The 72089-nt window shown below is 45.9% G+C and overlaps 2 protein-coding genes across 2 annotated transcripts in view; both read left to right on the top strand.

The window, feature by feature from the left end:
• Positions 1-7152, top strand: part of LOC144161305 (uncharacterized) — a 13534-nt gene extending 6382 nt beyond the window's left edge. Inside the window, exons 11-14 of the mRNA XM_077692102.1 lie at positions 960-1107; positions 6245-6481; positions 6576-6823; positions 6972-7152. Coding sequence (XP_077548228.1) covers positions 960-1107; positions 6245-6481; positions 6576-6823; positions 6972-7152 — 814 coding nt within the window. The remainder of the gene's footprint in view (positions 1-959; positions 1108-6244; positions 6482-6575; positions 6824-6971) is intronic.
• A 7239-nt stretch (positions 7153-14391) lies between these two features.
• On the top strand, positions 14392-69949 carry LOC144161289 (uncharacterized). The gene is made up of 19 exons (XM_077692101.1): positions 14392-14503; positions 17736-17829; positions 19162-19304; positions 24891-25023; positions 25102-25274; positions 30393-30609; positions 31034-31215; positions 33653-33767; positions 39022-39161; positions 45465-45491; positions 45613-45721; positions 46753-46898; positions 49716-49851; positions 49958-50097; positions 50173-50308; positions 55511-55840; positions 67161-67357; positions 67440-67575; positions 69538-69949. The coding sequence occupies exons 1-19, from the start codon at positions 14392-14394 to the stop codon at positions 69758-69760; spliced, it is 2889 nt and encodes a 962-aa protein (XP_077548227.1). The 3' UTR covers positions 69761-69949.
• Positions 69950-72089: the final 2140 nt, after the last annotated feature.

Here is a 72089-nt window from a genome sequence, read left to right as displayed (position 1 = left end):
CTCCGCAATGATTTGCGGAGTTTGGCTATTGCAGCTATGTCTCTTAAGCATGTTCAAGAATCGGACTAAAAGTGCACCCGAATTACAATTGCCCGTGTGTTCGAGATTTCGGCGCCCGTTAGAGATCCCCCGGTGGCCAAAATTCATCCGCAGTACCCCACTACAGTGCGCCACATCGCTTGTGTAGCGTCGGCGCGTTAAACGTCTTAATCATAATCAACCAAATTACCAATCACGATTACCAATCACGGCCTCAGCGGGAATAAATTTGGCTAACAAATAAGCCCGACATACTGTTTCAAAAAAGTTTCCAGCGCCGTGACATCGCTCAATGCAAATCGGCATGCGGGCATTGCGCGATGTCAGAGCGCAGACAGCGTTTTTCGAGTATTGGACACGGTAAAAAAAAAGATCCCGGGTGCTCAGAAAGTAGCTCCACGGAAATAGGCAGTCACAGAATCGACACCTCGGCCACTGTCAAACCTAGCCGCTTCAGTCCCCAAATACTTGAATATATGCATTTACCCTGTGATATTAATAAGCCTGCTCAATGATCATGATGTTCGTCGGCATTGTAGGAGGCTTGGGGCTTAGCGCCTGTGCAGCGCAATTTCAGCGCGCATTTATAACATGCCCTAATTAGGTTTCGATGTACGACCGGCCATGGCTTATAGTTAGCCCGCTTATGGACAGAAATGTTAACTGTGCTTTGCTATGCACTCAGCAACACGATGTTTTCCCTCCATAAAATAGTGACGGAATATAACATGCCGGTAGACATAAGCAACACAAACATGGTCCCAAAATGAAACATGTTCTTCAGCCACCATTGCATTATATCATCTTACGTTAGCAAAGAGTGGCGTTGCCGGTGACAGTTTTTTTATTTATTCCACTTTTCTGTAGCAATAACTAAGGCTGTAACACTGTGTATGATAGATCACGATGCTGTCTTGCAGTGACCTGAATACGTACCGTGGGTGCCTGGCAGCGGTTCTAAAGACTTACGACTGCTCCCAAAGCCAGGCAATCAACGGGGTCTTCGAGGTGTACCGAAAGAAGCTGCGACTGCCCTATTGTGCCTCGTCGGCCTCCTGGAACCGGGCAGCAATTTATACCGTATTCGCTGCTCTCCTGATAACTCTTGTGGAGAAGCAGTTGTGAAGCTGACAGCCTCAAAATAAATTCTCGCAAATTCTTTTTGCTGCTTTTACAGAAGTGCTGTACCCCTTGCCGTTTTTGATCACGTTGGCAACCGGTCCGTTGCGTTTTCTGCCCGTGCGGGTCTGACACAGGCAAGGCAAAGTTTTCCCCCCTACAAAAGTCGGGATAGTCATAAACAGAGGATTTAGGACAGGAAAATCCAAGCAGCTTCAAGGCGACGCCTCTGTATTTAGCTTTGTCTTTTTTTTTCTTTGTCAACTTAAGCCTATAATGAAGCGCTTACCATTACTACTTTATCGGGCATAGACTTCGTTCCATTAGCTCACGTAAACGCATCCAAGCCAGCAGCTTAGCAGGGTATGTAATTATCAAATACTATTGTGTAACGAGTGCTCAAGAACTGCAGCGACAGTTATGGAGCGAGCGTGAACAATCCAGGGAAGCCGCCCAGCACTCTTCGATACAGCGTTGTAGGAAGACGCTTGGCATGTTGCCTGTCCCGCTGACAACAAATCGCTGCCCAACAAAACGCAGCATTGTTTGCAGCAGAGAGAAAGGGAGGGAGGGAGAGAGGGAGGGCCTCTATTACCCGAATCACGTCCGAATCGTGGATGATTCACCGGGCAAGCCTTGTGGTTTGGGTAATTCAGCTTTTTATGCGCGCTTTTCCTGCGTCAGGGGTTTTTCGTGCTGTGAGTACTAGCGCCACTAATGTGCCTTTACTAGTGATCGTACTGGCGGTGTCACCCTCGAGATCCGACAGACAACCATCAAAACATGTCAAAAATTATGGTTGATTCCCCTGTCATAGGAAACGGTAAAACACGAAAGTGAAATGGGCAGCGAAATCTGCAGCTGAGCATGATTTGCGGGTCACCGGCTGACTTGTGGGAGTGCTTGGTGAGCGACGTCCTGCTGGCGGGTCGCTTCGGCAAAGATATGCTGGCGTCATTTCCGAAAACAGACAACTCGAAGTATAACGTACTCTTTAGAACTAAAGGTTGCTTCCCCGCAAGAAGACCCTGTGTGCAGGGGTGCACCCTTTACAGGCCGCTTGCTTCGTTGCACTGGCGTCACTTCTGTGACGGATAGGACGTAAATAAAATCTTTGTGAATCCCGGAATAAAACACTTCAGTGTAAAAAGACGCTCTGTGGTGCTGTTGACTGGCCCGGCGCGCCAATAACGGCGTTCGTCTGGTCGGAGAGCCTCGGTTGCCTGGAAGCAAAGCATGGTAAACAGGATCCAACTACAAATGCTACGCACCATATGAAAATAGGAAGGTGGGTAGTTTCGAACCATTTTTTTTACCGGAGCGGCTAATTGCGTATGATTGTGACCCAAGCTGCTTGTACTGTGCCCCGAGGATCTAATCAAGCATGACATAAAGCCACGTAACTCGTGTCGTGGATATCGGTGAGCCCTGCTATAGTTTAGCATTTACAACGCACTATTCATATGAAAGGCGAAGTGAAGCAGAATGTGTGCCTAAGCGAGGTGCCGTAATATATGTTTTAAAGAGCGAGGTGTTTTAACGTGTACCTCCTAATTAAAAGTTTAGCTGAAAGTTTCAAGGGTGATCAAGTCTTTCTTTGCTCTGCCTCCATCAACTTGTATTCACTGATAAAATTCGCCTATATAAGCTGAAAACCACGCTTGTTTTCTTTGGTTAGGCATTCTTAATGTTTCTTATAATTCGTAGAAGATTCTCGGTTGTACCTTTGTTGCAGAAAAACTGGCAATGACTGGGAAATGCGTTTAGCGAGACTCGAGCTACTGAAACTGTTAAGACGCGATATCACCCTCCCACCAGAAGGCTTTTGGTACACATTTAGTAACTGATTCGACAACCGCGGCTAGAAACATTAGGCAGGAAGTCCAACGAGCTAATGAAGCAATCAGAACAGAGGCAAGCTTTCACGTGATTAAGAGGCAACAGTAACAGGACAACAACATGTCAACACTTTTCCCTTCCCGAGGTCTGACCCCTCTTCCCCGCCTATCGTGTTGCATTGCCCAGCACCCGACAAAACTAGCGCCGATTCTCGTGCTCACCTCGTATGTCGCACGTTTGCCTCAAAAACTGAGCGCGATCAAAAAGTGAACTTCGAGAGAAATCCCTCACGGGTTTCTTCGCAGAACTATTCCTTCACCCATAGAGTTTCATACTAATATATGTATATATTAGTATGAAACTCTATGCCTTCACCCACTGGGGCATTCCGTTTCCAAGGCAGTGAAGGCTGGCCACTTCCTCCTACACCTAGCACCGTGTAGTGGTTAGCTTCGCGGTTTTGAATGGTTACATCCTGGGTTCGAGCCCCAGCAGTTATGCCCTTCTTTATTAACTGTTTTTTTATATTGCAAAAGCGCTTCATAAGATCAGTTCTACCCATCAGTAACATTGGTTTAATAGCTTTTAGGTCGGGTTAGGTGCGGATAAGAGGTGCCTATCACCATGTCTATATAAAGTTCTCTATCGCACTGGAAATGCCCAGCATGCACTGATTTGAAAACAGAATGTCGTTCGCGTGTTACCAGTGACAAGGGGTTTGCCTTCGATGTCCAGCTTATTATCATTGTTCATAAAACATTCATCATAAAAGCGTCTAGACAAATGCAGAATATGAATGCAATCGGAGAAATAGCACAACTATACCGTAAACGTGCATGTCTGACTGCATTAGCGATATATAAAAATAATAAAAAAGAATAGTGATGCACGGGAAACAATGAACACGTAAAAAGTTACAACACTATGCACAACTAAAAAGTAAGAAAATGCAAGAGTTCTTGAACCTTGCGTTTTATTACCGAATAAAACAGAAAATACGCCCGTGCAAATTCAATATAGGTACACGTTGAGGAAGCTTGGAGGTCTGAATTCTTCCGCGGTCGTTGACTACGGCGTGTCTAGGTAATGATGACGTTCATAACGCACTTGGCCCATAATCCACTGCAATGACAGATCGTTGATTCTGAAAACCGCTACGACGAAGTCATCGGTACAGAGTTCTTACAGGGCACGTGTAAGAAAGCAAATTATATGGAGAATAACATATGTACGTGTGCGCAAAACAGCACATATCATTTTTCTTTGCTTGCTACAACAATGTTCTCTCCGTAACTGTAACCCACACGCACGGATTGGTAGTTTACTCCAGCTGCTGCTGCTGCACACTCGTGGGTATTGAAAATACCCATGCTCGCTTCGAGTCTACCTTAAAGCCAATCTGCAGGCGCAGCGGAATGCTGCCAAGAACCCTGCAGTGCTCTAAAACGACCCAAAATTTGGCGGGCATAAAGGTACACAGGAGCACAATATGCACGAGCATATTGTGCTCGTGAGTCAAACTATTTTTTTTTATATTCCCAAGCGGCAAATAAACGAAAATCTCTAAAATACGTAGCTTCCGTTTAGTGGGAGGTTCATGTTTTTCTAAAAAAAGCAATTGTTTGCCCAATATCATCGTGTGCACACTGTTCTTGTGTCCATTCTTTTTAGCTGATTTTAGCTCTTCAAATCACGTACCAACAGGCCCAGTTTTCAAGAGAGAGAGAGAGAGAGAGAGAGAACAGACTTTATTGTCATTCCTTTTAAAGACGAATGCACCGCGCGCGAATGTCCGGTGTCTACGTCCCATCAGACACAGGTCAGGAACCCATGCCCAGTCTAAAATCCCAACAGGAATACCGCAAAAAGCTAACAAGAATTCCTGTCGTACGAGAAAAAACTTTGTTGTGATAACAGCTAGAAGTCCCGTTGTTACGGCAAACCCATCTGTTGTTACGACACACATTTCTGCCGTAACAACAAAGTCAATTTTCTCAACGACAAACATTTCTGTCATCACAACAGAACTTCCATTTACGCTACTCTTCACAATGGGCAACAACAATCAAACCATGTGCAACTACTGATGTCACATCAGAATCACGACAAGACAGGAATTCGGCACGAGGGAACATCAAAATGAGGACAGGAATACGGCACACGACAGAACACCAGAATCCCGACACGACACGCGAAAATACAACAAAAGTGCAGAAATTTTTCTGTCGTCTCTTTCGACTGCGATTCCTCTTTGTTTCAAGAACGAAATCCTTCTGCACTTCACCGACGGTGGGAAAGCATTGTCCTGTCTGTTTGCTGCCGCTACACGCAGCATAAACAGCCTGGGCAGCGCGAACTCGAGGTGTGCAAGAACGGGACCGGGGGGATATCCTTAAGAAATGCTGTACCATTTAGAGCTGACACGCAGTACCACACAAACACAGAAGCAAAAAAAGCCCAAGGGCCATGTTGAATATTTCAGTCGAGAAAACTGCCCCCTGGAAGCGCCAACACCGGACAGATTGATATGCAACCACACGCATTCAACTCTTTAGCCAAAAAAAGCTACCTTAGACTAAATTATTCCTCTCCCAAATAAAAAAATACAGAAAATCATCAGGAGTTGTCCCTTTTTAGAGTAACGAGGCTGGTGGCAGTGTCCATTTCATAGTAAGAGACACCCAGTGGATCGACTTAAAACATTTGCAAGACAGATAACCGAGGGCAAGCAGCACCCCAAGGAACCCACAGCACCGGAAAGGACCCACAGGCATTAGAAACGCAGCTCCGAAGAAACGTAGAAGGCGTTAGAAATGCAGCATATAAGCACAAGAGGAATTCTGAAAAACCATGACAGTTCTACTCCTAACATTTTTAACGCTGTTATTCAATCGGATGCAAAGTTAAACCAAACCACGACAAAGCAACTGGCCCCACTTGCTAGTTGGCAAACGCAGTTCAGCATGGGCTGGGTGTCGTCTTCCCATAACGTCACTGCTAACGTTGCGTAGCGCAACATTAGGAAGCTTTACTATATGACTTTTTTTAAAACAACGTCTTTTGGAGCCGAGATGGAGTTTAGCTAGATTTAACGATTTGGTGTTTATCATAGCTTTAAAGAGTGCTTCACAGCAAGACGAGTGATGCTGCGGTGATAGTTGAAGGTGCCATAAGGGCCGATAACCGACTTCCCAGGTACCAGAGAGACGTCCGAAAGGGGGTCCGCGCATGCCTCCGCCTGCCCCAGAGCTGGCCGTACGAGAGGACGCTGGGCGAGGCGGGAGTGTGGAGCCTCCAGATGAAGGATGACCAGCGGGAGCTTGGCCAGATTGACCGGCTGCGGCGAGCCGACGGAGCAGGCCCGCTGCAGCAGCGACTGCGGGTCCGCCACTTGCGCATGGGGTGCATGCTGGCGCTTTATGAGGAGGTGGTGGCCCCCGTGGACGCGGGACCTGGCGGCGCGGCTCCTACGCTGGCAGCCAAGGTGCGGCTGGACATACCGGGGCTGCGCAGCAAGCGGTGGACGCCCCTCTGCGGACAACTGCAGCTGGCTCGGGGCGTCGTCTGGGGCGACGAAGACGGCCACGCCCGCTGATGGCTCGGTGCGGCAGCAGCAGGGGTCGGTCGCAGCGGCCGTTGTGCTGGGGGAGGCCACCCGGCAGGCGCGGCTGCCCTATGCTTCATCTTCGGCCAAGGCTGAGCTGGTGGGCATCGGACTGGGCCTGGACCTGCTGCTTGAGACGGGGCTCTTGCCCGAGCGCTGCGCGCTGTTGTGCGACTCCCGGGTGGCCCTGTTGCGGCTCCAGGACGGAGACTCGCACTCCCTGTTGGTGGCGGGCATCCGGGAGAAGGCAGCGCAGCTGGCGGACCGGGGCACTCGGCTGAGCCTGCAATAATCCTCGCCCACATCGGGCTGGATGGTAACGAGCGGGCGGACGAGTTTGCCGCCGGGGCCCACACGCTGCCTTCCTCAGCCTCGGTGGTCCACGGCGGCGGACGACACCCGCCTGCCCATCCAGCTATACCTGCGGACCGGATATCCGCACCCACGGCTGGGTACTGGAGAGCCCCGCCGCCTGTGCGGGCCTCACGTCTGCCGCGTCACCTGCGCTCGGCGGTCCTGCGCCTCCGCGTGGTGGATGCGGGGACTGCTAGGCGGAGATACCGGACTGCGGCGGGTGGCCAGCACCGCCTGCACTCACTGCCGAGCGCCCGTCCAGTCGCTGGCAAACGTACTATACGAGAGCCCCAAATTTGCGGCAGGGCGGGTGGAGCTGCTGGCCGTGCTTCCACGAGTGCGGCCACTTGAGGAAATGCTTTAGCTCCGGCCAGGGCCAGAGAGCGGGACCAAGTTCTCGAGGCAGAAATTATCATGTAAATGTTGTTTTTTCCGCAAAAAGGAAACTGAGCCGAGTTTGTCCCACTGCTGAGTGCATGTACTAGAAGAAAAACCAAAATGAAAGATCCGCAAGTAAATGTAATATGAACCATACTCCCCGATTTGTTGAATGTAATAAGAAAGAGGTCGTAATAAGCGGTCGTGTAATAAGCGACCATGTATCATCATCATCATCACCCACCTATCTACGCCCACTGCATCGCAAAGGCCTCGCCCATTAATCTCCAATTATCCTTGTTCTGTGCTAACTGTGACCAATTTATCCCCGCAAACATCTTGATCTCATCTGCCCATCTAACTTTCTGCCGCCCCCTGCAACGCTTGCCTTCTCTAGGGATCCACTCTGTTAGTTACCCTTAATGACCAACGGTTATCTTGCCTTCGCATTACATGCCCTGCCCACGTCTATTTCTTCTTCCTAATTTCTACTAATATGTCCTTAACACGCGTTTGTTCCCTGACCCACTCCGCTCTCTTCTTGTCCCTTAATGTTACACCTATCTTAGATTCTATTGCTCGCTGAGTCGTCCTCAATTTAAGTGGAACCCTCTTAGTGAGCCTCCAAATTTTGCCCCGTACGTGAATACTGGTAAGATGCAGTTGTCATACACTTTCTTCTCCAGGGACAATGGTAGGCTGCCATTCATTATCTGAGAATGCCTGCGGTATGCACTCCACCCCATTCTTATCCTTCTAATTATCTATGCCTCATGGTTGGGATGCGGGGTCACAACTTGGCCTAGGTAGATATATTCGCTTACCACTTCCGCTGCCTCGCCACCTATCTCAAACCGCTGTGCTGTCCCGAGGTTATTGATCATTACTTTAGTTTACTTCATATTTATTTTCAGGCCCACAGTTCGACTCTGTTTGTCCAGTGCAGAAAGCAGGCATTGTAATTCGACCCCCGAGTTACTTAGCAAGGCAACGTCATCAGAAAATCTGAGGTTACTGAAGTATTCTTCATTAACCCTTACTCCCACGTGTTCCCAATCCAATGTTCGGAATACGCCTTTTAAACATGCTGTGAATAACATTGGAGAGATTGTGTCTCCTTGTCTGACGCCCTTCCTTAAAGGTATATTACTGCTCTCCTTATGGAGGATGATGGTAGCTGTGGATCCATTGTAAATATCCTCTAGTATTCTTACATAATGGTCATCTACACCCTGGTTCCGTAATGCCTGAATGACTGCTGAGGTTTCTACCGAGTCAAATGCTTTTTCATAATCTATGAAGGCTATATGTAGGGGTTCAGTATACTCAGCGCACTTCTCTATCACCTGATTGATCGTGTGAATATGGTACATTGTTGAATAGCCTTTACGGAACCCTGCTTGTTCTTTAGGTTGACCGAAATCTAAGGTGGCAGAAGTTCTGTTAGCGATTACCTTGGTAAATACCTTGTAGACGACTGACAGTAAGCTGATCGGCCTGGAATTTTACAAGTCCTTCATGTCACCTTTCTTATGGATTAGGCTGATGTTCACGTTCTTCCAAGATTCCCGTACATTCGCGGTCATTAGGCATTGCGTATACAGGTTTGCCAGTTTTTCAAGTACAATTTCCCCGCCATCCTCCAAGAGGTCTGCTGTTATCTGATCCTCACCAGGTGTTTTGCCCCCTTTTAATTCTTTCAAAGCCTTGCTCACTTCTTCTGTCGTTACTGGTATCTCCACTCAACTACTTTCTCATTCTGCGTTATCCTAGATGTCCCGGCTACTGTTCAGATCTCAACAGAACTCGTCGGCTACTATGACTCTTTTATCCCTATTTGTGATGACATTGCCTGGCTTGTTTTTAAGTGCATACATCTGATTTTTACCCACGCCAAGACGCCTCTTCACTGCTTTGAGGCTGCCTCCGTTCTTTACAGCATATTCGATCCTCCCCATATTATACTTCCGTATGTCAGCTGGCTTCCGCTTATTGATTAACTTAGAAAGCTCCGCTAGTTCTATTCTGTCAGCTGGGGTGGAGATTGTCATGGTTCACCGTTTCCTAATACGATCTTTCGTCTCCTGGGAAAGTTTACCAGCATCCTTTCTAGCCATCGTGCCCCCGACTTCTACTGCACACTCCGTGATAATGCGTGTAAGATTGTCGCTGGCTTCCTGTGTCGTAAACTCTTCTTCCTCGGTGAGAGCTGAATATCGGTTCTGCAGCGCGATCCTGAATTCTTCTACTTTACGTCTTACTGTTAGCTCATTAATGGGCTTTTTTCATACTAGCTTGTTACGGTCCCTCCTGAAATCTAGCCTAATTCGAGATCTTACCATACGGTGGTCACTACACGTTACCCTTCCGAGCACTTCAACATCCTGCACGACGCCAGGGTTATCGCATAATATAAAGTCTATTTCATTTTTATTCTCCCTATTTGGCTCCTCTACGTCCACTTCCGGTTCTCCCGTTTGCAGAAGAAGGTATTCATGATGCGTAGGTTATCCCGTTTTGCGAACTCGACTAGTAGGTCCCCCCTGCAATTTCTACAGCCCAGACCATAGTTCCCAACTGCCTTGTCTCCAGCCTGATTCTTGCCTACTTTAGGATTGAAGCCTCCAATAACTACGGTATACTGTGTTTTTACTTTAGCCATTGCCGATTCCACATCTTCATAGAAGCGTCCAACTAGTTGGTCGTCGTGTAGCCCTGTACCACCTTGAGTTTGTACCTCTTATTGTGTATCAGATCATGTATAAGGTCGTGTATCAGATACCCTTGAATTGTGATCGCGTGTGCTATCTTGATCACAGCTAGTGTGAACACAGGAGCGCGTGTCATTCCGTGCGCGAAAGCCGCCTGTCGGCGTTCCGGGTAACTTCGCACGTATGCGCAGTTCGTTTGCAACGAGGCTATGCGATGCGCGTGGGAAGTTACCCCGAACGCCGACAGGCGCCTCCCGCGCACGGAATGACACGCTCTCCCGTGTTCACCCTAACTGTGATCAAGATGGTACGTGGGGCAGTCGGGGACGTGTGTAAATACCAGACTCAGAGAGCATCAGACGTCACTAAAAAGTAGGCCCTGTAGCCACTGGTCACTTCATTGCAAAAAATGCAAGTGTACCTCGTCATCAATGACACAGCGATACTGTACGAGCACAGCAATCAAACAACAAGAGAAGTGGTGGGAGCTTTCCACATTAAGAGACTGGGAGAGGACTTTATAAGCCACCTATCCCCTCTCCGATAAGGAAGTTGGTTTGCTGGTGTGAGGGTCGTGAGTGGAAAGGGCGAACGAAAAATCTTGCAGCTGTTTTTATCGATGCACGCAGTCATTGCACATGGCCAGATGTACGTGTATATAAGGCGTTTTTTTTTCTCGAAATGAGCCAGATCCACCTAACGCGAATTTGAGATACGAGCGAAAGTTTTTACGGGACCTAAATACAACGTTGTCAAGGTTATTATGTTATATATTTTATACGTAAGCTAGACGAAAATTATAGCCACAAATATTTAAAAATCATGCCGTAAATTTGAGCAATATTTGGGTGGAAAGTTTGGATTTGGCTAATACTGAATTGAAACATTCACGTTGATGCGGAATTATTATGAGAACTTTATTTAAATTGACTTTTAAGCATGGTGCGATTGGGTTTTGGTGAAAAATGCATTAAAATTTTCGACAGGGCCTCAAGAACAGTAGAAATATGCATGGAGAGCAGGTGAGTCCTCTTGGCATTATTAGCAATCTTCCCTAGGATAATTTTGTTGGGCACGCCTGAAGGCATTCACGAAGTAAGCAAGCTTTTCATTGCTTTGCCACGAATTTCCAAAGCGCTTCACAAGAAGGATGCTCATATCTTCTTCTTCACCTCAATGAAGTGGTTCGTACTCACACAGGGGGGGGATTTGCGAGGGCTTGTAAGCGGCAGCTATTTAGTTAAGCACTAAAATAATAAATATGGGAGTAAAAAATGAATATAACCAGAATTATTACATAGGGACGGGTGAGACGAAATGAAATCATTGTTTCATTTCATTTCGGTCTCAGTTTCACTTCGTTCACTTCGTCTTCCGTTCCCTTCGTCGTTGAGATCTGGGGACAGATGTTTCGCCGATCTCCTAATTACCGTCTGAATTCATAATAAGCCAGCTCTGAAAAGCGGAAAGAGAATCCCAAAGCAGCCACGAAATAGTCTTAGCAGTCAAGCCATGGAGTAAACTCCCATTGGGCAAATAGATTTGGCTCATTTTGATCCGTGAAACAGCAGGATCTGGCTCGTTCTCGACACGACCTACGATCTCCGTGCACGTTTTCACGGCGTTATCTCAACTTCTTCCTTGCCACCCCTTTTTTACGGGAAACGTTACCGAGTTTTTCTTGACCCTGCAGTTTTATTCTATTTAGCTTCGGTTTCTGGATTTGCTCATCTAGAAACAAAAAAAAAAACGCCTCATATAAGTGCTGTTTTCCTTTCAATAACTTTTAGTTGATAGTCAGCGCCTGTGTTTGTCTGTCTTTCTTTCTTTGTCCACGTCATTTTAGCGCTGTTACAAGAAGAATGTAAACTTTACAGTATCCGCACAAATATTATTTGGTTGACTCTCCTAGTCCTGGCGTACAAAGAAAGTATGTGGGTATCTTCGACCTTTGCTAAAAAAATTTGCTAAAAAAAGGGCCGCAAACCAGGAAGTGGCGTTGAAGGGACACATGTATGATTGTGTGTAAGTCTGACAAGTTAAATGCGGGGAACCTAAACGGAGCGGTCCTGCAGAACGCCTCGTTCTTTGTTCACGACGAGAAATCGAGAACAAGGGCGGCCACAGATCCATCTTTCGTGGATAGGCAATGGACCGAAGGTTTCTCGCTGAACTCTTTCTTCCTGAAAGGGGCTAAGAAAACCGCAAAGCAGGAAACAAAACCGATGGACGTATCACCTGATCTTGTGAGAAATTGCTGCCCTACTGGGTTCTTCTATTTTCACAACTAATTCTGCAAGGGTGGTCGCGCAGTGACGGATACAGCCGCTAGTGATGCGAAGATAGAGAAGTGTCGGGGGTCTCTCGTGTGCGTACAGAATACCGACTCTTCTCCAAACCCTGCCTGCCATTAAACCTCGTAGTGCGTTTAAGCCGCTGCTCGTTTGCGCAGTGATGTACACATATACGGGCATATCCGCACAAGATGTATTTATTTCGAAAGCGGGGTTTGAATACGAAGTGACTCCTATCAAATGTTCCATGCCTGATGCGTTAACTGGCGGCTGCTGGGACTTTAGTTAATCGACCAGATTTAGGGGAAATCCCCAAAGTGGAGTACGTTTCTGTGAAGCCGTATGGCTGCATTTATGTGGATGTCAAACTTTCCTTCACTGGGACTTTAGTGCTACATTGTGCAGGGAAGCCGCAAGAGAGGGTCGCCTTTGAGTGGGTTTCGCACGGGAATTGGCCGGTGATATAAACTGCCTCTGTTTTTGGCAAATTCCGCGCACCAGGACGGACTGAGAAGAAGAGGGAACGCTTGTAAACGCCCTCCCACACAAGCTCAAGAGAATGCGACGCCACTGTACACATGAGCAGACAGCCACAACGGGGAAAAGTGGTTTGAACGGGCTGCGCATATCGCCAAGGTCGTATACAGTTTCCCTTTTCCCCGCAGCTCGTGGAGGTGCAGTAAAAGTAAATGCAAGCATTCGGGGTACACCAAGGAGACAGCCAGTTTTTTTTCTTTGTTGCTTATGTGCCTGATATACTGCCGATTCACTGTTTCGTTTTTCTCGGCCAATTCCCTCAGGCGGACATTCGCAGCTTATATGCGCTACTGCCACTAGCCCAACTGGTATCGCCACCCATCCCGGTCAGGCTCGTGCGCGTTGGGCAAGCGCGGCTGCCGTTCCGAAGCCGGCCGGGTGCACACACAACGCAACATCACCTGTGTGCCCTGGGACGCGGCGTCGCGAGCAGCGCCCGCTAGGCAGCGTCGATCGACGTCCCTTCATCGGCGGCTCTGAGAAGATGTCTAGCGCATCCTAGAAGGGCGAGGTGACACGGCTGGCATGAGGAACCTGTGACCGCGACTGAATCACTTGAAAAGGTGGGCCCTCCTGCGCGCCTTAACGTTTCCTAGGCTGTGCAGGGAAGCCGGCGGCTAAGAGCCTTCTCTGTAACGAACTTCAGTGCGGTTATGCCTGTAGGAATCTAAAGAGTAACCGCCCAAAACTCTTTGCGATGAAAATATCCAAAAATAATTTCCCCTCAAAGAAAGAAAAGTTAAAATATGATTTTCATGCAAGGCACAGAAGAAAAAATAAAAATTTCATGACCTCAATTCATACTTTCATGGGCTAAAACCAAATATCGATCGTCTGGTTGCGTCTTTCCGTCCGAAGAACTTCGTGCGAGTTAAGCAAGAGCGTCTACATAGCGTTCGACGCTCTCTGCGCTAAGCAAGGCACCACAAGTAACGCCAGTTGCGCCTATTGACTCGTTTGTAATATTCATCCAGCCACCACAGCACGATATGCCGAGTCACCGTCCTAGCATTAGCCGTCATAGCTGCGAGTTGGCGCACGGTTTTCCAGACTTCTCTGAAGGTTAATAAAAAGCCTGACTGGTAGTTCTCTACCACGCCCCGCAGATGAGCATAAGTCAAAGGCATGTTTGCGTTTCTTTGGGACGTAAGCAGACAAGCTTGCAGTCTGCTTCAATAAACAGGGGCAAACTGGCAAAAAAAAAGAGCAAACGCCGAACTAAAGAATAAAAATATCGTCCGTTATTTGTCCCGTAAACACTGAAATGGCGGTACACTAGCTGCATGGCCTAAATGTTCAGGAAGATGAAAAACAAATGCATGATTGAAAAAGCTAATAGCAAATTACGTCGCAAATTAAGAAGTAAACAAGTCACGAATGACTGACTGCACGCACATCATTTATTTAGGAGTGTCTTCATTTTTTCACAAACAATATGTAAACCTCCGACTAAAATGGAGCCCACGATCGGTGACTTAATCGCCCGGCTTAATTTACAGTCCAACCACCTTCAACGATGTCAGTGGGCCGCCTTCTAGCGTGCACCTTAATGCTGATGTGCCGGACCACTCTGGGAGACACCAGCGAGCTGACGACCCAAAACGCTCCTCTTGTGCAAGGGCACCACGGTAAGAATGACGAGGCATGCATGTATACAGTGGGGATACGGCGATGAGATGCCAAGGGACACCGAAAATAGAGTGAACGTTTATACACTACCAGTTGAGCGGTTCTAAACCGAGCTTATGCTCCTCCTTGGTACTCCTGTACTATTTTGGGCAATATGAAAGGGAACACAGGAACGCGTGGCAAGCAACCTCGAAACAGACTCGCAGCGATACGCGGATGGCGCTGTGAAAAACAAAGGGGGAAAGGAGGGCGCTCTTCCGCTAGCTGTTGGCACTCCCACCACGCTGGGATTTCTACAAAGCAGTAGCTTACGTCATTTCGCCGATATATGGTATGGTCCGACAGCCGATAAGACACGGTGGGAATGGGAACAGTTGTTAGAACAGCACCCCCCTTTCCACTTCCATTCCGACGGCGGCCGCTGCGTATCACGCATAGCTGGGTCTGAGGGTGTTTTCTATGCGTTCCTGTGTTTCCTTCCATGTTGCTCATAATAGTACCTGCTATAACGAACGCGGACGCAACGTGAAATGCGGGCTGGCGGTAGATGGCGGAGGGCCCGAAGGAAGTGCGCTATCTGCCCGCCGGCGCGTAGGGACGTTTTTGGTTCGTAGAGGAGACATCATTTGGGCCTTCTCTTTTTTTCAGGAGGTAATAAAGGGAAAGCTTTCTGAGCGGGGCCGATGACGTTCTGTTAAAAAAAAAAAAAAAAAAAAAACTAATGCATTTCCCCATAGACCGCTTGGTTGACCAAAATGGTCTGATAAGGTCTCTGAACACGCGGCGTGCGCGTAAAACCGGGCTTGCATTGTGTCAAAACAGTTGCTTGAAAACCGCGAAAAAGGAACGGTTCTACACAAGACAATACACGCGTCCGTCATGAAGGAGTATAGTAGTATACCCTTATCTCATAAACCACCTATCGGTATACACCTTTCGATCGTTCGTCGATGCGTTTACTTAGTGCGAAAAAAATCGCCGCATGGGTTCGTTCTTCGTTTGCAATTTGGGTCGTTGCGACGCACTTTTAGCTTTCGCGCTTCTCTCCACTTTCTTTGGGAAGGGATGGCAAATATCTTATCTCACGTGGCGGTTGGGAGTGCTGGTACTTCTGGAAAACTGGCAGGGGCGCGTTAGCACCGGCGACATAGCGTGGTCTTCCAAGGGCATGCCGCGCTATCGACAGGCCGCGCCTGCAAAATCGATGCCAATAAATAGCCATAGAGAGCTATAGAAAGCTACTTCGCATCCTTGGGTTTGTGCGAGCTCTAATTACCTGTATCCACGCTGCCGATGGTTGTAACGATGTTGCAACATATCGCTCCTTCTACACTAGTCGCATTGCCAAATTTAGGCAGTTGTCCCATTTGACATCCAGTTTATTTTGTCGTCAATAATTGTTGTAGTAGAAAAGCAGCCCAGGATTGGCAGTGAAAAGCAGGTGCGACAAGCAGTGTGCTAAGAAACTCTGGCTGATGGAAGAAATGATCATGCAATCAATCATGGTCATCGCATGTCCTCTTTTGCCCGCGTTTATGTGCCGGCGGAATAAATTAAACATCGAAAGCGATTTATTTATTTATTTATTTATTTATTTATTTATTTATTTATTTATTTATTTATTTATTTATTTATTTATTTATTTATTTATTTATTTATTTATTTATTTATTTATTTATTTATTTATTTATTGGATGGCTGGTTGGCTGGCTGGCTGATTGATTGACTGATTGAGTGAGTGACTGACTGATTGGCTGATTGATTGAATGATTAAATTGACTGATTGATTGACTGATTGATTGATTGACTGATTAATTGATTGGTTTATTGATTGCAGGGTTTAACGCGCCGACGCAACGCAGGCGATGAGGCGCGTCGTAGTGGAGGGCTCCGGATTAATTCTGACCACCTGAGCATCTTTAACGTGCGCCGAAATCTCGTACACACGGGCGTTTTTGCTTTTCGTCTCCACCGGAAAAGCGGCCGCCGCGGCCGGGAATCGAACCCGCGAGCAGCGCAACGCCTTAGCCACTGAGCTACCACGGCGGGTCAATCATCAAAAGCAGTCGTGTGCGACTGCGGCATTCAGTAAATGACAGTGTTGGCCCACTCGCCGTCAGCAAAGCGCGATCTTGTATACCAAGCCGCACATCTCGCTTCGTCAGTCTTGGAACACTGTGCAATGGACTGTGTCATGAATAGGGTGTTATGAATGCAATGCAATGAACGCTGTGTTACAATGAATACAATGAATTGAATGAAAGCTGCGTTACGAATGCAATGAATAAAGCATTTACGAGCATTTACGGCGCGCAACAGGAATATTCGAGCACGACTAGAGGACACGACAGTTTGAGATTCGCAGACAAAATCCGCAAATGAACTAAGAACTAGCTTCGATGCACACCTCGAATCATTGATGCACGAGCACGTCAGCTAGCAATTGCAGTGCTCTCTGAAAAGATATACGAAGTGTTTTGTGCGCTCCCACCAGGGTTCAAAAGTAGTTTCACTTGTAATTACTCAATGGAAGTAATTTATTTTCGCTACTAATGGCGTAAAGATGCTTGGGATTTTGCAGGGCTTGGAACAGAGCATAACTGGGGTTATTCCATCGCAACTCGTTAATGCCTTGCGTTCCAGCAGTTTAAATCCTACAAACACGCTTGCCGCGAGTGTTGTTTATTTGGAGTATTACAGCTAGAAATCGGTGCCCGCGCTACATTTTCAGAGAAAACTGAAAGTATTCGTTATAATAAGTAAATACCAATCCTCCCACCTATTTTATGCATTAAAAAAAAAGACTCTGGTATTATACGAAGCACAATGAGTGGTTTTTTTTTTCCTTGTAAATACCAATTTGTGGGGAGCAATTACGCCCTACCCCGATATCCACGCCCAGGATCAAAATACTAGACTAACATATAAGTAGATCCAGGGGCAAAAACAATGAAAAAAACTGTTGAAACGCGTTAAATGTAGCAGGGCTTAGTTCAGAGGGAGTTTGATATTTATTTACCTACATCTGGCAACTTTCGAACGTAAGTATAGTTAATTTTTGTTTTTCGTTTGTGGGTTGTCAACACCGGGGATACTTTCATAAAGCAAATGTTTTTAGTCTAATCTCACATGCAACTCATCCGCAGTCATGGTAATACAATTACAGTCGAAGTCTTCTTAATGTTACTTTCGGCTCCACTTATAATATTTTTGCCTTATTTCTTTTTGCAGTGGAACAATGCCAATATGAAGAATTCATTAGTAGAAGGGAACACTGCCGCAAAAACTATAATTTCCTATCCTCGAGGAGCGGAGAGCACTGCCAGTAAGTGCTTTTTGGCTTGCATTAACAAGAATAAAATAGTGTACACTCCACTTCAATAGCGCATACATACGACAAAAGTCTCGCCTACTTTGCCACTGCAGCCAACAAAGTTGCAGGTGTGCAAAACAAGGTTTTTCAGATATCGCCGCTTCAGATATTTCTCATTCAGTACCAGCTCAGCAAATTTCAAGGGAAGTAGCGGAGGGGAAATAGAAACTTTATTTACTTAGAGAAAACTGCTGTTAGGGTGCAAGTGTGGTCAGGTGTTTGGGGTCTGCGAGTATTTGCGTGCAGATTGCCCTAGTTTGTGGGTCAGCGAAGATCCGGAGAGCTTGATTAGTGATGTGCAATTCACGGAGCCAACTTCTCCTACATGGAAGGCATTTCAGCGGCGGTGGTGTTGGAGAGTGGCAGACGACCCACGCGCAATACGTGTGGTGCGGCAAGGAACAGCTGCCACACCTTGGCAAGAGCGGAGGTATCTGCCTAGAAAGTTCTTTCTGGCTAGCGGCGTCAGCAGATTCGATTGGGGGTGGCATTGCTAAGGTGAGCCAAGAACCCAAACGCCCGAGGTTTCGGAGCACAACTAAAAGGGGATACAAAAATAATTCACCATGATTCCCTTCGCAGCCCAGACGCAGCTACTGCATACCAAGCACCAACGTATTTAGTAAGCGGTATAAGTGTCTTTAATTGCCGGATGATGGCTACATCGATCCTCTCAAGCTGCGGTGAGAACTGAGACGGTTAGAGACGGTTTACTTGATGGTTAAAATGATCATCACACTTGCGGTGTGCACTGGTGTTGTTTCGAACAGCTCTGCGTTTTTGGAGGGTACTAACTAGACGGAGAAATGCGGGCTTCTCGGTGTAATAGCTTGGGGTCAGTGGGTAGGTGCCTGCGTTGCCAACCCCTGAAGCACGACCTGGCAATCATTTCTAGCGGTATTGATGACCACGGTAGTGGTAAAAGATACAGCCGAAGAAAGTACGGGTAGAATGATTGGCTCTGTCGTATAAACACAGTTACGAATGGAATTTACTGGTAATATAAATGTGTGTTGCGAGAGTGGCTGGGAAGAGAGGAGTTCTATCATTCGGGCAGCGGTCTATTTCTCATAAAGTAAGAATAAGCTACAACTCGTGCGAGGCTGCCCATGCGTTAACGTGAGGGACCCAATCTTCGCGCCTGCCAATGCAAGTGCACCTGTGCGAAACGCTGTATACATTGTTTTTAGTGCCATTGCAGCTTGCTTGACCTTACCGCCGTGTCCTTCAATATTGGACTAGATAAGCGTGGGTATGATGTACAAGATGGTGTTTGGTGTGCAGCATTATGCAAGTCTACGTCGACTGCCTGACCACTGCCCTGCGGAACACCGGCTGCACGACGAACCCGTTCTTCTTAACGTGGGAGGCGAAGCGCGTCAGCGCAAAGATCCGTGAGAAGAGGCTCATCTGCAATATACACAGTGGTGAGATGGCTTCGAGCCATGCTCATTCTCGCTTCACTTTCCCTTCACATTGGCCACGCAACAAAACGCTCCTAATACTGGGAATATATAATGCACAAACCGATATATATGAACTAATTGAACAGTTGCACTTAGTCAAAAGCAAAGACAGGCGAACACAGACAAGCACTGGGTTCGCCTTCCTTACTTAGTTTAAACGGAAAAAAACACCGCGAAAGCAGAACTAAGGAAGACGAGGCACCACCAAGCGCTGACTGGCAATTGAATGTTTATTTTTTTTAAATGGATGTTTTTACACACGTGTGCTTGATAACACTACACAATTTGCACGTACACGTGTACTTCACTGTACACGGGTACTAAATAAAAGGTTAACTTCTTGGAAATGAACTCTCAGTTAGCAGTCAGCGCTTCGAGGTATCTCGTTTTCCTAAGGCTATGTTCAGACTACCGATGTAGCCGCGATATCGTGCGCTACGGACTTAAAATATGGCGTTTCACGCAGTTCGGTTGGCTGAGACGTCAAATGACGTCATTATTTAAAGATATTATGACAGTTGCGACAACAGTCTGAACCTGGCCTAAGCCTGTTTTTACGCCATTTAAGCATTATGTGCCCACTGGCCCGCGTTAACTATATTTTACGGCTCTTGCTTAGTCTTGCCTTTGAAGCTAAGCTGGCCCATTTGACGGAAAAAAAAAACGATCTTTATAGTTATCCGCCTTATGATGCTTCTCTGTTTCATGTCCAGTTCAGTTTAGCGCTGGTTAGCTAAACTGAACTGAAATTAGACGAGGTCTCAGTCCTTTTACGGTTCGCTTGAGAGTGCTCGTTGTGGCCATAACACATTATGAGCGAGTAGGCGGTCAGATACTTGTTCAGTCATGCCATGGCTTCGCTACTGTTCTTATAGCACGATCGTTCCGCCGATTGTGCGAGACCTGCATGTCCTTGCACGGCGCCTGCTCCGTTTACTTTGTCCTCACTGTTTCTGTTCTTCCGTTGTCCTTCAAGCATGGGAATCCTCATCCCACGGCACATGGACAAAAAAAAATTCACCTCGACCACAAATTAGAGCGGCATTTTTTCAAAGAAAGTTGTAAGAGATATCCACCAGAAACATATTCACCGATGCAGCCAAAAAATGACTGATGTCTACAATAGCGCATACCAACCTAAAAGAGGACAAATGCTCAATACCCATGAACTGTACTACTCCGAAAGAAGCTGAAATGCTAGCCATAGCACTCACAATAGGCCGAACGACAACCCCAACCACGCTTACAAACATCTACACGGACTCCAAGAAGGCTCTTGCAAGCGAAATCACCTTCCCATCTACACTGCAACTTATAGCCGCAGTAAATGGACAGTCCAGAATTCACTGGGTCCCTGGGCACATGGGATTAGCAGGGAACGAGCGAGCAAGTCAGCTCGCTCCTGAAGCACTCATCCGGGCCTGCGTTGCGTCGGCGCGTTAAACCCTACAATCAATCAATCGACAAGAGCTACTGATGACCTCGAGGCATTGGAACTTACGTTCCTTCTCCGGCCTGCCTCAAAACTTGCACGCGCTCCTCTCCGTATAGAATTTATTTCTTGGAGGGAAACCAACGTGCATTAGACAACATTTGACGTGGGTTGTAATGGCATATCAATGCCCAGAAATCATTTAGGTTGCCAATTTACCCTTATTAGTTTCGACGCTTTGAGAGATTTTCGAGGCATGTACGCCGGCAAGAAAAAGTGGCGGCTCTCTAAATGCGTTAGCTGAGAGCGTCTGTGAGAGTGCGGCAAACTTAGCGCCCCTTAGCTCCACGCAGCTAGTGCATGCAGTAACAGGCACATTCAGTGCACAGCATCTGACTGCGGTGTCCAGAACAGAGACAAGCGAACTCGTCACGCACCCGCAACACGGGTCCTTCTCTTTAAAGGGCATTTGCGGTTACGCTTCGTGGAGCCGCGACCAGATCGTCTGCCTGCTGCAAGCTAGTCCTCTCACTGGTTGATACCCCCCCCCCCCCCTCCGCTAATTTAGCAAACAGTGCGCATCGACAGTTTGAAACGCCCCGCCCCCTATCCCCCAACCCACACTACGACCCATTATTTCTTCTTCCACCTTGCTAGGCAACAATCACGTGAAAATTGAAGGAGTATGCATCAAGCACAAACGGGAATATCTTCGTATGAATTTTGTGCCAAATTACTCCGATGTTTGTCAGCGTTCTGCATTTCACTGAGAGTTAAGGTTAGTCGTTAGGAATAGGGTTTCGCATATACAACTAGATATACTGACACTTAAACCTAGCTTTGTGAAGTGAAGCTTTCTATGTCTCGCTTGTGGCGGTGTAAAAAAAAATACGCTTTTTTTTATTATTTCCAATTGGCTTCACATGTTATTGTTCCCTACCGCTGCTAACATGTACCCACCTGGCCTTTGGGTAGGTCCAGTGGTTATTATTCCGGTTTCACGGCGTAAATTACGCGGGTTCGATTCCCGGGACCTCCCTAACCATATTTTTTTTCTTGAGGTTTCGGGGTTATTAAGTACTCTGGAAGGATTTGTGTCGGCCTTAACTCTGCTGTTAAAACACACTGCAGGAAAGCCAACTTTTACTGTCGGACAGCCGAGATCAAACAATGGGTGTCCACAAAGGGCACATCAATCACACACCGCATAAACAATGCACAACGGGCATTGGCGTATTTACGTGCATAACGGGCTCTATTGTTGTATTCGAATGCAGTATAGCGTCATATGGTTGAGCGGTGATGATGATGAACGCATTCGCTGACAGGTGCACAGAGGGCACGTTGATCACGCCAGCCGCTTAAAGGACACTAAAGGCAACCAGCAAGCTCCGAACCACTAAGCAGAATGTTTCCTCATGGGCCTCCCCCCACCGGGCGGGTGCCCTAACAGCAGCACCAACGCTCGTGAAATAAACATTTATACTTCCTCCTCTTCATGTAACCCGTTATCAGTACTGACGCTTTGATGGAAAAAAATATTGGCCGCATATCTGCTCCTTAGGTTGCAAATGTCGACAAAAGACGATAGTCTTTGTCGACATTTGCCAAATGCTTGCCTTCGTTTCCCGCTCACTTCTCATGTTGTTCCTATTGCGTCGCGCTCCTCCCAAGGTAAACACGCTAAAGGCTTGCTCAAGTCAATTTAAATTTACCGCGTTCCGCTGCTCCAGGCCGGGTGCCTGGATGCCAGCGCTGCCGTACGGCGGAGACGCGCGTGAATCGGGGCGCCCTACTTCAACGTTTTGCGTTGAAGTAGGGCGTTGAAGTAGGGAAAGTTTTGCGTTTCAGCCACCTTTCTTCCAGAATGGGGCGTTAAATTTCTTAAACATGTCGGTAGCTCGAAACAACATATCACTACGTTACCAAGTGTTTCACAACCTCTGACTACTTCATTTCCTTACTGAACTGTAATAACTCGAATGACCCCTTCGAACATTTCGAAATTTACGGTGTCATCGATACCCAACCACGATGTCCGGGTACTATTTTTAATACTCATGCTTATCTTTAATATCCCGTTCAACGTGAACTAATTTCTAATTCTTGAAACTCGTACTGTGATATCATGTTTCGACTCGCAAGCCGCCTACCGGGCATATTCTTCTGGAATCCTCTCCATCCAAGCAAACAACATTCTTCGACACTCCGATTGGACCCCTGGCCATGCCTCCCTTCCTGGAAATAAGCACGCACACGCGCTCGCTCGAGAAATGACCCACCGGGCGTCAGAGGAAGCGGACTGACAGATCCAGGATGGCTCCAAGACATCAGCTTCCATCATCCCATCCCATGAACCTCTCAACTATACACTCACACTCGCCTACTACCGCACACAAAGAAAAACACTACCTCCACCGCACCACTCCCTATCACGCGCCGACGCCACGTCATGGCGGCAGCTCCAGACACCCACGTTCCCAAACTTACACCACAAACACCTCTTCTACCCCACTTGCGAGAGCCCCACTCCCACCCTCTACCACTCTGTATGGGAGTGTCCGCGTCCACCAGACGGGCTCACCCCTATACGCATCTCCACCCTCTCCTCTTGGGAGGCTGCTCTGTCCAGCACTGCCCCGCAAGACCAACAACGGCTGATCGAGCGGGCCCGCCTGATAGCGTCCGCCATTGGAGTCCTGGACTGAGGACCCCACTCATAGAGGCTGCTCTTCGGCTAACAAATGTTCAATAAATGTTTTCACCACCACCTTACCGAAAGCTACCTTCGACGCCTCATGCTCGTCAGCGGCGCGGGCATATCGTTACGAGGAATTAATATCAGACCTAAGATCAAATTTTTAGCAGCATAATTTGTTGTGGCTCATCATTTGAGAGATTTGCTCATTTCAATTCAGCGATCTAGGCGCACTGTGGCGAAGCAGGCCTGGCCTATGGATTTTCTTGAAGCTCGCGTCACAGAAAAGCCGGCGTGGGTGGCGTGTGACACGAAAATCCTGATTTGTCGATAGGCCCATGACGAATGCTAATGCTATCGTGTCTTTCTACGAATGCCACAGGTGCTGCTTACGCGAACGCGTAACCCCCCGTGTAGGAAAGGGAGGAGCATAAACACGCCGCAAGGCTGCCTAGTGTGCCGTTATGTGGAGACGCGATACTTCGACATGAAGATTCGTCTGCGTGAAGCAGCGAGAAGTTTCCATCCTTCCCGGTTTCTGGGGTGCGGCGATTCTGATATCATCGTTCATATGTAAAGAATGTCGCTAGGCGATGATGCTTGCGTTAGGGTAGAAGCCGAACAGCATGTCGAAGAGAAGACGCTGGGACCGGGGCCCTATTACAGTATCACGCTCCACTCTTAAAAGCGAAACATTAAGAACCTACATTTTTTTACAACGTACTTTTTACGGAAACTTATTAAAAATTGCTTTCTGGTTTCCACACAAACTCCGTACAGACATTGCAATTTGTAGTCAGTACCAAATTTAAGTTGTTTTAAACAACTTACTATTTTCTTTTTTGTTTAAGTTGCAAATCTCCTCCACACCGGGAAGCCATGTGGACTTGGGAAACCTGGGAAGGGGGCGTAACGGGTAGGTTCTCATTTATCGCGCACGGATAAAGAAAGCATTCTTCTGAAACCATCATGAAGAAAAAAGAAGGTTGTGGATGCGAGCCACGTTCGAACTCAATGCCGAAACTTAATGCCGAGAGGCTGAGACTGATAAAATGTTCGTGCGTGTGGCGAGATTCCACACTATATAAACGCTAATAGCGCCCGAATTCATGCAGGACTTGCAGGCATTATTTTGTTTCTGTAAGCTTCATACAGCGTTGAGAAAATACTATACGCAGCTTAAAGTTTCCCGGGAAGTTGGCGCAACTCAACTTGCTGGCAAGTGCGAGAAATTCAGTTTTGCGAGTCCACTGATAGAGCTCAGTTGAGCTAGTTAGTGATAGAATTGCATTCTTGGAACTTTGCATTCTTTGCGATCAATTTGGAGCTAACTAGCACCCACTGGACCCGTGTCTCTATATAACGCCTCAAGGTTTACTAAGCATACTGAGCACTGTTGGTGACACATCTCTCGCAGAATTGCTGCAGCTGGAGGGAGACAGCCAAGACAGCTGCTTGCGGGTTCGTGCTGTGAAGCTTTTCTTCAAGTGCGGCACGGCATTCCACTTCCACGCTGAAGGAAAGTCTCTCACATCAGGCACCATCTGCGAGTAAGTCTGCAGCTTACAAGAACGCAAGCAATATCTCGCGACATTAACGGTTTTAATTATTCGGCTTTGTTCGCACAGACTCCTAAAAGTGTACGTAAACTGTGGCAAAGTTGCTCTTGAGGACACCAACTGCACAACGGACGAGTATCTGAAGGCAAATATGAATTACTTCATTTCTACGTCTTCGAAAAGGCACGCAGTGCTCTGTCCTAACGTGACCAACTTGAATATGACGTCACCAGAAGAGAAAAGTAAGTGAAGTTTGGTGTTGGGCTTTAGATGGAGCATGTTTGCAGGCAACGAGCACCAAGGAAGGGCCAACACAATGGGATCACATTATCATATAGATTCACCAATATGAAACCAAACTTGTAACCTCAACCCGATGCCAATGGGTCGATTAGCGACTTGTTTTGTCAGGACCCTGACGCAGACAAGCCCTTGTTCGGAAATGGAGCTCGGGGCAATGCGAGTTCTGGTGATTTAGGCAGAACTTTGTCACATTATAAACTCCAGGTATGCTATGTTAATTCCTTGGGCTGAATTTCGGCGCTTATGTGCTTAGCTTCACTGCGCGCAGAAACGGAAGCGAACGCATTAGGTTTCGGGAAAGTGTTGTGGGCACGCAGCGAGAGAACAAAGGCACCTACCAGTATCCGTACTTGTTTTGTGTACCGTGAGCTAACGCGCCGGAGCTGCCGCCGCCGCGACTGGATTGAATTGGATTGGATCGAATAGGATTGGATTGGATTGGAAATCGTTTTAGCAGCAGTAAGCACGATAATCAGCTAATCCTACACAACCAGAAAACCTAAGAATAACCAGCTGAACCTTACTTAGCTCATGCTACGTATATCCTCGCATAGCCGAGCTAAGCCCCTGCTAATTTTTTGTCGATGTATTCGCGGAATTCAGAACTTTCATATTCATGGGGAACGCAGTTCGAAGGAGAGTAAAGTCCGTTTTAGGAAATGCTTGGGCACACGCCCTTCTTGATAAGATATGCACGTGTGCAGCTGCGACTGGCAAAAAATCCCAAATCCTGCCACCTTACACAATGCCTTTATGCAAGGTGCGTGCATGTGTTGCGACATGGTGAACAATAAGGAAATACAATAAAAGGCACAGACGAACACGATAGCGTGCAATTGTGCTGCACATGTACAGCCGGTAAAAGGCTTGTCTATAACACAGTGTTCGTACTCTCAGCCCTATCCTGTCCCGCCGGAGCGGGATTTGAATAAAACTACTGCGGAATTCTGAAGTCTTTGCCCTTCGCGTTTGCCTCCGCCATGTTTGGAACGAGTATGTTACGGCAGTTTTCGGATGTAGCTGGTTGAAGTTGAAATCGCTGTTATAGACAAGCGTTTTACCGGCTGTACTGGAGTCGACGGGCGGGGGAGAAGGAGAAGGAATAACTTTATTTTACACGGGTTAGGAAAGGGTGACGGGCGGAAGACGATGCAAAGATGGCGCTGTAGTACTACGTTGCCGAAAAGTGCGCGTAAAAAAACCTACCCGTAGCAACTAACTTTGATCCGTGACGCGTAAAAGCAGCGATTAAGCATAAAACAAGCATGGAAGACGGCAGCGATTGAGAAAAAGTGCGGGACTTGGGTTGCAAACATTGTCGAAAAATTCTTAGCTTTCTACTTTTATTAAAAAAGCAACATTAAGCTCAGATGCTTTTTTTAAAGCATATAACCGCGGCAATATCGTGGCTTTATTGAGCCCGTTCACATGAGCAAAACCCCTTAAAGTTGTAGGAAGTGAAAAATTATACGTATGGAAAGTATAGTTACCTCAATTTCTCTTTAGAAGCACGACGAGTGCACCTTGTTCGAAGGAATTTCTTATTCGTTAAAAGGAATGAATGAATCAAGAGACACCCTCACGGCACAAAGAGTTGGGTCTTTCTTTGCTGTGGTTATAGGGTGATGTTTGCGGAGGAAAGTTTCGTTGCTGGACGTATCCCTAAAAGGTGCTGCATGATAACGATTTCAAGTAGTAAGCCTAAAGGCATGACGAGATTCCTTTTTCAATTGGCCTGGTTTACTTGCGATCAGTTCCCCACTATCTTCCCTTGCCAACGACCTAGCGCAGAGTGCTTCTTGGCACTTCCCTCGACCGGGTGAATATAACTGGAGGGCAAATGAGTGTTTTGTTATGCTAAACGGTGTGTAGCCCCAGCTTAATAGGAAGGAGCTGCTAATATTTGGCAGTTTGGACTTCATAATCGCAAAAACTCCCGAGGAAGGCGATGACTGTGATGCCATTATGCTGTTTTGCTGCCAGAAAAATAACCATTCGGCAAGTTGATGGACGAACTTTGCAAACTAGAAATTATTCGATCCTTTGAGTATATTCTAGGTAAATCTATGCTGTTACAGCTTTAGGTTTAGCCTTGGCATTAGGTGTAATGAGGCGACATGCTATAGGTGTTCTCAGGACTTTTATTTATTTATTTATTTATTTATTTATTTATTTATTTATTTATTTATTTATTTATTTATTTATTTATTTATTTTATTTTATTTGTGTGTTTATTTGTTTATTTATTTATTTGCAACATACTGCGGACCATTGAAGTTTCATGCAGGATGAATGTTGTTTGCATAGTAATCAAAGCAAGAAATACAATGGAAACATAAATAGGGCGAAACAAAACAACAAACATCAATGGGAATGATAAATGGGATCTGTGAGGGAATTCCACTTTTTTGTTGCCTTTTATTGCTTTTATTTTCTTTCCTAAGAAAGACAATAATAGCGATCTTGGCAGGTTGGATATAATTCTCTTCTTTGTGGCATGATTTTTATTATTTAGCGCGCATTACAGCCCCTACGGGGGGCATATTTGTTCGCTTCATCACAGGTACAGCCTGCCTCTATCAGTGACTCTATCCATGTCTGTAGAACGCCTTAGCTGCATCAGTAAAGGTGTACGCATTAGGGAATTAAAATATCCCCATAGTTAGACTGAGGCGCGTGTTTACATTTTATTATAAAAATCATTTTTCTGTAAGCGATTCGCATGCTTAGACCGCAAATCGTTGCCGGCAGTTTAAGTAGAAGCACACGCTATTGTAGAACAAAGTCATCGACAAATTGCAACTACACTGAAAGACGATTAGAAAACAGTCGTAATGGTAGTACATACGTAACGGTAGTACATAATGGTAGTTTGTAGCGACCTGTTTGTAAAGTGACGCTTGTCAGCAATACTCGCTACAAGAACAAAAATTTCGTCTCCCCTAAGGAGCTGTGCGTCTGGCTCCCGAAGTTCAGCAGTGGGCATCGGCATACAGCGAGAAAGAAGAAATGGAAAAACACCAGCGTCTGAAAGGTACGCACTTGCCTTTGTCCTACCGCGTCTGGTCAAAAACCGTTCACAAATAAATAAATAAATAAATAAATAAATAAATAAATAAATAAATAAATAAATAAATAAATAAATAAATAAATAAATAAATAAATAAATAAATAAATAAATAAATAAATAAATAAATAAATAAATAAATAAATAAATAAATAAATAAATAAATAAATAAATAAATAAATAAATAAATAAATAAATAAATAAATAAATAAATAAATAAATAAATAAATAAATAAATAAATAAATAAATAAATAAATAAATAAATAAATAAATAAATAAATAAATAAATAAATAAATAAATAAATAAATAAATAAATAAATAAATAAATAAATAAATAAATAAATAAATAAATAAATAAATAAATAAATAAATAAATAAATAAATAAATAAATAAATAAATAAATAAATAAATAAATAAATAAATAAATAAATAAATAAATAAATAAATAAATAAATAAATAAATAAATAAATAAATAAATAAATAAATAAATAAATAAATAAATAAATAAATAAATAAATAAATAAATAAATAAATAAATAAATAAATAAATAAATAAATAAATAAATAAATAAATAAATAAATAAATAAATAAATAAATAAATAAATAAATAAATAAATAAATAAATAAATAAATAAATAAATAAATAAATAAATAAATAAATAAATAAATAAATAAATAAATAAATAAATAAATAAATAAATAAATAAATAAATAAATAAATAAATAAATAAATAAATAAATAAATAAATAAATAAATAAATAAATAAATAAATAAATAAATAAATAAATAAATAAATAAATAAATAAATAAATAAATAAATAAATAAATAAATAAATAAATAAATAAATAAATAAATAAATAAATAAATAAATAAATAAATAAATAAATAAATAAATAAATAAATAAATAAATAAATAAATAAATAAATAAATAAATAAATAAATAAATAAATAAATAAATAAATAAATAAATAAATAAATAAATAAATAAATAAATAAATAAATAAATAAATAAATAAATAAATAAATAAATAAATAAATAAATAAATAAATAAATAAATAAATAAATAAATAAATAAATAAATAAATAAATAAATAAATAAATAAATAAATAAATAAATAAATAAATAAATAAATAAATAAATAAATAAATAAATAAATAAATAAATAAATAAATAAATAAATAAATAAATAAATAAATAAATAAATAAATAAATAAATAAATAAATAAATAAATAAATAAATAAATAAATAAATAAATAAATAAGACTGCGTACAGTACTGAATCAGTCTGTCGTAACCTATAGTCTTTTACCTGCAGCCGTTTATTAATATCTCTTTCACTTAAAAATAAGGTGGTACTTCAGGCAAAATACAATGAACACCAGCTGAGATTCCACAAAGCTACTTCAATAACCATTTTACTCAACGTTAGCCAATCGCACAATTTAGACGTTTTGCATCACAAGCTGAGGGGGGAAAGTAGCTGGTGAACCGTAACCAGTTCTTCTATTTTTCTCAATATACAGCTCATTTGATAGTCCTCCTCCTTAATGCAGGCAGAGTACTATTCTGACGCGTTAATCTTTTGAGTGGAACGGAGTTGTATGTTGTCTTCATTGTCCCCTTAAAACGGTTACGGAGTGCCGACATGCGTCCAACGTCAGCAAACATAATATTGCCACAAAATTGCCGAAAAAAAACACAGAACCTTTTAAGTTAGCTAAAATGAAAAAGGTACAATATCCGTGCCTCCATAAGGCTCTGCGCTTGACAATTTTTTGCAGATTACTTCGCCCAAATAAACGTTCTTTTTTCAGGGATCTTTTTCTACAGAGATATAGTTTCCCAAACTTGGTCACTCGTGGTTCTGCTGTGACGCTATTGCGTCACTAATTACCCATTACCTTTTGATTCAGCTGTCAACTACTTATACGAGCTAAATGTCCATTGTAATGGGCCGTCTTGCTCCGTTATTTTGCCAGGTATCCCAATGAGGCAGGTAAAGGAATGTCGCGTAGAAGACGCCCTTCGCCGTTACTTTACGTGCGGTTCAAACTTCTTGTGGAAGATGGTCGTATGGAAAAGACACTTCGCCAAGCACCAGCACATTAACAACCTCTCTACAAACCAGACGGAACCACCAACTCCGTCTATGAAAGCGGTCGCGAGGATGGCATCTGAAAACGAGGAAGTGTGCAGGTTAGTTGGATATCTTTGTGCGTGTGCGTGGGAGTGCGCGCGCGTGTGTGTGTGGGTGTGTGTGCGTCTGTGAGTAGGTGTGTGCGTGTGTGCGTTTGCGTGTGTGTCTGTGTGCGAGTGCGTGTGCGTGTGCGTGTGTGTGTGTGTGCGTGTGTGTGTGTTGCGTGTGCGTGTGAATGTGGTGCGTGTGCGTGTGCGTACGTGTATGTGTGTGTGTGTGTGTGCGTGTGTGTGTGCGTGCATGTGTGCGTGTGTGTGTGCCTGTGTGCGTGTCCGCGCGTGTGCGTGCGTGTGTGTGCGTACGCGTGTGTGCGTGTGTGTGCGTGCATGTGTGTGTCGTAATCTATCTTTAACACGTGCCTATATTTGCAAGTTTATCCGATACGAAAGCAAGCGTTAACCTTTTCTTTTTCTACCTCGCCAGGGCAATCAAGGAACTTCAAGAGTGCACAAATGAGATCATAACGAGCGGCGACTGCAAAAACCTCGGCGGCCTCTCCACAAAAATGGTCGTTATGCAGGAAATGCTTATTGGGGATTCGAGCAGGTCGGCCTGCCAGTTCATGCCAAAGACAAAACAAGGGATCTATCCGGCGTACAGCAAACGTAAGCAAGGAAGAGATTTTCTGGTGGTAAAAGCGCACGCGAAGAACGACATGTGATTTTAATCAGTGCAATGTGATCTCGTAAAATAAACATTGGGCTAATTTAAACCAAGCTAAACGCTTAGAGGCGAAGTTCCTTAACGGAACCCATTTTTAAGGGTTAACCCAAGTTCATAAACACCGTCTTTGCAGCCTAAACAACCATTCCAGATTAACTGCACGGATTGCATACGCACACTAAAATGACTAGTAATACTGATTAAACGAGACCTAAGTTTGCTCACCCTAAAATTTCTTGCACAAAAAAGTGTAAAAGGGTGGAAAGCTGGGCGAGTTGGTAAGGTCACATCTGAAACAGCGCAACACGGACGAGGACGGAAGAAGTAGACAGCACTCGTCTAGTCTACTTCTTCCGTCCTCGTCCATGTTGCGCTGTTTCTGCAGAAGAAAAAAGTGTTTTTTTTTTTAGAATAGGGCCAAAAAACCGGGTATAAAAAAAGGGCAGAGGAGAGTCTGCCCTGCCTACCACAAAAGGTCACTTACAAGTGGTCTTTCCTGTAGAGCAGTGGTTCTCAGCCATTAGCGAGCCAAGAACCCCTTTTGGGTTTGCGAAAGTGATGGGGGATACCACCATGAAATGTGTTGATCGGTACCATAATGTCAAACAATTCGCGCTTGTAACTTGCGTGGCCCACACCATTATTCAATGGCCGCCTTTTGTGTCTGAATTTCATTACGATGCGTGTCATAATGTTATACTATTTGCTCTTGAATAGCCTTCTGAACACCGATGTCCTGCCTTTTCTCTGTATGTTAATGTTAAACAATTTGTCCTTGAATAGTCTTCTAAACACCCATATGCTGCCTTTTCTGTCTGTCTTTTTTTTTTTTTTTTCACTTTCATAGCTGGCGTGTTGTGCAAAAAGCAGATGTTTAAATATATGTGCAACACCGAGGAACTAAACGTATATGTCATGCGGCGAAGCCACCTTTTTGCATTGTCAGCAAGTTGTGGCAAAATGTAAGAAAGAATGGCGGGAAGAAAGTTTTGCAGGTGGCTTCGCGGAGCCCTCAAATGCTCTCGCGGGCCCCCTGGGGCCCGCGGACCCTTGTTTGAGAGCCACTACTGTAGAGAGTCCCCTTTACTACGATAGACAGGAAGGTGGCGCTACAGTGAATTGCGATAATGGGAGTGGTCAGAAATTCGCAGACTTCTACTGGCCGCAGCGCCCTTATAGAGAGACTTGCGTAGGCGTTAGTACCACATCCCCCTCCTAGCTTTATTGCTAAGTTCCATCCGTGAGTCACGTTGACCGCATACGGTCGACGAGAGAACTAGCACAAAAAAATTACACCATGTTCCCGTGGGGAACCCTGATGAGAATGCGAAGCATCGTGGCGGTTTCGTGTGGTTCCATTGTGTTGCCGTTATGTTGAGTGATCTGGTTTTTACTAGCGCCAGAGGGAATTCCGCGTCCGGGTCCACGCCGGTGGCAAAGGCACGCAAGTGCTGTTGTGTTACGGCGAGTAGGCGGTGGTTCTCCAGGCCCCGAAACTCGTCCATCATGTTCTTGTCGATGTTGTCTCTGTGGTAGAATCGGTAGTCTCCGTCAGCTTTGGTGAGGTAAAGGTTGTTGACATTGGTGCACCGGCTGAGAGCAATGTACACGCCTTCCTCTTCGCAGCTTTGTCTTCTCGTTCTTCTTCTTCTTCGGCGGTTCCCCTACGGGAAGATGACGAGGGTGGTTGAACGCGAACCTATCTCGTGATGGATTCTTTGGTTGGCCAATCCCTAGGGGCATCCTGCCACAATCAGCATCAGAGGCGCTGCGGACGGGGCTGGTTGAGCTGCAAGGCGCGTGGCGCTTTCCGCCACAGCTTTCCCACGGGAAATTCAGCATCCCCCTCTAAAGTTTTCAGTTCGTCGTTTCCGTTGACGTTCAGCTTCGCGTGCCTTCGTTGTATCAGTAGCTTCTTGACGTAGTTTGAATGAGTCAAGGACATAAGGCGCGTTCGTAGCACTTGCTCCTGTCCCGGATTTGTAGCGTAGTGGGAAGAGCACCGCGTACCTCCCGTTGCGGCCAGAGAGTCGTGGGATCGAAACCGGGCGCCGCTAACTATTTCTTTTTTTATAGTGTAGTATCGCGGAGCTGTGGGTGTAAGGAGGAGAGTTGCGCACGCGCAGTGAGCGTGTGGACGGCGCCGCCATCAACGACGGAGGACCAGGCGAGCCTAAGAAATGCTCCGCATTTAAAAAGGAAGGGAAGGATTAGCCGGCACAAGAAACGTTTCTGCTGTCTGGTCGTTCTCGTCCCTTGTCTTTTCTCTTTGTGCTGAGATTCTTGCCAACATTTTGAGCGCGCCATTTTGCCCGAATTTCATTCGATTGCTTCTTTATCTCGGGATGCAAACCAAGTACCCTTATCTATCGTTTCTAGAGAACCTGCCTCCACCCGGCTGCTCGTACAGGAAGCTCGTGAAACTCTTCGCGTACTGCGTCGTAAACTTCTTCTCGAGTTTTGCCGTGTCCAAGGACCCCAAGCAAGCCTGTATGTGAGTACGCGGGCCTTCACGCACCGATGCACAATCACACACTATTCACGAATTGATACGGCTACGCTAAAATGGGTCCTACCGGCGCGTGCGCCGGGGCCTTGCGCACGGCCAGCTGTCGTGCTGTTGTGAACAAAGGGGCACTATTTCAGCGTAGGATACACAAGCCCGAAAAATCTTGTCCTAAGTAACAAGCAGCTTTTCTTGAAGGAGCTGCGAGTAAATGAGGCCGAGGGTATAGTACAGTGTCGGGGACAGCGAAACTTGTTCGAAAGAAAAGATGAGGAAGCGAAGCTGGCTAACTTGTGCCAAGAGTGCTCGCTTCGTTTTTCTCATTCTTTCAAAAATGGGTCTGTAAGTTTTACTTTATTTTCCCGAGCCTCCAGCGCATCCTATCACTGCATGAGCAAGGCCCCGCGAGCATCGGCGCCCGCTGACCATCATGTTGTTTACGCGAAATAAACTCCGTTTCTGATCTCGAGGGATATGAAGCTCAAAAGAATTTGGCATGCTTACGGAACAGTGGCGTACGCAGAATTTCATTTCGGGGGGGGGGGGGTCAAAAAGAAAAGGTAAGAACATTAAAGGAGGAAAAGGAGAAACACAACACACCAAGAAAAACAAAAAAGGCAAAGGAAAATTGATTAAAATGGATGATGATGATGATGATGATTATGATGATGATGAATGAATCTTTATTTATCAAGCTGGTGCAGATGTTAGGGCACCCGCCCGGTGGGGGGGCTTCCCTATTCTGGGATACCCTGAGCTCGGCTGGCGGTCCAGGCCCTCTTCACCAGTTCACGCTGGATCCCAAGGTCAGGGCTCGTCAGGCGGTTCGCCCACTGCTTGTAGAAGGGGGAGGTTATTGGGGCAAGGCCTGGGGTCTTCTGGCACTCCCAAATCCGGTGGTACAGTGTACCGGGCGTTGGACAGAAATTGCAGGTAGGCGGGTATTGGGTGGGGTAAATCGCATGGAGTAGGCTTCTGTTGGGATACTTATTTGTCTGTAGTCTTCGAAGGGTGGTGGCTTCTGCTCTTGTTAACTGGGAATGCGGTGTCGGGAAGGTTCTTCGGTCTTGACGGTAGTAAATGAGAATGTCAGCATACCTGACAAGCGGTTCTGTTTTGGGGGCCACAAGCGGTGTTTGTCCCTCTATGGTAATGGCGCGGTGTATAAGCGTGCGGGCAGCGGCGTGAGCCGCCTCATTACCTTCGAGAGATTCGTGACCAGGTATCCAGATGAGCCGCGTTTCAGGTATGTGGGCAGTATTCTTAAGAATTTGAAGTGCCGTTTTGCTGATGAAAAAAAAAAAACCATCGGGCTTATACCGTGCGCGATGTAGCTTTCTGATTCTTTTGTTACTTTTTCCCCGTGAAATTACAAAATCATTGATCGTCACGGTGAGAGTATGTATAGCAGCTTCCTATGGTTGGTGCGTAGCTTGCGACACGACAATGTTTATCGGATCCCTCTAGCCCTGCGAGATTGCATCCGAGTGGCCCCAATCCCTCGAAATATGCGCGCCAACTACCACATTGGCCGCCGGACTTCTCGGGCTCGAGCCCTTACTGCGCGATACGGGAACGACCCCCGCGCCCTGTACACCGATGCTACCCCCTACCCTGCACAAGCCGGCCACGTAGCCTGTGTAGTGACACATATTGGCCAATGCATCAATGCCGCTACTACTACAGCAACCTCAATCAATGTCGCTGAAGAAATAGCCATTGCCCTGGCCGCCACTTCCCGCTCTCAACCAGTTACTCTCCTCACCGATTCACAGACAGCCTGCCGAAACTACCAGATTGGCCGAATTTCGTTATCAGCCCTACTCATCCTTCAAAACTGCTCGACAACCCCCGATATCTGCATCGTCTGGGCTCCCGGACACGCCGCCATCCCCGGCGATGACGCGGCTCATGCCGCGGCTCGCGATTTGATACACCGAGCCATTGCCGACGGTGGCCAATGTCTACCCCCACAAGATAAAACCCCACCCACTGAGCGGCTACACAGGGATTCTCTCCCATTACAAGCAAACTCGCCGCAGCCTCCCACCACCACACTGGCGCCTCTCCAGAGAGGAAGCCATAACTTGGCGGCGTCTCCAGACAAACACCTACCCACATCCCACCCGCCTCCACCTCCTCTTCCCCACCGAACAACCTTCCCTCTGCGCTTACTGTCCCCAGCCTGGCACCGCCTACCACATCATATGGGAGTGCCAACGACTTGCCCCCCCTTTCCAACCTAACCTTCGAGCAGTGGAGGGCTTCCCTGGCCAGCCCGGACCCGGATATCTAGCTTAAAGGAGCCATGAAGAGAAAACAAAAGTTTGTTTTATTCGAAAGATTAGGTGCTTCATAGTACCCCAAGCGCTTTCCCGGAAGCAAATGATGCTTTATTCACTGAGAAATAAGGCAATTTAAGCCAAAATTTTAAATCTCCCGCTAAAATTGAACATTCCGTGACGTGTACAATGGCGTCATAGAGCCGGTCCATGAAACAGATACTTAGTATGTCGACTCCATATAGCACCCACACGCGGGAGTCGATCGAGACGGCGGCCATTTTAAAAATACTAGTAAAACCTAGTGCACCCGCAGCCCTACTCATGGAATCGCCTGATCCGGAGAACAAAACTCTCGCCGAGGAGCTCGGGCTTGCATTTAACAACCTCACACCACAAAAACGCTCAATGCTTCTAAGTGCACGAGCGGCAAGAGTTGTGGGATACGCGGTGGACGGGAAAGCGACCATTCCGCGATAGCCACAACAGACGAACGCCCAGCCGTCGGCACCGCTGCCTCGTCAGCCCCGTCGCGACGGACGAATATAGACTGGTACGTATGTGCCGTATTTTGATTACGGTTAATAATAGTTCAATTTCAGTAGCAGTATCACTTATGCCAGTTGGCCGGTGTCGTGTATGGAAAGCCGTTCACGCGAGCTCTCTGCTTCGACCAGAAAGATACGAGCGTCAATGCGCGGTGTTTACAGCATTTTTTTCCTCAAGGTCAGAGCGATTTGACGAAGTCGGCGACGAGCGCCAGCATGTCCCAGGAGTGAGCTAACGTAAGGGTCCCTGCCGTAACTGAACAAACTGAAGTTTTCAGTGGTTGTAAACTGGAAACGAGCTCGTAACGACAGCAGCAAGCCAACACCATTCGAAACTTACGCGACGACTGGCACTATCTCATCGCTTCTTGCTGTTCCTTACTCCCCTCGTTTCTATTTTTACCTTTGCTGGTTGGCGATATGACGGCCAACCTCCTGTGAAGGGATTACGATACGAAGCAAGGTCGCGGCTGTGCTTGCTGGAACGGTTCGTTGGCCCCGAAGAGCCTCGAACCCGAAAATTCGTCTGCGCGACGGCGAGATGTCGAGATCGGCCGGCGCGCTAGTTTCGTACGCATTGGCGCACACGCTTGCGAGTTCGTTCGGAACTTCAACCGTTTACTCCACCGTTCTTTGTCATAAAAAGAATGTGCAGTATGTTTCACGGGCATTTAGCTCGCTATGCAAGCTGTAAGCCCTGCCTAACATGCGTTTGCTTTTGCCGGCCTCCGCCAATCGCAGAGCATTCCCAAGTGACATCACGGGTTCTGTTGCGGAAAATGAGCTGGTGGGTCACATGGTCATTTCCTTTTTTCCTAATTATGTAGCTTATTTGAGCGAAGTTTGCGTTATAAGTGGTGTCGTTATGGTTCTAACGAGGCAATCTTTCGAATGAACCAAACTTGTGTTTTCTCTTCATGGCTCCTTTAAATTGGTGACCCGAGCACGGACGGCCAGCCGAATTCAAGGCATCCCGTACTAAGGACGCCTTCCACTGAACGAGGCCCGCACATCAGCCTCTGCTGGAGAAATTAAAATATTTTTTTCTCTCTCTCTCTCTCTCTCTCTCTCTCTCTCTCTTATCGGTAGTGATCACTTAATAATAGTAGACGCTAGTGGCCTTATCCCCCCCCCAGCAATCGAAAACTTCAGAGGGGGGGGGGGGGGGGGCGGCCCCTTCGGTCCCCTCCAAGCGTACGCCAAGTGTTCCGAAATATTGGCAACGGTGCGCACAAGCTCAGCCAAATCACTGCATTTTAAATAATTCGATTAAGTCCCCAAGGTCCCCTGGGGATCAGCGCTTCCTATCGCATCCTCGCCGGACGTGAATGTTCGCAACTGAAAGTTTACGCTCCTCCCGCCGTGATCAAGCCGCATTGGGCGACGTATCGCAGGTGTTCCTGCTTTTCGAAACAGCTACCTCTTCTTTCTGTGAGACAAAAAAATAGTGCAAACGTTATTCTTAGTGGTATACTTTTCTTAAAAGAAGCCAATCTGTCGCCAGAAAATAATGCCAACTACCGTAATTACCGCCAATCCTGACAACGTGTGTTTTTGACGCCAAGTCGAAGGCTATTAACTGAATTGGGGTTCGAAAAGTGCCGCCATAAAACCGCGGCAAAAAAAAAAAAAAAAAAAAAAACAAAAATACTGCGGGAAGGTGGATAGGGGTTTTCTCCCGGGTGAGGTTCTCCGATACATTGGAGCTCTCCAAAACATACATTGGAGCGGAGTTCTCTAATGTATGCTTTGAATGCAGAATAGACAATGGCAGGGAGTGAGAGCTAAATATATATTACATCTATCCCGAGATTTTTGCGTGCCAACACACCGGAGGGTTGAAGAGCGATAGCATTTCGACCGTAAATTACGCTAAGTATAACTCCCCCCGTAAGTGCGCAAAGTACATGCTCTAAGTTGTAACATCCCAAGATGGCGTTATCGACAACGGGGCAAGAAGTGGCTAATTGCGCAACGAGCTCGCCCAATAAAATGCTTTCTATTTCTCGGCATGCGGTGTGAAAAACCAGATTTTTTTTTTTTTGTAGCTTCCATCAAAAGATTTCGCGACAAAAATCAACTGTTAGCTCCACCTTGTTATATGTGTTAGGTTGAATAATGCAAGCTTCGTTCAGGTTCATCGTATGTACTGTATACATTGTGCTGAAACATTTTTCTTGGGGGGATTTTTTTGTGCGCAGATACAAAAGCTTATCTGGTGTATCTGGGTGCGTTAATAAACTCTTGATTGATTGATTTATTGATTTATTGATTTATTGATTGATTGATTGATTGATTGATTGATTGATTGATTGATTGATTGATTGATTGATTGATTGATTGATTGATTGATTGATTGATTGATTGATTGGTGAAGCCTGAGTCATGGTCGTTCCGTTATGTTGCGCACAGGTTCCTGAGCCGGCATGACTCCTGCGTAAAGCAGGCCCGCATGTCCACCAACTGCAGCATGAAGGTGAAAGAGCTGGACGACTTCGTGTACCTCACCAGCGTGGTTCAGGACAAATACTCCGCTCAGTGCACAAAGGAAGGCGAGCCTCCTTTGATTACCTTGTCGCCGATTTACGTGTGCACTCGCGAAAGCTGCGTCAGTACAGGCGCATTGTGACATAATAGGCTAGTTGATTAAACCAGTATCGCTCGTGGGGCTTTCATAAAAGTGGACACTCTTTTAGCAGTTTTATCACCTGGTGTGTTTAATAGCCTGTCCATTTAACACGGCAAAAAAATTAGCGCTCAAATTTAAGCTTTTCAGAGAGGGAATTTGATCTGTCACCATAGCAAAATCACACGTGACAAAAATTGATTCTAAGCGATAACCTTGTACAGCGTTCTATTAGATTATTGTGCCCGCTTTGCACCTCGGGTACCAGCTCAACGCAGCACTGGTAAAACAGCGCATGCGCAAAACGCTCAGGATGATTGTAGGCATAAAGTGTTTTGTTTTATCGATTAGCCCATGCGGGGCTTAAAACCTCGTTGTCCGCGTACTTCGTCTTGCTTTGATGTCCGTCGGTTTGACGTTCTTGCCCTTAGCGCTTAATGCATTCTTGTCCTTCAAGAATAATATTGTCCTTAATGCGACGATAACCGCAACAATATCACCTATAGGAACACAATTCCGTAAGGCGGCGGCCCTTGCCAACGAACGTTTCTGAATAAATGCTTCCAAAGTTTTTGTTCTTGTGCCCCTATACGGTCTATAATGAAAGTCTGGCTAACGATTTTATTACAAGTAGAGTGCGCAGATATAGGAGAGACATGCACAAGGCGTGCAAAAAAAAAAAAAGATTGGGAAGGACCATGTTCTTGATGTTCAAATTCAAAATAACTGAGAGGAAACGGATTTAAGCGAGTTGGTACTGCAAATTACTGTAGAACTTGCGCTAAATAATTTGTGAAACGGGAACGCCGACGCTGAGCTGAGCAGAACTAATTTATTGTCGATTCTATCAAAGTACACAAATAAACAGTAGTGAATTGGGTAGCTGGTCAAGTGGTACAGACTTGTGCAGCGCGTCGGGCGAGAGATTATACTTTTGGAATTACCTTTATGGCGATGAAGTACCACGTTCGCTCGTTTTTTAAGCATTCTGGCTTTTAGCCTTTGTTTAGCCCGATCATTTCTGTTCGTACGCGATGTGCTGTATCTCGACAGCATAAATAGGCCAGCTCTGTAAATACATGGCTTAATTACGACGCTGGGTCGCCCTGTTTCCTACGACCTTGCCCGTTTCGCCGGTATCGCTGCAATAAAACCATGAATAGAAAGAAAACAAATTGGAGCCAAGGAAATCCAAAGGGAACCAGAGTAAGAAGCAAGCAAGCAAGCAAAGCAAGCACAATAACAAAGTTTGTGTATTGCGCCCAGGGTCCCGCTTTGGGAACTCTGCTGTCCTGTAAGACAGCTGACGCTAAGCAAAGGGGAAGGCGCGTTAATAGAGAATTTTAGTATAGCGCAAAGCACCACTTTAGCGCACCCATAGCATTATCATGCACGCTAACCGTCGCGTAACGAGGCGCTATTCGTTTGCGGTTGCGGCCCGCAAACGTTAACGCCACAGCTAAAACGCTATAATAAACTCTCTAATAAGCACCTCAGCGTTTGTATTTATGCATGCGGGCGCCCAGTGTACGGCTCCCAGAAAGTTAGCGCAGCTCTTTTTTTAACACGAAAATACTTTATTCCCGGATGCACCAAGATTTCACTCACGTCATATCCGTCACGGAAATGATGCCAGTATACCTTTGCCGAAGCGGCCCGGCAGCAGGAAGTCGCTCACCAAGCACACCCACAAGACAGCCGCCGACCCGCAAATCATGCTCAGCTGCAGATTTCGCTGCACATTTCACTTTCGCGTTTTTCCGATTCCTATGACAGAGGAATCAACCACAGTTTTTTCAAAGTGTACATACACGCCTAGGTTGGAGGACAGTGAAATTACTCAGAGAAACGAGAGAAATGGTTAGAGAGAAAATTGGAACGTTCATTGCGCTACAAGGAACTGCGGACACGCCTATCAGCTCGCGTTCTGTAACTTTACTGTTGAGGACGGGTTTTGGGGAGCGGACGGGGATGTTTAATGTGACCGAATAATCAATCAGACTACAAACTTTCGAAAGAGCACGGACACATTACTGAACATTTCCAGGAAAACGTACGAATTGTCAAGCATTCCGAAAAATAGACGTCTGAAAAATAGGTGGGCGACCGCAAAAGCTAAGTGCATACTGTGTACGTTTCGTTATATCCGGCACTGAGAACAGCTAGAGACGTGACTGTTAATGCAGGGAGAAAAGGGGCTTTAGCGCTTGAAGTTTGCGTGACTTTTGTTTAATCTTCTTATCTGTAGTTTGATTTTTTTACGTCCTGCTTCCACACGCCAGGTCCAGCAACATACTTTCAGTGGTGGAGCCGGCAATAAATCCGTTGCAGTGCATGCAGCGTCCCTCCCTGTCGTTTGTTTTTGTCACCTTCTCTGTTTACATAACGAACATTTTGGCGTAGATTTCATTGATACAGCACTGTTATCTATCAGCACACGTGCTGGGCGCTGCCATGAGAGATAGCATTGATTCCAAAAGAGCCTTTTGCAGCTGCTGGGAAGGGAGGGGGGGGGGGTGAATGGGGCACTATTGCAGCGTGCTGTGGTGTATAACATCTTTAGTATCCCGGTTGGCACTGGCCCACCTGCAATTCAAATACCGGAGGCAGTAATTTAACGTCACACGTTGTGAGCACCAAAAGCTCTTCGAACGCGACAAATTTGTTCAATAATACAAGCTCAGAGTAAGCAAAATGGACATATTTTACTCGCACTGAATATGTCCGCTTTGTGACTTACAGGTTTTGATTTCGTTTTCAAATGTATCGTGACTCTTGGTACGTGCGTGGTTGTACACTGTTAATCCGCCGCACGTACAGAGCATTTGAGGAGTCCTGCAGCCGAACATGAAATCACGGTTTGAATTCCAATTTCAAATGCTGAATTTATATTCATTTTGGCGCAATGGTTTCTGATCATTTGTGCGTTCTTATTTCAGTGCAGTAAAAAGTGCGCTAGTGCTCCAGAATAGCTTGCTGCTAAGTTTTATACTGCTTACCCTTGGCGAACAGAAAACGCCGTGAGCCTGCATAGCCGGCGTATGAGCTGCAGGGGGAGTTCAAAAGCAGCGCAAGGGTATGACTAACGCGACATCAGCGTTGCTCCAAATCTGTAGCGGCAACAAACTACTAATGTATACATTGCACTCCGTCAGCTCCTAACTTATTCACCCCCTGAGTACTGGGTCATTGGTCTAGCTACTTTATCGCCTGTAATTAGCAACAGACTACCGTTAATACGGCAGAGGCTTCCTTACTTGATAGAAAAGTTGTGTCAAGAAAGCTGCCTCTGCTTCTTCTCGTGTGAGACAGAACGTTTCGTTGCTCTTCAGAGATGCTGCAAGAGGAGCAAGCGACAGCTCTTAAAAGCTACGGCCTTTTTGAGAAAGCCTTCTGCGAAAACAGCCTGGTTTTTATTCTTCCAGATCAAGCAGAAAGAAAAACTCAACCATGGTAAAAGACAAAGAGAGCTAGTGTCGGAATCCCAGTCCGTGTTTCGCGCGCGGCGAAATAGGTCTGCCATTGTGTCGGCTACATACCTACAATATGCATGTGCCTAATGAGTTTGGTGCAAATGCACGCATTTGACGAGGAGCTCAGAGGATTCAGGCGATCCGAAGCGATGTAGCGATTTTGCGAAAAGCTCGCGAGAGTCGATCGGTACAAGGAAAGAATGGACATGCGCAACCGCTCAAGTTATTTATCGCTTTTCCACATATTCCTTAGCGAAGCAAGACGCTGCAGTATTGTATGCATTTTTAACTGTAAAGCGGCCAAGCATAATTTGGGGAAGATGGCTTAGCCCTTTCCTCTATACGCCTCGAGCTTCGCGATCGCTGCGCCGCCTGCCGCCGCTTCTCCGCGGCGTTGACGGGATGTGCGCTGCGTGGCTGATAGGGGCTCGTGCAGTGTTTTGGTTCTGTTTCGCTTCTTTTCGCCTTTCCGCGCCCTAAAAAAACTTGTTATGGTGTCGTCTATAAGCAAACAGTACGTTTAGGTCACTTAAAACGCAGCTGCGTCTTCGTAGAGCATGCGATAGCCTGCAAGAGCTACCCAAGGACGCGGTTCAGCGCGCATCGTCGCCGCTCTTTCGGGCGTCGGCGACGGTAGCAGCATATCACCCCTGTCACCTCCAAATAAGCAAGGCACAAATGGATTTTACTGTCGCCTCGTTAGACCTGATACTGGCACAGTGCACGTGAGAGGTTGGCTCCATTTTGCAGCGTGGACAACAAATGCCGCTTCGTGTCAAAAATATACGTCACAGAAAAATGTTTTTCGGGGACGTGATTAGCCAGTCCCGAACAATAACTTATGCCATTTATAATAATAAGAACCATGCAAAAATATTAAGTATTCCAAGCCTGTACGTCGTTAAATATGTGCCCACACACGCCTTCTAGCAAGAATCAAGGCAATCTAATATGAAACAACAGAAAAATACATGGTGTGCACGTGCGGAAGAAACATAATAGCTCTAACGGCAATGAAAAAAAAAATACGGTGCAGCTTCTGACATGCTAAAGACGTTCTTTAAGCCACGTAGGGCTCACCAGACCAACTATACGCGAAATGCACTGATATTTCGCGAGACATAGGGGGGGGGACGCTGTGTACAAATGCGGGGCGGAATCAAGCAATGAACGTTTTAGTAATCACACACGCAAATCTCACGTTCAGTGTCGTTTTGTTTTTCGACTTCAACGAACAGCTGATCGATCGGCGGACGCATTTTTGGAAGTATACAGGGTAGGCAGTTCACAAGCGATGAAAGGTGTCGTTGGAAGAGTGTGGTACGTGATAAGGCCCTCTGATCTCAGTTTCTCCTTTATTCTGCAGGCTCCTTGTGCATTTGTGACGATATTTCGAAGAAGCGTTTAGTTGCGGACGCCGATTATATTCTAAGCCCGTCTGCGCGCTGCTCGCAGAGGATATATGTAACAGATTAATGTTTGCGGGCGCTCACCTCACGACAAGACGACTACTCTTTGTCTTGTGCTGATCCGTCGTACTTACGTTGAATATTCCCGGAATTAACACACACTTGCTTGTAAATGGTGGTGATCAATATGTGAGGTATATTATTGGCAAAAGTAACTGGTGTGCTGTCAGGTATGAGTGTTCCGCTGAATATTAAGCGCACGAAACTCATTTACATCGTAGTGTATACCCGTGACATGAACATCTGAGGAACCGGTGGTTACGGAGACACTGCTTGTAAATTCAAGGCAGTGTAACTGCAATCAGGTTCATGCGTACGCCGGTTCCGCGACGCTGGCCTGTTACACACACGTGGCGTTTATACAGACCGAATATACCACACTAAGATCGCTTCAGAAACATTTACACTCTCGTAAAGACACCCCATTTGCGAACGGAGTGACTGCTTCACATAAACATGGATTTCCAACGCCCGCAAACGCTAAATCTCAGTCGTGAACATGCCGCAAAAGCAGCGGCGACAGTGGGGAGCAGGACGGAGACTCCCGCGCCTGCTTTCGAAACGGGCCGCTAGGGGGATTTCAGTGGCGCCCCTGCAGGCCGCGCTCGAGGCGTATAGAGTGCTGAAACCGCGTCATGCATGTACGGCTATTTTATGCCGGCGACACAAATGCGAACGCAAATCAGGCGCGCTTAGGAAACTAACCATTACTTTTTTTTTACTCCTACATGACGGACCTATGTCACATAAATCATCCTGACCTGTCGTGAATAGTATTCACAACGCAGTTTTTCAGCGTCGTACAGAATCAAAGCGCATAGTTAGGCCATTGTCGAATAGAAGTGCGGACGTCGTGGAGTTAGAACTTTAGAAGGCATCCTTCAGACCATGGTCACCCCGCATCGGTCACGTGTTTTTTTCTTAGAGCGATTAAAAAGGGTGCTTTCCTGGCAAGTACCGCAAGAAACCTCCTTTGGGCACGAAAGCTAACACGCCAAACCATGGCACGTATGAGCGAGCCTTGGCCAGTGCTCATTACCGTATGTCTTTCCAGCATGAACGCCATTCATACGGCTGGTTTCTAGTTCCTAACTGCTGTGTATAGTGCTTCATGGCTCGCGAAATTCAAAGCACGGAAAATGCGTAGGAACGTGTGAGAGAGGGATACAGCGAGAGTTCCACAACAGCGCAGTTGGCCGCTGCAGGCGTCGTGGGAGGAAAAACAACTAAAAGCGCTACTGGTAATGTTCAAATGACCATAAATGTTTTTTTGTTGTTGTATTTCAGAAAAAGACACGCTGGCGGAGAAAAAAGGTACTCATATATTATTACACATTTAGTAGCTGACATTAACGGCGGTTATTTTGCACGGCGGCTGAGTTCACCCCGGTGAATGAACATATCATTCTATTTTCCTCCATGCCTGCAAACTAAGCCGAAGCTGGAGTCCCAATCTTGTGCAAGAGGAAGACATTGCTCCAGAAATACCTCAAATGCAGCCTCACATTCCAAAATAAGCTGTCCAACAAAGGCGATGAGTGTCGGTGAGTGCGACATGCAGACTGGGCCTTGTAATTATCGCACGACTACTCCCGATTCGCCTTGTCTTCCTTCCCAGTGATTTTCAAGGTTAACGTTGCAACTATATGCGCTTTTAGAGGACAGTAAAATAATGGGGCTCGCACCATGAAAGGTGCACTGACCACTGTCACTGCTTGCAGGCAGCATACATTCCGCTGGCGTCGTAAAGAAATAGTGGCATACATACAGAAAGTACAATTTAACGAAAAACAATGACTTTGATATCGAGACGATGATTTTATTTATAAACACCATCGTCTCGAGATTTCGCCGCACGTTCAAGACTCTCAAAGAGTCAAAGTTAATGCGGACCCCTCCACTACGGCGCGCCTCGTAGCGCAGGCGTAGCTCCTACGCGTAAAACCCCAGAATTTGAATAAACGGGATTTCATGGAACAGAAGAGCACAGACCCACGAAATCCCTCAAGGCTACCAGCAACAACTTATGGACTATTGCACCACAAAAATGTAAATAATACGAAGCTTCACGTTCAGTCGAACCAATATTTAAAAAAAAAGTACAACAGTACGGTTTCAAGAGTCCAGAAAAGGTTTCAGCCCCTACGAACCATTAGGAAAAATGTCAAAGTATAAGAGGTTCATAGCCACTGTACTATATTGCGGTTCTGTCTCATGTTCCTAACCTGTAATATGCGTGATACTTCATAAGAATGACGAAGAGATATATATATATATATATATATATATATATATATATATATATATATATATATATATATATATATATATATATATATATATATATATATATATATATATATATATATATATATATATATATATATATGCCGAACAGTGAGGATGATTTCTTTTTCTTTAGATTTTTTTTTCGTATCCAGTGACACACTAAAGATATGCATCCATTCTTATGTTGAATTCGAAGTGCGCTCTAGATTAAGGTACATTGACGCCAGCGTACTCAACGACTGCTTCTAACAGAAAAAAAAAATCGTCTTTTGTTCTCACTTCTTAGGTCTCTTGCTACATTTTCGCAATGTTTGGTGGAAGCAAGAGAAGACACCGAGTGCACATTCACGGACGACGCCTTCAACTCTATGCTGCATATGCAGACGGAGCTCATGACTGATTCTATAAGGTCACACTGTACACAGCAGTACGGTAAGCAGTGACGCTCACTTAGTCTCCCACGCGTCTAATGAACGTAAACGTAACGGCTACGCTTGGTGACCTAATTAAATGGGCGCTAAAGTTACGCTGAAAAATCCAAGTGGCCTGCAGCGGTAGACTAGAGTGTCGTGAATACAAATATAGAGCTTGCAGCGGCTGCATTTGCTTATTAACGCACAAAATGCCGAAAGCATGAAAACACGCACGTCCCCCTCTATTAACTTTCTCGCGTTACATTTTGTGACATCAGGAATCTTTAATGGTGGAGCGAAAGACTGGTAGAGCTTGCCGAAGAACTTTTCTGAAACAAACACGGAGGCAGGGAAACGCAAAATAAATCAGTGCAGAAAATACTGCTCAGCACATAAGTTTTAAAAAAGCACCAACTTTAGGGTTTCAACGTTACCAAGCAGGTTATTTTACTAAACTGCTGGTAGGATTGTTTCAGCTTGGAATTCGGCCCAATGTTTCGAGTAGGCGTAACTACCGTTAGAAGAATAATGCGAGGGAAAGGGAGACCTGTTGTCTCTTGTTACTCCTTTACACAACAACCAGCGGTGAAACTCTCATATTACTGGCGAAATCGGCCAACGACGTGTCCGGCAGTCAGCCGCCATGATGGGAAACAACGCGAGTAGTTTCTACTGATTCTCCTCGGAACGCAGCGCCTCCTTTTTTTTCGAAACAGTTTGAACTTTGAAAATGATCTCTTTTCACGATGCGTAACGCAACCTTTTGCGTCACGCAAAAAATGCGAGGGAAGTAACAGACCGAAATGAGAGCTTTTGCTATTTGTTTCGAAACAAACAAACCATGGATTGCCGTCGAAAACAAGCCGAAACAGCTTTGAATAGCGTGATCTTTCAGTTACGTGCAGCCTTTAGCGTCCCTCTGAACCGCCTGCCTCCAGACAAACGCGTCGCATATAAAAGGATTTCAGAGAATGCTTGCTCGTAGGCGCTTGCACTAGCATTTCGAAAATGTGTTCAAACAGTTCCTCCAGCTTCTCGCCGAGGCTTCGTTGTGATGGGAAAAGCAACCCATTTTCGCATCCTCAGTTCCCGCAAGAGCCGCCAGTACCGTTGAGGAAACCATGAAAACAACTAACACATTTCTTTTAACTGGAATTATGCTACCGCCGTTGATAAATTCGTGGCCTGCTTCCTCTCCTTTAATGCACTAGGTATTGGGGTGAGCAGCCAAAATAGGCCACCAGTAGGCTGACTCTACGCCAAATGGCGAGGTCCAATATGACCCTGGAAATTAAGTAGCGCTGTCGTTAACTAAACTTAACAAAACTGAATAGGGCGTACGTAGCGCCTGTATAACGGCGCCTTCTTTAGTTGTTCTTGCTTCGAACAATTAACCTCTTCTTCAGCAGAATTATAGGGCTGGAATTGGACAAATTCGGCCTAAATCGAACGCACAATGCTTGTGAGATAATAGGAAGTCGGAGCTAACGCATATTAGGTCGGTCTTTAAGAGAAGCGCCGACATGGAAAGTTTCATCTTTGTTACAAGAAAAAACTCAATAGTACGCGTACTCAGCTGCTCGGGACCTAAGCAGCCGTTGGTAATCCTCGCGGTCACAGTCATGAAATAATTGTTGGTTTCGCGCAAGTTTTTTTTTTTTTTTCGACGACCTGATTTCTTAATTTTCTTCTCCCTAAAACAAAACGGCATGTGAACTCCAACCCCCATGCCCCCAGTCCTGTCTAATTGGCACTTGCCTAATCTGCATATTCGGATCCTTCTGACATTAATGTGGCAAGTGCAGGAAGTTCATAGGATATTGACATATTTTCTTCTGATTCCCTAATCACGTAGCGTAATTAAGCGCAATTTGTGCTAAAATTGGCTTGTTTGTTACTCCGGCCTGAGGGAATGAGGCAAAGCAGTATGTCGTTTTTACGGCTGTTGTAACAGCGCCGCCTGAAATGCGTGGTCCTTCGTGGGCAGTGAGTCTCAGTCAATGTACAAAAATGTACGTTGAGTGAGTTTCGCAATAAACAATGTACGTGTATCGGTGTGTGTTTTATAAAATTTTATCGCGTGAGGCAGGGAGCTGGAATGGCAGTTATACGAGTATCAAAAATATGAGTGGGAAAATCGGGGACACTTAGCTCTGAACCGATCGGAAGGGGAAAATGGTTTTGCTTTGCGTGTATAAATATGGATGTCTAAGCAAGGTTCGGGAGATCATGATAGCGAGCGGGTGAGTAGTGCACGTAAGAGAGAAAATGTGAAATTTCATGGGGTCTCAAACGTCATTTCATGCATAAAAACGCACTGTGGCATGTTAATGCTACCATTCGCGTGTTGTTATGACAGCTTTCTTTCTATTTAAATGCCGCATACGTAAAGCTCATTTATGCACTTGTTTACAAACTATGGGGTGGGGGTGGGGGGCGGGGGAGGTTGTGATAGTAAGGGTTTGCATGTCTACTTGTAATGAAAGCCAAAGAGAAGCCGATGCGAGCCAGCGAAGCACTGGCGAGCGCTTCGAAAATGTCCCTCCCGGCAAAAGATAAACAATGGCGGGTATTTTTCTCCAGAACAGCTGGACTGTCTGTCGACGTATAGTGCGTAAAATAGGACGGCCCAATAAATACTTCCTACACGACGTTACAGAGAAAGCTGCACGTAGGGAGTAGTATGCTGCTGTGCCCAGTAAACACTGTGCGTGGACCTAAAATAGTGTGATAAATTTCCGTAAACTTGACTCGGTTCACTACAGCAACGGAATGCTTTGCGGTGAAGTTCAACTGAAGCAAAGAATATGCCGTTCTCTTTTACTTATTTCCACAGCCGACCTGAATGTCTTGTTAACTTGCGCTCAACCCGACGCACTGAAGAAAATGCTTCTGTGTGGGCTCTCGTATAACAAAGTCATGGAAGATTTGAAGAGACAGGGGGAGTACTACGTCACGTCGACGACCTGCAGGTATGATTTATTAACCAATCACGGCGCACGGCTCACGCCTGAGCCGCGATGAGGGTCCCTTCGCCAACATGTTGGCTTTTCTGTTTCTTTCATTTTCGCCCGACAGATACTTAGCGGAGTATCAGCACTGCATGGTCGACGTCGAGCGAAGCACCGGCTGTACGAAATCTACACTTCACACGCACACATCGGCTATATTAAATTTTTGGACGTGGAACGTGACGCCCCTATGCGAAAGTGCAGCATGTGAGTAAACCGCAACGCGAAGCAAGCTGCAGCGCCAAATTTTACCGACTACATTCGTGCTGCTTTATTTTACAGCCCTCTTGCTTAATGACGTCGATTCCAAGTGTAATTATCCCAAGGCCCTGTCAAAGTCCCTCCAGTGCACCTCAGAATTCCAGGAGTACGCCGAGCAGGCGACCTGGGATACGATGACGTCAGCAGAATCATGCTCGTGAGTACCGCTCTATGTCTACGGATTTTTTTACGCGTACGTGAAAGCGCCTCCGGAAGAAAAAAAAAATAGCGTATTACCTCAAAATTGCATCGCGGCGAAAAAGTGGAACTTGTTAGCTAACGGCGAATCATTTAGGGCGATGTTGATCACATTTGAATAGAAAAGTTCCATTCTAAGTGGCAAAACGTTCACTTTCGTTAAAAAAAATGAAAAGTGAAACATTGTTTTAAAACGTGGTATTTAGCGATTAATCAGCCCCCAGTGCGAAGTTACCGGGGAACGTTACACTTTTCTGGTGGGGAATACGACAGCCACAAAAGCAACAGAGCCCGCATTCGCATGCGAGCATTATGAACAATTGGTACTACATTTGACCGTACTACATTAGCAGACCCAATAACCATGCCGGGGTTGCGTTTCACGTATTTCTGATATTTCTAGTTGATCTTTTTGTTTTTATGAACACAAAACCTTAATGGCCGGACAAAAAGTAAAGTACTAGTATACCTATTCCATGTAGTGCCAACAAGGTCCTTAATCTCCACGCACTGTAAACGGCAACGCTAAAGAAAACCTACTGGAGACAAAACATATACGAAGAGCACCAAATATGAAATACAGACAACCGCATTGAACACAGATAAAATATTGATGGAGGGACAATTGTTGTGATCGGAACGTGCTTCGCTCGTGTGAATGTAGCTGGTCGTCAAACGACTCTTTTATTCACGGTGCTTGAACGTTGCTCGCATGACCTCATCCTTGGCCTTGACTTTTTATCTGAGCCCGCCATCCTCATTGACTGTTCTACCGGTGTCCTTCGCCTCGAGATGCCGATTTTACCAGCTCCCTACGGCGCACCCGACGAGAGGCTTTCCTCCAAACAGCACATTCGCTTGGCACCGAGAGCAATAACTTATGTCCCCCTGTCGTGCAGCTGTCGTACCATGTTAGTATGAAAATGAGGCGTATTTGCGATATTTACACAATTTGCAATGGTTGCATGCAGCAGCGCATAAACGAACTGTTTGCAAGCTGGCCGATCAACTTTATCCTCTTCTTTCTCGAACCGAGCACCGCCCAGTGCCTCTCGTCGTCTTCGTGGTTTGTCTGTATTTGGAGCGCCACGTAACAATATCTTTGACCGGTCAAACACCCGCTGCGGTGGCTCAGTGGCTAAGGCGTTGCGCTGCTGAGCACAAGGTCGCGGGTTCGGTTCCCGACCGTGGCGGCCGCTTTTCTGATGGAGGCGAAAAGCAAAAACGCCCCTGTGTACGAGATTTCGGCGCACGTTAAAGATCCCCAGGTGGTCAAAATTAATCCGGATCCCTCCACTACGGCGCGCCTCATCGCCTGCGTTGCGTCGGCGCGTTAAAACCTTCAATCAATCAATCAATCAATCAATCAATCAATCAATCAATCAATCAATCAATCAATCAATCAATCAATCAATCAATCAATCAATCAATCAATCAATCAATCAATCAATCACTTGACCGGTCAAATGAATTACCAAACCAAAATGACAAGAAAAACAATACCAGCAATATAGAGCAGCAGCACACAATTAATGAAAATAGCGCAGTTCATAATAACAGGTTGAACAATAAAACTAAATATAAGTATATAAGGCAGCTTAAAATAAAAGAAATAAAAACTCGCATATACAGCGAATTTTGGAAACAAGCGATGAATAAATGAGACCTCATATAAGCTGCGCATAAAGACCTCCAAGGTGCTTATGAGGCTGCTTATGTGCTTTGAAGGCGAAAGCCTGGAGATATTCTTTACTGCTGCATCGCATTTGCGTCTCTTTGTCTTTTGGCAGGAATTACTTCGTCGGGCTTCTTTTCTGTCACGCCGTGCTTGCATCTGTTGCTTCGTCTTAAATTACTCGAGCAAGCAGAAGGCTGGCACACGCCGCAGCCTCCGTAGAATCAGGTTTCTGCGGGGCTGGTGTTCTACTCGCGTGCTATTACGCTCAGCTGTCGCGCAGCACGTACTATTTTTTTTTATTATTATTTATTCACACTTCTTTACAGGCTCCTAGGAGCATTGAGTAAGGGGGGGGGGGAGGTAAATACAAAGCTATTTGTAAAAGCATCAGAGCAAAATCAAATGTAGAAGACAATGATGTAACAAAGAGCGAGAGGACATAAATCGCTACGTTCATTAATACAGAGGAGGCAAGCGTATAAACATGCGGTAACACACAAAAACACACATTATACAACTTATGCGGTTCCAAATCACAGTTTTGTGAATTTTCTGGAGTGCGTGTATCAGATTCGTGACGAGCCGGGTGCAGGAGGGAAAAGAAGAATGGTTTATTGCGCGTCGGTTATTTATTCCCATAGCGGGAGAGGGCGGCAAGCGCTCTCCAGATGCGCATGCGCATAAATAACCAGTACAAACGATTTACGCGCATGCAATTTACACCGCATACGATACAGCGCATACATCAACCCCTCAAAGCTCCGGAATCTCCCAAGTGGGCATAGGCTAAGAAAGAAGGTACAACAACGACTGCAACTTTTGTTTTACTGCTCGCAACATGCTGGGATAGCGCAGCCGGTAATGAATCCGGCTGGTACTGTGGACACCCGGATTCAAATTCCACCGGATCACACATGTGTTTTTTAAGCGAAGCTTGAAATACCTGACGTGAACGTCAGATGTGCGAGTGCTAAACTCCATACAGCAAAGCCCGTCTTCAGGTGCCCTGACAATGATGATGATCTGAATTCACGTTCGCAGATTTATGGGTAGGCCATGGGTGATTCGTTCGGCCTAATAACACGAGGTTATGCGGCACGCACTCGTGAGAGGAAAAAAATTATATCCATAAAAGCAACATTAAAAACTAAAAAAAAATTAAATTTAGAAAGTTAATTGAAATTGAGAAAGTTAAAAAATCGGTTATATAAATAGAAGCAACATCAAACAGATGTATTTATAAGGTGCGTTGGGCAAAGCTCAGCCTCAGTTTTCGTTGAGCATTGCGTGTTTACCATCAAGCTTCGCGAATTTTACGTTTTCCTCCAGGAAAGGGACGTTTGGTTTTTAGTTATTTGTTCTTTACAGCAGCTTCCATTTTCTTGACCAGCCAACAGTAACACCGGTACCTTATGGCCCATTAGGGCACTTGAGGTTTTCGCCTTAATAATGCAATGTAAACATACGGCATACCGGAGTAAGTTGAAGGAAACGAATTTCGTGATGTCTTTTGAATATATGTCAGTGACGACGATATAATACGACTACAATTTTTATGGTGGTTTTCCTCGATTTTTGTTATCAATAAAACCAGCATACAGCGATGAGGGTTGCGATAAAGGTTCCGACCTGAGAGCTTGTTCCGTCAGCCCAACAGCTCTTTAGCACTGCACCGCACGCGCTGAATCAATGCACGCGCGCACCCAGTCCGTTTTTACAAGCCAACGTCTGTTTACAGCCAAACACGTCCAACCAAGCCACAAGGGAGCTTATTCAGTCAGTTAGAAACAAACACAATTCTTAGCAGCTCCAGATTTCCGCCGTCGCTTCGTGCGTGAGCGAAGAACAATAGGCGGCACGCAAGAGGCGCGTAACAGCTAAGGCTATGTTCAGACTACCGACGCAAAAGCCATATCGTGATCTATGGACGTAGAAAACGGCGTGCCACGCAGTTTGGTTGGCTGAGACGTGAAATCGCGTCATTCTTTAAAGTTATTACGACAGTTGCGGAGACAGTCTGGACCCGGCCTTATTCTTCACAATGAGATACTACGGCACGATTACGCTTACTGGAAAACGGGGTATATCGCGCTCAAATGCGCTTACCTCGAGTAAACCTGTAACTTGTAAGTCAGGTATCCATTAAATTATTCTGGGTTCAGCTTTATTTCATTCGTTACCTTACTGCCGTAAACAACTAGCAGTTGCACTTTTATTTCCGTGACGCAGCAATTTCTGGAGCCATTCCTGTGCCTGAACGGGGTTCGTGAAAGCAGCTGTACTGCGAATCTAACAACGCTAACCTCACCGGGACAGAGAAAGGACGCGTATTGTAATCCCATCATGTTTTCCCTCTCGGATGAAAGTATAACGATACCGAGGTTCCTTCACAAGTTATAACTCAAAAGCATGTGAAATAAAAATTCAGTTACAATTAAGTTTTAACATCTCGTATAATTGCGTTGCGATCACACAACACGTCAGCACCACCATCGTTTCCCCGCGCGTACCCCGTCGTTGCCCCCCCACGTACATAAGAACACGCTCTCGCCGCACTGACGACGAAAGTCAGCCATCCTCTCACCCGTTTTATCCCGGTCACTATACTACACGTACCCTGACCGCTTTAGCAGCTTCGCTGTAGGTCTTTTGGTTCGACAAAATCTTCACGGAATGTTCTTTCATGCTACGCCCGCTTAGACTTAACTGCCGCTGGCGGGGCTCTCAATCTGCAGCAGCTTTTACCAAAGCTTTCTCGGCATTTTTACTGCCTTTTCATTCGTGAAACTGCAAAAGCATCATTTCTTATACGTCATGCATAGTACCAGAGGTTCTGCAAAATACATATTCTGTAAATCCTGATCACACAATACCATATGCGTACTCTGACAAAGCTTAAACTAATAGAGTGCGCAGTTGCTGATAAGGATGGGCGTCAAGGAACTACGTTTCAATTTATAGTTTAAGCTCACGAAATCTTGCTACTTCCACCGTTTAAAAAAAACGAGAGCCCAGCTAAGATACTTGCTCTCGTCCTCCACTAGATCTTGTCATTTATTTTTATAAACCTTTTTATCCGTTAATGTTTACTAAGATCAGGACATGCTCTGGGCTGTGATGTGCGTGCGCAGTTACATCTCCCTGTCGACTGCGCCAATTATAGGGCCGCTAGCACAGCCCACTGATAAAATGGCAGCTCCTAGGACGACGAAATTGAAATGGTCTACATGCTGAATATTTTATTCTGGGGTTTTCAGCAGGTTATTAGAACTTTTGTGGTGCCGTTTCGATGTATTATTTACTGCGGAGCTTCAGCGCTAACGATGATTAAAGGGCTTAACGCGCTGAAACTGCCAGGTTATGAGGGGCGCCGTAGAGGAGGGCTCCGGATTAATTTCGTTCAGCGCAAACATTTCCTTTTCGGTTCCGTTAATTAAAGTGTCTGCCACCTTCTGAATTGAACGAACGGCGCTACACACGCAGGGCGCTGGAAATGCTCGACAAGTGCCTGCTGCATTCCCTCGACGTTCGCGACTGCTCACGCAGCCTGAGCGCCAAGGCTCAGGTGTCCGTGTTGAGATCGTTGCTGATGTCTGAGTACAAGGTGGTGTGTATCAAGGCCTACCAGTCGGCGCCGGGGTTCCCCGAGATGAGGCAGGAAGACTACGTTTACGACGACTACTACTACTTCGGCGACGAGGTTGTCCGCACGCGGCCGCCCGAGAAACGGCCCGACCACTTTATCGAGCAACAAGTGGCCGACAAAGATAAAGTCGCGCCGAGTGCCCGCTTGAGGATTCGAGACGAGTTTGAGTAAGTGCAACAGGTTTTAAGAAAGCATGGGCAACGTGGAGCATTTGAAAATCACTTGCATGAACAAACATCACGCATATGAAGTAACATTTTTAAAAAGCTACACTGAAGTCAGCGATTTTTTTTTTGTTTTGAAGCGGAACTGTTATGGGCTCTCTCTACCGTTTTTCTTTTTTTTTCTTTTTTTTTTCTTTGCATGCGCAAAAGCGTGCCTCCTCACTTCGGCACGCCACTTGCTAAGTAGTTCTGAATGACTACGGGCCCGAAAAAAGGCGATCACGCGGGAATTAAGGCAAGAAGTTAGCTCGGCCCCATATTCCTCTCATGTCTAATCACCGCACTGATTTTTTTTTTGTGCGTGTGTTTTTACGGACGACCATCTTTTTATGGACTCTAATGTCATCGCTAATGTACAGACGGCAACACACTAGTCTATAACACTCGAGAGGCGTGCCGCGGGCTCCACGGGCGACGCCTACTGGTGGGACCCGGTTCGAGGTTGCTTGCACCACGGCCTCTTGCACCTGCGCGTTCGCGGACACCCTGACCCGACTAGCATGTGCTTGTTCGTGATTTGGAGCCGCCAATGCCACAGAAGGTGCTTGCGCCACCAAGAGCTGTGTTGGCGGCACTGGCCGCGAAGCGCACGCAGAAGGGGTGTTACTCAGGGCGGGTCGTTGCTGCGTCATCGTCGGTCTGCTGCGTCTTTGTACGGAAAAAAACTCTGCCGCATCATCGTTCTGTCCTTCTACGTGTCATCCCGCGTTGCGCGCTGTAAATTTGTGCACAGGTGTTAGTATTCGGACAACGTCGGCGATGGTTGGAATACGAATCAAAATAAATTGAACTAGATGGCTGAGTTAATTAAATGAGGTCAAAGTGAATAAAGACAGATCAAATTTATTTAACAGACTTCAAACTATAGTTGGCTGAAACCAAGGGAATTAAGAAGTGAGTAATTGTGAGTTATGGAAGCAACTTAAAGTAAATAATAAAATTAGGTTAGATGAAAGTGAATTGACATGAACCAAAGTGAATTAGGGTGGAACAAAGCGAATTACGAAAAAACACAGATGGAGAGGAATTAATGGTGACCGAGGGTGAATTAGTCTGAATCAAAATAATTAAATCGGATTGCTCTGAATTAAAGTATATCACAGTTAATTGATGTGAATCAAACAGGATCAAAAAGGGAATTAAGATGGATCCGAGTGAATTAGTGAGTAGAACGAAGCAAATGAAGAGGTATCATTTTGAATAAAAAACAATCACAGTAAATTTATATTGTTTGAACAATTGAACCAAGTTATATCGAAGTGCATTATGGCAATCTCAGTTAATCAAACGGAATCTGTGTGGATTTAGAAAGAAGACACAGCAAATTAACAAGAATCAATGTGAATTGAGAGGAATCAAAGTAACCTAAAGTGAATAAAAAAACCAAGATGGATAAACGTGAATTAACAGGAGTCAAAGTTATTTAAAATGGTTCAAACTGAAACACGAAAGAAGGTAAAGGAAACGGACACGAATCAATGCAAATTAGTAGAAATGAAAGTGAATTATTTTGAATCCCAGTAAAATAAAGTGGATAATTCAATAAATTACGTATATTAAAGTCGCTTCAGTTTAATTAAACGAAATCAACAGCACCCGTGTGCATTCAAACAACTTCAATCAGCAAGTAAGGACCATGTAAATTAAGGGGTAATAGACGAAATAAGAATCTATGCGAATTACCAAAGTAAAGAATATTGCATGATGAAGCATTTAAGGGCTACCAAAGTTTCAGGATGAAGGTTTTAATACGGATGAATCAAAGTGAATAACTAGAGCCAAGGGTGAAGTGACGTGGGGCCACGTACCTTAATTATGGACACAAAGCAAATTTTTGGGAATCGTATATGAAAGTGAATTAAGAAATATCATAGCAGAATAACATGTATTAAGATAAAACAAACAGAAATCAAGTGAATAGGTGAGTGGAATAATGTGAAACAAAGTAATTTTTGACGGATGACCGAGTGATTGAAGTGGGTGAATCATCGAATTAGATAGGGTGTTACGATGTGGAAGATTAAGTGAAGTGCGACGAATTACTCAGCCATTAAAGGAGATGAGTCAGTGACTTAACATAGACGACCTAGAGAAATATGGGGAATGACTTATCTAATTACGCCAAGTCACGACGATACTATAAATATTTGAAAGTAAAGTAATCCAGTCTCATGTTATTCTTAAGACGACTTAAAGACGAAAGCCTGAGTTGCCCCGCACTTAAAGGAGCCATGAAGAGAAAACACAAGTTTGGTTCATTCGAAAGATTGCCTTGTTAGAACCATAACGACACCACTTATAACGCAAACTTCGCTCAAATAAGCTACATAATTAGGAAAAAAGGAAATGACCATGCGACCCACCAGCTCATTTTCCGCAACAGAACCTATGATGTCACTCGAGAATGCTCTGCGATTGGCGGAGGCCGGCAAAAGCAAACGCATCTTGGGCAGGGCTTACAGTTTGCACAGCGAGCTGAATGCCCGTGAAACATACTGCACATTCTTTTTATGACAAAGAACGGTGGAGTAAACGGTTGAAGTTCCGAACGAACACGCAAGCGTGTATGCCAATGCGTACAGAGGGCAACACCCTTGTCTATAACGCAGGTTTCGTACTTTTAGCCTTATCTTGCCTCAGCCGAAAAACATTTGAAGAAAACTATTGTGTCATTCTGAAGTCTTGACAATATATTTTGACCTCAACGTCTTTAGTGACAAGTTTTGAGTCCCCAGTTTTGAGAGGCAACCAGTTGAAGTTGAACTCGGTGTTATAGACAAGGGTGTTGCGCACCGTACGAAACTACCGCCAGCCGAACTCGACATCTCGCCGTCGCCACCGTCGCGCAGACGAATTTTCGGGTTCAAGGCTCTTCGGGGCCAACGAACCGTCCCAGCACGCACAGCCGCGACCTTGCTTGGTATCGTAATCCCTTCACAGGAGGTTGGCCGTCATATCGCCAACCAGCAAAGGTAAAAATAGAAACAAGGGGAGTAAGGAACACAGAGCAGCAACGAGATAGTGCCACTCGTCGCACAGGTTTCGGTATGGAGGTCGTGCTGGCTTGCTGCTGTCGTTACGAGCTCGTTTACGGCTTACAACCACTGAAAACTTCAGTTCGTTCGAGTACTTTACAATGAAATTTCGTTGCTGTGTTTTAAAATGCCCATGTAGTACGGGCAAATCGTCGAGGGAGTGCGACATCCCCGCCGGTGAGATCTCCTTTCGTGTGCTGCCCAACGACGAACCTCGGCGAAGCAAGTGGCTACGTTTTGTGAACTTTGCAAACGGAGGAGAAAGAGAGCTAAAGGAAGTACGAGTGTGCTCACTTCATTTCCGAGGAAGTGATTACGGAAAAGACCCGGACATGCTAGCGCTCGTCGCCGACTTCGTCAAATCGCCGCCAAAGCGCTCTGACCTTGGGGAAAAAAAATTGCCGTACACACCGCGCATTGACCCTCGAATCTTTCTCGTCGGAGCAGAGAGCTCGAGCGAACGGCTTTCCATACACGACACCGGCCAACTGGCATAAGCGATACTGCTACTGAAATTGAAAATACGGCACATACGTACCAGTCTGTATTCGTCCGTCGCCACGGGGCTGACGAGACAGCGGTGCCGACGGCTGGGCGTTCGTCTGTTGTGGCTATCGCGGAATGGTCACTTTCCCGTCCACCACGTATCCCACAACTCTTGCCGCTCGTGCACTTAGAAGCATTGAGTGTTCAAGTGGTGTGAGGTTGTTAAATGCAAGCCCGAGCTCCTCGGCGAGAGTTTTGTTCTCCGGATCAGGCGATTCCATGACTAGGGCTGCGGGTGCACTAGGTTTTACTAGTATTTTTAAAATGGCCGCCGTCTCGGTCGACTCCCGCGTGTGGGTGCTATATGGAGTCGACATACTAAGTATCTGTTTCATGGACCGGCTCGTATGACGCCATTGTTCACGTGACGAAATGTGCAATTTTAGCGGGAGATTTAAAAATTTGGCTTAAATTGCCTTATTTCTCAGTGAATAAAGCATCATTTGCTTCCGGGAAAGCGCTTGGGGTACTATGAAACACCTAATCTTTCGAATAAAACAAACTTTTGTTTTCTCTTCATGGCTCCTTTAAGACATACGTATTATTCATTTATTTTAAGTTTTATTTGATACACATATTTTAGTTCTTGTTAGTAATCGATTATTATTTAATTCAAGACATCATTTTTGTATATAAATATCAATTTTTATCGTGTCAGACGGCTAGGTCATCCCCATTTTTTTGCTCTGTCATGCCCCTATTTCACTGACTCATCGATCTTAATCACTGATTAAGTTGTCATCTCCTTATTTAATTTGATTTATTTTAATTTACATTGATTCGCGTTAATTTGATGTGTCTTCCTAATTCACTTTTGTTCACCTAATTCACTTTCTCATCCTTCTTAATTAGCTACTGCAACTGCCCATGCCCAGTCATGCTTTGGTTCGCTTTGCCTTTGCCTCCCTTGAGGATTGTTGGCCTTTTTTATACGACGGGTGCTACCTGCCTTTTCGCCGAAGTTCTTTCAAGGTCGACTGAATGACACGGCATCAAAGACTTTTGCGTTATCTCATAGTTATTAAATTCATATATATTAATGTTGTCATACAATGAAGTTACCATAGTAACATTGCTGTCCTGCAGCAGCTTTTTTCCTAGTATGTGAGAAAAACAGCCAACATAAACGCGAATAACCATCCGTTCATGCTCTGTTCAGTGTGGCCATTGAGCTAAAAGCGTAGCCTCTTGAACGATAAAAGCACCTCTAGGATATCCAACCGTCGCCGCCGTCGACCAAATACCAACACCAGGGCAGAAATTTACAGCGCGCAACGCGCGACGACACGTAGCAGTTTGACAGAACGATGACGCGGCAGAGCTTTTTTCCCGCCCGTAGATGCGGCAGAAGGACGATGACGTAGCAGCGGCGCGCGCCGAGAAATGCCCCTTCTGCGTGCGCTTCGCGGCCGGTGCCGCCAACGCTCCTGGCGGCGCAAGCATCCTCTGTAGCGTCGGTGGCCCCCAAAACACAAACAAGGACATGCTGGCTGTGTCACGGCGGCCGCGCGCGTGCAGATGCAAGCAATCTCGAACTGGGTGCCACCAATACGCGTCGTCCGTGGAGTTCGCTGCACGCCGCTCGAGTGTTAAATTGTTACGTGGTGGCAGGACAAAGGAAGTGAACCATGAGATGGGCGATCGGTGTATTTTCAGTATTTGCGAGATGTCGGCCATGAGACAGAACCGGCGCTGGCTGCGCGCCTGCCCAGCTTCTTCTTCGGACGTTGCACCACGTTTCGTTGTTCGCATCGTCGTCGTCGTCTTGTAAAAATATACATGTGTGTTGCCGTCTGTACATACTCATGTTCCAGCCGGGGGGCTATGTTACTAGAGAAAAGACGACGACGTTACAAACTACGACAAAGGAGTGGGCAGCACGCGGCCTGGCTGGACGCTGTGATGGCCGCCATGTACATACTGTAAAATAGATAGCCCATCATTCCTAAAGGGGCCCTAAATAGGGTGGCGAAGGCTATAAGGCCTGGAGCTTTCACTCTTACCTCGTGCCTCAAAGCGCTGTGGATGTTACGAACTGATAAGTTCAAAAAAAAAAAAAAAAAAAAACCTAGAGACACATGTCAGGGCGCTTTCGCTCCAAGGTACGCGCAGCCATTGGCTCCGCTCAGTGGTTCGTCCGGATTTTCATTTTTGAGCAGCTGGCTCGCATGCTCCGCCTACCCTTGACTGCGTGGAACTGCTTTTCTCGTCGGCCGTGCAAGCGGTGGCACGCCAGTTCTAGCATACTGGAAACTAGCGTTTGAAGCTCATATGGGAGGGCTCCAAAAACAAGATGCTCGCTCACGACAACAATTGAAGATTTTCACCTACCACTAGCGGCCCGCTTGCGATTCTTAAATGCGGCGCTGTCGCGGTGAACAGGCCTCTCGGAGGCCGGGTCGCGCGGAAAAGACTTAGCATTGCCGCAGTTATTTTGTTACCTGCTTTATGAAGCCGTGCCGACGACGGTACGCAGTACAATCTTTCACCGCGCATCATACCCTTGAGGAATTTGTAAACTGATTTTCAGCAATAGTCCGGATCTGGAAGGTGGCGACGAGTTTTAGCTGCTGTGGTGTGTGCCGATTTGTGCACGGTTCAGTGCACCGTGAAAGCAGATGTTTGCCGCGGTCGCGTGGGTAGCGCTTCTGCCTGCAGAAGACGTTCCGCGCTTGTCAGCGTTATTCATATCTTGTAAACGATGCGCTATACAAACTCAGCTAAGCTCGTGTGAAGGATGGTGACGACCGACATTCGTCCCTACAAAGATACGCCGTGCCGGAGTGTCACTCTCGCAGACGCCGCCCGAGCCGACAAAACGACCTGCGGCTTTCCCCAGAGCCGGATACGCTGATTGGCTGCAGCATTTAATGCAACCCACCTATAGCGGCGCCGTAGTCTTCAGCGCCAGCTGCGTCATAGAGGCTACGTCAGAAGCAAAAAAGCTACGTCAAAGCTCCATTAAATGGTGGCAAGACTTCACACGTAAACACGGAAAGAAAAGCATGCTTAAATAGCGATAGCGAGCTTGAAATCGTGACCTATTAAGGCCTCTTTAAAGGGTAGGTGAAGAGATTTTAAAACAAACTGTGTTGTGTGGGTACTTATAACTGTGGAACCTTGATAAATAAACAATGCATACCCGTTTGGTTGACCGAAATCGGCAAATAGAAAAAAAAATGTCCCTCTTCCATAAGCACCGATTAAACCCGAAAGTGAAATCTGCCTTCCCAGGAGCAGTTAAATGTTTATTGTGCATCAATATGAACTTGCACGTCGCTATTTGTATTTCGTCGGTATGGCACCGTTAGACACTGGATTGCACGCGTTGGAGCATTGCGTAAATCCGACTGAAACTGCAAGCGCTCGCAAACCGTCCACGCGAACGAAACCAAACGGGTTGTCAACGAATCGTTTGGTGAACCCATGATCCGCTGCAGCGAAAGGAGCAGCGGACCGTGTCACGAGCGAGGCAGGCCCCTCCCACGGATAGTTCTTGCTCCGTGGCCCCTCCGCAGCTTACGCTGCGCTTACCCCATACACGTAGGCGCTGGCATCGAGGCGCCAACTGTCGGTGCTCATTAGCGTCATGATGCACTACTTGCTTCGCCTCTCCTAGATAGCAGTACCATCTGAAAGGAAGGATATAAGGCGCATTTGCCGTCCTATTAACGCGTCTGTTCATAGCGCAGTCGGGAGCGCGTTTCGTACCTCCCGTTGCTGCGAAAGAGTTGGTAGCACGAATCCCGGCGCCGCCGCGTCACTCGAAGTTTTTCTGGCGATGTCATTTCCGTGACGGATATGACGTCAGTTAGATCTTGGTGAACCCCGGCATAAAACACTTCCGTGTTAAAAAAAATGCAGTTCCGGTTTCACCGAGGCTTTCCTCCTCAACTTGTGAAGTGAGCCGTGACGTCTTGCTAAGAAGCCAATCACAGTTCCCCCTCGTCTGTACAACACGTCGGCATAGAGCGGGCTCGCACAGGGTCAGATAAAGCTACAACATCGGCGCCATGATGAAACTCGCCCTGAAACTGAACGGGGCATGTCTGATCTCTGATACGGCTGAACATGGTCGAACTTTCAGTCTACAACGCGGGCGAGTGGCGCAGGCAGAAGTAACAACGTTTAAAGTAAACTGTCTATTTGCAAGCTGTTTACGCTGTTTGGCACGAGTCTAAACTGTTGTTATGCTTGCCGGTATTTTTGAAAAAGATTGCCGACGCCTTTCTCACGTAGCCTGTGTTGCGCGAACGTGGAACTTCTGACCTGACGTGATAAATGACAGAAAGCTTAAAATGAGAATTTACTACATAAACACTTTTATCGAAGGAACTTCGAGTAGTCAGAACTTGAAACCAACCCGTTGCTTACTCACCAAGCGCAAAAATAACTAGCGAGAAGCAGCAGCGCCGAGTCGCCGTGTCCCACCATCACGAGGTTCGATTGCTTTCCTGTTTACTCCAATAATCAATGCAGTTAATGTTGTTTCGTTGCTTGGGTATGCTTCGCGTTGGCTTACTGCAGAAGCGTTCAACAGTAAGTTTGCGGTTAAAGCTCTGGGTTGATTAAACTCCCGAGTGCTGGGTTACAAATGCAAAACAGCGTTTATGCCGCAGTGTTCCAGCGCGCGTGCTTCTTTCGTAAAAAAAAAAAAAAATTTCGTGGATAGTGTAGTGGATAAAGTGTCTAACTTCAATTCAGGCAGGTCCGGCGGTCACAAATTCAAATCGCACATGGGGCACCCTTTTTTTTTTTTTTTGGCTTAAGCGGTCTTGTGCCATTTCATATAAAAAAGGTAAGATTCTGAAGAGAATTCGGCAAAACAACGTGAACTTCTGCAAGGAAACTGGCTACAAACCGTACAAACAGCCAGTAAGTCTGAGTTCTGCTCAATGGTTGCCAGACAACTGAATCGGTCGCGACACCGGTCACGTCGATAGAAACCTATTGATGGCAACGAATCAAGGATCCATTATTTTTAAAACATCGGGTTTGCAGCTGTGCAGAACAATATACACAAAGAGCGTTTAACTGGCGCCTACATCTATTATGCCGCAGGGCAAACTTTCGAATTAAAAAAAAAACTGGTTTAACTCTCCAATCTCTTACTGCGACGCCACTGCTAGTTGCGCTGCCGCCCGACGATGCACGCATGGTCGCTAGCGATGCGCCTCAAAAGGAGAATTTCGAAGGCGTCTCCTAAATTCCAGAAGCAATGAATTGTGAGAATATTTGGGATTTATGTTCTCACAAGGTCATTTAAGCAGACAAAATTAAGTAAAGACAAATGCATTTCCTCTTCAGGACTCTAACCAACGTTCGTCTCATTTATTCCGCCTCTCTCAATTACCTGCCTCTCTCACAACTCTTGCCCTCTCCCTTATTTTCCTTCCTCCCTTTCCACAACCCGCGCCTCCACCTCAACGCTCCCCATTCCGAATTTCCCTTACCCCCCTCCGTCCTCCATTTCCTGATCTACCACTCCGCTGCCGTTATACCGCTGAACTAGTCCCATCCTTGCTGTCTCCTTCTTTCATTGCCCTCACGCGACACTCTTCTTTCTGCCTCGTTCCTTCCTTTCACCCTCTATCCATTTTTTTAACTCGAAAGTGCTTTATGCCGGGGTACAGCAAGAGTTCACCGACGTGATATCAGTCACGGAAATGACATCAGCTGAAAAAGTTCCATTGACGCGGCTACGCTAGGATTCGGGCTCACGCTCACTCCGGCCGCAACGGGAGGTGTGAAACGCTCTGCCAACAGGGCTATGAACTCAAGCCCGACATGCTGTACGAACGCGCCTTATATCCTTCCCATTCAGATGGTGCTGCCGTCTAGGAGAGGTGAAGCGAAGTAGTGCGTCAAGACGCTAATGAGTGCCGATAGTTGTCGCCTCCATAGGGCAGCGTATATAAGCGTAAGCTGCGGTGTTTATCCGTCCGCCACCTATGCTGCGGGTGTGATGGCCCCGTGCATGGTGGAGTGATACACCGTGGCGCCGTGTAAGAAAACTGTTGCATTAAGACAGAAAGGCAACGACGCCGACTGGCGAATGTCGCGCTCCTGACTGCTTTGGTGCGACGAGAGACACGCCAGCGGGAAGCGGAACGCGTTCACGCATTCACAGTCCAAGCTACGAACTTTGCCTCTCGCGTTAAACAAGCTGAGCCCGTCGCAACGCAAGCGTCTGCCATACAAGCCACTAAGCAGGACCGAAGAGGTCGCACCTTTGCAGAAGCAACCCGCCAGCAGGACGTCGCTCACCAAGCATACCCACAAGACTGCTGCCTACCAGCAAATCATCCTCCTTTCGTTGTAGCGGACCATGACTTCACCAAACGATTCGCTGAAAACGCCTTCGGTTTCGTTCACACGCTTTGCGAGCGCCTCGGGTTTCAATCGGATTTACGCAATGCTCCGGCGCGTGTAATCCAGTGCCTAATGTCTAACGGTGCCAAACCGACGAAATATAAATAGCGATGTGCAAGTTCTTATCCATGCGCAATAAACATTCAACTGCTCCTGTGAAGGCACATTTCCCTTTCTTGTTTTACCAATTAATATGAAAGAGGGATCAGCCCCCTTTTTATCTTCATCTCCTCTCGCGATCTAGCTCCCCTTCTTCCCAGGGTCACGTTGTCCAGCAAGGTCCCATATGTAGGTCACAAGTGGGTCACCTGTGGCTCACTAGCAATTTGTGGGTCGCGCTTCACTGGTCGGTAGCCCACGGCTGGATCACTGACGGGTCACCACTGGTGGGCATCAGTGACCTGCAAGTGACCAGCATGTCAGTGACCCACTGGCGAGCCGACACGTCCGTAGCATTTCTGACTGATCCGGTGGACAGACAGACGGGAAGATGGACATACATAGAGACTCACAGAAGGACAGATTGGCTCACAGACAGACAGATAGACAGACCCGCATTTATCTATCCCGAGAAAAGCTATTGTCTTCATTAATGAAACTTATTTAACGCTGGCAGCACATGCAGTCCTTGCGGCAATATCAAAATTTATACCTAGTATGCCCTACTTTTTCCAATGAAATCCTTGCCCTTTTCTGTTTCGCAAAGTTGCGTATCCCTGCAGTGCTTTCTTTTTTTTTTGGCTGTCCGTCAAGACGTTGGGGCTCATTCCTCTGCGACCCTGCGCTCATAGTTTCCATTCGAAGCTATATTTCTTATTGGGGGTTGGCACGAGTACTGAGAAGCGGCTGTAGTAATGCAAAACGGTCAGCTTGTACGAAATTCCCCCGTTCTCAACAAAAGAACAACCTTGGTAGGCTTCCGCTTATGCCTACCTCATAGTCCAGGCATAGTATCGGTGACCTAAACCCAAAATATAAATTTGATTTTGGGAATGTTTTCCTTGAGTCTGTCCGAAAAGTTTACTGAAAGGTTGTTTTACTTAAGATCCTAAATGGTAATATGTGCAGAGAACTGTGAAGCATATGCGTGAGACTGCCTACCTTTTTTAACCTTGTTAAGGATACCCAGGTGACCCGCAGTCCTCCGCTACGACGCTCGTCATAGCCAGGTGTACCTTCACGGCCCTAAACACCGAAAATATGAAATAGTTTTTTCCCAAGCCCTATTGATTAGAAGCCTTTGCAATTTTTGCACCTGCATTGCACGAGTTGCTAGTGCCTCATGTGCTAAATAGAACAACCCATTGCAGGAAACTCTTCAACAAAATGCGGGGCCTTGGACTGGACAAAATCCTGCGCAAAGTCATGCCGGACCCCCGCACCACTGTTGATCAGGCATCGACGCCGCGGGCGGCTGCTGTTAACGGGACGAACTCGAGCGAAGAATATTTCATAGAGACGCCGATGACGGGCGCCGTCATTCCCGTCATGGATAACGATGAGTCCCGTAAATATCTGCGTCCCACAGGCCGTTATCCTGTAGCGCCTTCTGGCGCTAAATGCTTACCTCATGCAAACCTGTTTTACAGTGTGCAATACGGCTGCCTACGAGAGGGAGACGCAACGGTGCAGTCAGTATATCACGGAGCAAGCCAAGAAATACAAGCAGAACGTCAAGTACATACCGGTGTCTAACCTCAGGGACGTCGCCGACAATGTGTGCAAGTACGACGCGCTAACTTGTCAAACTGTGCATTTCAGTATATGTATGGGCCAACTTTAGTTATCACTTTCTGTACCCAAAGACTTGCTAGCCGACTTCTCGAATTAGCCTTGTTGTCGTGCATGGCCCAAACATTGCAATGCTAATGATGCTGGGCTAAGGTTCTTCCTAGCGCAATACCTCACATAGCTAGGCCATCCCGCGCCGACTATATATACTTAGTCTGCCGGCTAATGGGAACAAACCGACATTGCAATTTTCCCATCCAATCCCATTTCGATTGGGACCTTGCTGAAAACAGCTGCCAACAAAATGTTCTTGACAGACTTTCAAAGAAATGTTTCATGTACCAGGCGCACAGGGTAGCCGTACGATGTGTGCCTGAAATGTGTGGTGTTTGTACGTGTATGTGCATTTGTAAGCATGTTCGTCCAGTCGAGACTTTTGAACACTTCAGCGCCGGCATTCAATAGTGTCAGCCTGCATCCTCTTGACTTGTTCATAAATAGCCTTCAAACTGAAGTCTATATATCTATATACAGGAACCACGCACTTGACCAAAAAGCGTGAAACAAGAAATAAAAAAAGAGGAGTAAGAGAGAAAAAAAATTAGGGGGTCGTTCTGCGAAGCAAACCAGATTGCGCGCGAGCGTATTTCCCTCATTTTTTGCTATCACTATTTATATAATTATCATATTATTATCTATGTAACTGCTCATACAGCCCCGGCGAGAATTTTCAAGTTTTGGGTATGAGCTCTCACGAGTAAAAGGGAAAGTCATTTCACTGAAGTGCTGAATTTAAAGTGCTGAAGCGCGGGGAGAGGGGGGAGGCAGCAGTTCGAAAGCGTCAAAGGAAGTACAGCGCTTTGTTTTGAAGACGGTAGTCTTTTTTGAGCTCTTTTAAACCCGAATATTTTGGTCTGTCTGTCTGTCTGTCTGTCTGTCTGTCTGTCTGTCTGTCTGTCTGTCTGTCTGTCTGTCTGTCTGTCTGTCTGTGTGTCCGTCCGTCCGTCCGTCCGTCTGTCTGTCTGTCTGTCTGTCTGTCGATTGTCATAGAGCTGAAGAACGCCATAACATGAAGTATGTATATATGCAAGACCATTCGAAACTACTTCATACATGTACACATTATTCATAGCAGAGTTTAGGTTTGGGCTACTTGGTATCGGTGATTCATGACTTGTTTTTTTTATTTCTTGCGCGCGCGTTTTACTTTGCGTTACACGAATTCCTGGATCACATTATTCAACGCAAAGGAAACCTCAGGCATATATGACGCGAAATGTGAGTACAGCCACGATCAAAAGTTAACGGACCAGGGAAATGGCAATTTTAGGTGATTCCTCTTCCTATAGCCGACCGACAAACTGTCGAATGCACGCGAGATGTAAAAGTACTGAGCTAATAAAAACTACCACACATAGTACTTCTGGGTGCCGTGCGGCTGAGAAATAACTCAAAATTGCTGCTTTCGTGGTCAGTAAACTTCTGCTCTTGGGTGTACACAACCTACAGTATGCAAGTCCATTTAATTAAAATATAGAAGTAGGATTGGTTCTTACGATAGCAAATGTAAACAGAAAATACTCGTTAAAACAGTATCCTAGAGAGGCGAGGTGAAAGTATGTCGGCTCAGGCCAAACCCCAACAAAAACAAAAGATTAAAGAAAAACGAAGCACGCTGTTCCAACAGATGGCGCGCGGACAGAAGAGCAAACGCGGAAAATTTCAATTGTGTAAATAAAAGTTCAATGCGTTCACTGTGGAAGGAGCAAGAGGGGAGGAAATAGGTGTGGAGGGTGTACACAGGAGAGAAGAGGGAGTGACGGGGCAGGGGCGGCAGAAGACTAGTACCGTATTTCGGTGACATTTGCAGCGAAGCAAGCAAATACGCAGCATTTTTTTTTTCTCGTGTGTTCCATTGACGCGCACTAAGCGTGGCTATGCAATGTTTTCTTTCAGAATGGTGGACCACTACCGAGCCTGCATGAGCGAAGTTGCAGAGCGCAACAAGTGCCTGGTGATGCTTGCCAGGACGCCCCGAATCGTAGAGAACCACCTCGCCAAAATTGGCCTCACGTTTTGCAACTCTGCCACCATCGAGTCGGGATGCCCTTCCCGATACACTGCTGCGGCATCCACCGTTGCCCTCCTGTGCGGTCTCTGCCTTAAGCTGCGTAACTGAGGATAGAACGCATGGCTCAGCTCAAACTCTCTATAAACTGGTCACAGGTCCGGGCCTGGCTTTATGAGCCAACAAAAAGCAAATAAACAAAATTGGCTAGAAATTACAACGGTTCAGCTATGAGCGAAGAAGGTCACTACATACAATTAATTGCCCCCTGAGTTGTGCTGGGCATATCAACGTCTTGTACTGGCTTCAGGGTTGGCTGCCCACTTTGCACTTCCAAGGAGCGAAACGTTTTCTTTGAGGATATGACGGGCTCTAAGAGTGTTGGGAGAAGTGAGTTAGAGCCGGTTAAGATGAGTGTGATGCGAACTCGGCTATGGAATGGAGAGGGTCTTGATACAGCCGTTGGTCTTGTGGAAGCAGCAGGAGTCATCCGAAGGTCACCTCGGGACGTGGGTAGCAGGCCCTTTGTTCTAAACTGCTCGGACTAGACTGCTTGAGAGAGAGAGAGAGAGAGAGAGAGAGAGAGAGAGAGAGAGAGAGAGAGAGAGAGAGAGAGAGAGAGAGAGAGAGAGAGAGAGAGATTGTGCAATGAGGTCAACGGTGCAAGTTTCCGTGAAGTGAGGGTTCATCGATACCGCGAGATCGTTCACATGGCTGCGTTTGAGAAACCTGCGAATTTTAGGAAGAACAAAAAGGGATGACCGAGATCAGCTTTAGCGGGGGAGTGGCACTGTGGGCACTGTGGGCACTGTGGTGTAGGGGCAGGATCGTACTAATTGCGTAGAGGTTCGGGTGTGCAACTGGACATTAGCCAGGTATACAGTAAAAGCTCCTTAATTCGAACCGCAAGGGGAAACTGCCTCCGATCGAATTAATGAAAGTTCGAAGTGACGAAAGTGAAGAACAATAGACTGCGATTGGGAAGCCGTAAGGAATGTCAACAAAAGGGCCCGTAGTTACGGTCCGCCTATTGTGCTTGAAGGCGACAGCCAGAACCCTCAGCGTTAACTCGCGAATGTAGCGGAAGGCCTCATAATCAAAACTGGAGAAGAGGCGGACGGAATTCAATCCAACCATGACTCCCGCAACAGAGAACAGCACTGCTGCTTCCTCGTTCTCCTCCAACAGATGCCAGTTTTCATAAAATTTTGAGGGGAGTGAAAAAACAGGTTTTTTTTTCGTCTTTTTCCTTTCAGAAAAATACAATAGATAGAAAAAGGACGATACCACACAAATACAAAATCTTGACATACTTGACCGTAGTTGCTGGCGACTGCGCGAATTAAATTGCGGCTGCTGTAAAAAGAAAATAAGTAAATGAAATTTACATGGAAACTCATTTGGGTTCGAATGCAATTGGAACCCGGGTCGCCATAGCTAGCCGCAGCCAAGTGTGGGGGAGGTTCCCGTTTGAACCCATTCCCATTTCATCCTTCCCGCTTGTTCCCTCCCGTTTCAACCCGGCGCAAAACGACCTTCCCGTTTCGGCCTTTCCCACTTGGCCCGTTCCCGTTTCAATCCGTTCCCATTTCAACCTTCCCGTTTGTTCCTTCCCATTTCAGCCCTGGGCGAAAGAACCTTCCCGTTTCGCATTTTTCCGTTTAGCCCCTTCCCTGAATAACGTACCCAGTTTATGAAACGTTATAAAAAACATTTTCATATTGTTCTTTCTTTATTTCCGTTTGTTTACAGTCGCTGTGATAGCATACTCAGTACATCCAGAGTCCTTGACTGCTTTTCAAACCTGGGCTCACTTTTTGAATCTACAGACGACTTGGTTACAATTCAAGTCATACCAATTAACAAATCTTTTAATCTTTTAAATTAACAAACCCTAACAAACAAATTAACAATTAACAAAAATATTTTAAATTAACCAACCAATTAACAAATTAACAAATTAACAAATTACAAACACGTCGTTTTTGAAAACAAAACAGCGAAATACATAAATGCGCTTAACTAAATGTATTTAGGTCGCGAGGGTCGCCCTGCGTCTGCCCTCGTTTGCTCTTGTTCGGTCGACTGACTCTCGTCTCTAGATTCTTTAGATCCACCCCCAAAACACCAGGCACTTAAGTTTTATTACATTAAAACGACGCCATCAAGGCCGTGTCCCGAAAGAGTGTGAGGAGGAGCTACTAACACACACGATCAACCAAAGGTTTATACACAAACATATATTTTATCCACACTCTAGAGGTAACTTTAACTCAAGCTTCAAGATATTCATCAAAGGACTAGTAAATAACTAATAAAAACCAACCGACCCATAGCAACTCCGAGCGCTGGCCATCGACCCTCGGGCGGCCTCTATAAGTATTGTTCCTACGACGCGCGCCGAAAATATGCTCAGCGCCGAAGGAATTTCGGCCTTTGT

This window comes from Haemaphysalis longicornis, unplaced genomic scaffold (genome assembly GCF_048455015.1).
Source record: "Haemaphysalis longicornis isolate Haplotype H1 unplaced genomic scaffold, Haemaphysalis longicornis Haplotype H1 scaffold_1, whole genome shotgun sequence".
Lineage (NCBI taxonomy): Eukaryota > Metazoa > Arthropoda > Arachnida > Ixodida > Ixodidae > Haemaphysalis > Haemaphysalis longicornis.
This window is presented reverse-complemented; position numbering and strand designations above follow the sequence as displayed.

Bases quoted from the DNA above. Each gene is read 5' to 3' on its own strand.
- LOC144161289 (XM_077692101.1), top strand. From the start codon at position 14,392: ATGTCAGTGGGCCGCCTTCTAGCGTGCACCTTAATGCTGATGTGCCGG. The intron at 50,098-50,172 runs GTGAGTAAACCG...TTTATTTTACAG, and splicing joins CCTATGCGAAAGTGCAGCAT to CCCTCTTGCTTAATGACGTC. The intron at 55,841-67,160 runs GTAAGTGCAACA...AACCCATTGCAG, and splicing joins AGGATTCGAGACGAGTTTGA to GAAACTCTTCAACAAAATGC.